The following is a 72,089-nucleotide window of genomic DNA, read 5'->3' as shown; positions in this document are numbered from 1 at the left end:
GCTTCTGCCCTTTGGTTCTCTCTCTGTATCTGTGCGATCCTGCTGCCTGGCTGTTTTCATCATCTCTTGCGTTTTCCATCTTCTGCGCGTTCTGCCAGAGGCCTTCCCAGGATACCGTCCACATCCCACCCTCCCCCAGCTGTACCTTCCTTGCCTGGCTACCACCCCCTCCAGAATCCTTGGCCAACCCCTTTCTGTTACCGGGATTTTTTTCCTGTTGGTTCCTGTGTCCAAGTTCTGCCTTCTTGCCTTCCCTCTGCACTTCACTATGCCCTCATTTTCTGCTCTGGCCCTGCAAACCATGGTTCACTTTGCCGGGGAGCCTTTCTCATCACCGTGGGGGCTGTTTGTATAGCCATTCACCACGTTTGCTGAGCTTCTTCAGTGCAGGGCATATCCCCCCTGTCTGATTCTTTGCACAGTGCAGAATCCCTGTACCATGACAGTCAGCACAGTCATTTCAGACTGTTCCGAAGCTCCTGGTCTTGTGTGGTCAGCCCCATACTTTTATTTAAGTTCTGCCTTCCTGATGCATTGCAAAGCTCCCTGCAGATGGGGGCTGCCTCTGATTCCTCTTGGAGGGCTCTGCTTCTGATTCCTCTTGGAGGTTTCTGCCCCTGATTCCTCTTGGAGGGCTCTGCTGTGTTTCAGGCAGCGTCCTGCACACATCTGCTGATGAACTCACTCACGGTCTTCTTTCCATTCCATGGGTGCTCCTGCTCCAGTTTCTGCCTCTCTGAAGCCATTGTTCCCAGTTCAGCTGGTCTATCGGCCTAAGGCTCTATTCTCACTGATGAGATGCTCCTGCTCGAAACCCTGTAGTAGGTCCTGGCTGTGGAAAGGATAAAGCACACAATTCTTTGTCTGACAGGGGAGGCCTTACATGATGGGGACTCGACTCACCCTTTGCCTTCGTTGGGTTTCTCTGGAAAAACGGAACTATGTATATATACATGCATACACAGAGAGATTTTTGAGGAGCTGGCTCACATCGTTATGGGATTATGAGGGCCAGCAAGTCCAAAATCTGTAGATCAGTGACAGGCTAGAAATTCCACCAGTCTTGTGTCCCCAAATCAGTTGTTGAGTCAGAGGGGAGAATAAGGAATTCCAGCAGAATGTCTATTTTTAGTCTGGAGGCGTAATCAGGAAACCGGGTGTTTTGCTCTTAGGGCCTTAGACTGAATGGATGAAGTCACCCACATTCTGGAGGGTAATCTTCTTCACTGAAGGACAATGTACTTTAATGCTAATCACACGTCAATACTTCACAGCAACTTCTAGACTAGCATTTGACCAAGCAACTGGGCACCACAGCTTAGCCAAGTTAACACATAAAATGAACCTTTGCACCTTTTCGACCTTAGTTCCTATTGTTAAGTATGTGCCATCTGCTCTCAACTCCTGACTTCTATCGCCTCCAACTGCAGTCCCTGTGTTCTGGGTGCCCTTTCTCCTCAGTTTATGTGTTTATGTCCTAATGAGCCAGCAAGGCCTAGGGCAAATGTTGTCTCCTTCAGGAAGAATGCCTGGATGACCCTAGAGAAAATAAGAGTAATAGTAATATAACAACGATAATAATAATAGATATTTACTTAACATTATGTACTGCGACCACTACCCTGTCGTTTACCGCATGGTGGTGGCCTGTGTGTTGCTGTGATGCTGGATGCTGTGACACCATTATTGCAAATACCAAAAGGGTCACCATGGTTTCAGGGGAGCCTCAGACTAAGACAAACTAGGAAGAAATGCCTGGCAATCTACTTCCAAAAATTAGCCAATGAAAACCTAATGAATCACGGCAGAACATTTTCTGACTCACTTGGTTTGGACATGGCATTACCAAAACCAAAAACCAAACCCACTGCCGTCGAGTGGATTCTGACCACTACGCCACCAGGACATGTCATTAGGAAGGAACAATTGCTGGAAGAGGACATCATGTTTGGTGAAATAGAGGGCCAGCAAGGGCAAAGAAGACCCTCCATGAGATGGATGGACACAATGACCACAACGATGGACTCAAACATGCCGGCAATCATGACAATGACACGGGATTGGACAAACGTTTCGTTCTTTTGTACATAAAGCCACCATGAGTCAAAGTCCAATCAAAGGTTGCTATTTATCTATGCACTGAGAACTTTGCTAAAATACTTTGTAGACGTTACCTCATCTAATCCTCACAACTACTCTATACAGTTGATGCTAATTTTGTCTTCTTTTACAGATGGAGAATCTGAAACTTAGGGATGTTAAGTTTTTCCAAGAGGAGGGACATTTTTCAAACCAGGTCCACCTGATTCATTGTGCTAAACTGCCTTGAAATATCATCACTCTTTAACAAATTCTCATAGAATTTTTTTTTCTCTTTCTCTTAATGTCCTTTTCAATTTCTACTTGGTATTGTTCAATTTCTTGCATTGCTCACTTTCTACCATACATTATTTATACACATCTTACCATTTTTGAATTTTTGGCTGTAAATTCCTTGAAGTGGGAAACTTATTTTTCCCATAACACCCAGCACAGTGTCTTACACCAAAAAAAAAAAACAAAAAACAAAACCAAACTCACTGACGTTGAGCAGATTCCGACTCACAGTGACCCTACAGAACAGAGCAGAACTGCCCCCATAGAGTCCCGAATGAGTGCCTGGTGGATTCAAACTGCTGATCTCTTGGTTAGTAGCTGTAGCACTCAACCTCTACGCCCACTACGCCACCAGGGTTTCTGTTGAAGAATTAATTAAGTGTGGAGTTCTTTTTTCCTTAATGGCCGGTAATTTTGAGCCGCCATGCATGACTGGGCATGTTGCATACTGCCTGACTCCAGGGATCATTACTCATATAGACAACAATGTGAGTAGCTCCCCCTGGGGTGTACAGCCTGCGATGGCGGGCAGCTGCCCTGGGGACCATCAAGGTCGACAGGAACAATGAGAAACCACTGGCACCAAGTTAATATTTTCTGGAAGGTGAGAAGTATTATCACGTGTATGTGGTTTCTTGTCTTTACATTGCTGGTTTCCCTCTGTACTTTTGATGAAAGACTGCCTTTTCCTCTGTTTGTGGTATAGGTAAAAACCGTAGTGTTTAACGGGAAGAAATTAAAGGCACACAGCACTTTGTTTTGCTGAGATTTTGCTTTTCCACTTCTGCAAAATCGATGACATCTGTGTGGTGCAGGAAGGAATTAATTCAGAGAGGCGGAGATGGTTGTGGAGTGGCAGCGTTCAAAACTGGGAGCGCTCCGTCCCCCTGCATTAAACTCTGCAGAGGGAATGTTCTGGAAAAACAGAGGTACCTTTTCCATTTGACGTGACACCCTGTGAGTGAGCTAATATTTGGTACTGCTTTCTATGTAACAACTTGGCTGTTCGCATTGATTTGGTTTTACCTTTTCTTTGAGAAAATGTTCAGAGTAATCTCGTTCTCTCCTCTGAGTTAAACTATAATTAAAAACACAAAATAAAACAAATTCCCTTAGGTGGTGTTTCTTTGGCCCCCAGGATGTGGATCGATTTGGCAGCGATCTTGCTTTGCTGTGGATTGCGGAATGCCTAGGAGTTCATCAAAAGGTCTTCAGTCAATACCCTCCGATAGGGTGCCGTACCCTGTGGTGCAATGCATAAACCATCAAGGAAAGCATGAGAGGAGAGGGTTTTCCACCAACCCGAAATCGTCCCTATAGGATTAAAGTTCTATTACACTTGAACCGTAGTTACCGTTGTCAAATAATAACGCCTTCCCTCAACTTTTATGTTTTGGTTTTTCAAGACCTTCAGTTTCAAGAAGGTCATAGAATTTCTTAATAAAGAAAGGCCTCAGGGCATATGTAATGGAACCCTCAGTTTACCAGCAATATTTTAAAAGCCTTAACTTTTAGGGAAAGAATAAAAATAATAAAACGTGCATATCACATTTCCTTCCTTCCTTTTTTTCCTCCCTCCCTCCCTCTCTCCTTCCTTTCTTAATTCTTTCAGGGGATATTTTGCATTCTATGTTGATCTGGTATTTTTATAAGTTATGTTTGTCTAATTCAAAAAAAGTTTCAAGGCATCTTACAATATTAAATCATATGTAAAATAATAACAATAATAATGAATAATGATTAACCATGTGTCTGTCAGCTTTGTAGTACTGTGGTGTCTTGTGTGTTGCTGTGATGCTGGAAGCTATACTACCAGTATTTCAAACACCAACAGGGTCACCCATGGTGGACAGGTTTCAGTGGGGCTTCCAGAGTAAGAGACTAAAAAGAAGGACCTGGCAGTCTATTTCTGGAAAAACTGGCCAGTGAAAATCTTATGCATAGCAGTGGAACATTGTCTGATATTGCCAGAAGGTGAGACCCTCAGGCTGAAAGGCATTCAAAACACTACTCGAAAAGAGCTGTGCCACCTCAAAGTAGAGTTGACCTTAATGACGTGGATGGAGTTGAGTTTTTGGAACCTTCATTTGCTGATGTGGCACTACTCAAAATGAGAACAGCTGCAAATATCATTAATAATTGGAATGCGAAATGTACACAGTATGAATCTAGGAAAATTGGAAATCGTCAAAAATGAAATGGAATGCATAAAGTTTGATATCATAGGTATTAGTGAGCTGAAATGGACTGGTATTGACCATTTTGAATCAGACAATCATGGTCTACTATGCTGGGAATGACAAATTGAAGAGGAATGACATTGGATTCATCGTCAAAAAGAACATTTCAAGATCTATCCTGAAGCATAACACTGCCAGTGATAGAATAATATCCATATGCCTACAAGGAAGACCAGTTAATATGACTATTATTCAGATTTACACACCAACTACTAATGCCAAAGATGAAGAAATTGAAGATTATTACCAACTTCTGAAATTGACCATGCATGCAATCAAGACGCATTGATAATTATTGGTGATTTGAATGTGAAAGTTGTATCAGTAGTTGGAAAACATGACCTTGCTGCTAGAAATGTCAGAAATTGCATGATAGGATTTTGCAATACCAATGGCTTATTCATTGCAAATACATTTTTTCAACAACATAAATGGCAACTATACATGTGGACTTTGCTGGATGGAATACACAGGTATCAAATCGACTACATCTGTGGAAAGACGATGGAGAAACTAAATATTACCAGTCAGAACAAGGATCAGCAGTCAGAACAAGGCAAGAGGCCACCTGTGGAATAGAACATCAATTGCTCATATGCAAGTACAAGATGAAGCTGAAGAAAATTAAAACAAGTCCACGAGAGCCCAAATACAATCTTGAGTATACTCCCACCCAAATTTAGAGATCATCTCAAGAATAGATGTGATGCATTGAACGCGAATGCCAGAAGAGCAGATGAGTTGTGGGATGACATCAAGGATACCATACATGAAGTAATCAAAAGGTTATTAACGACAGGAAAGAAAGAGAAGACCAAAGTGGATGTCAGAACAGACTCTGGAATTTGCTTTTGAACATAGAGCAACTAAAGCAAATGGAAGAATGGTGAAGTGAACGACCTGAACAGAAGGTTTCAAAGACATCTTGAGAAGACAAAGTAAAGTATTATGATGATAGGTGCAAAGACCTGGAGTTAGAAAACCCGAAGGGAAGAACATACTGGGCATTTCTCAAGCTGAAAGAAATTAAGAAAAAATTCAAGCCTTGAGTTGTAATATTGAAGAATTCTGTGGGCAAAATATTGAACGATGCAGGAAGCATCAAAAGAAGATGGAAAAAATAAACAGGGTCAGTGTACCAAAAATAATTGGTTGACATTCAACCATTTTAGGCAGTAGCATATGATTAAGAACTGGTGGTATTGAAGGAAGAAGTCCAAGCTATACCGATGGCATTGGCAAAAAACAAAGCTCCAGGAATTGACCGAACACCAGATGAGATGTTTCAACAAATGGATGCCGTGCTGGAGACACTCACTCATCTATGCCAAGAAATTTGGAAGACAGCAACCTGGCCAACTGACCAGAAGATACCCATATTTGTGCCTGTTCCGAGGAAAGGTAATCCAAAAGAATGTGGAAATTATCAAACTATATCGTTAGTATCACATGCAAGTAAGATTTTGCTGGAGGCAATTCAAAAGCGATTGCAGCAGTACATCTGCAGGGAACTGCCAGAAATTCAAGCTGGTTTCAGAAGAGGACGTGGAATGAGGGATAACATTGCTAATGCCAGATGGATCTTGGCTGAAAACAGAGAATACAAGAAAGATGTTTACCTGTGTTTTATTGACTATGCAAAGGCATTTGACTGTGTGGATTATAACAAATTATGGGTAACATTGCTTAGAACGGGAATCCCAGAACACTTAATTGTGCTCTTGGGGAACCTGTACACAGACCAAGAAGCAGTCTTTTGAACAGAACAAAGGAATAATGCATGGTTTAAGGTCAGGAAAGATATGCGTCAGGGTTGTATCCTTTCACCATACTTATTCAGTCTGTATGCTGAGCAAATAATTTGAGAAGATAGACTATATGGAGAAGAATGCGGCATCAGGATTAGAGGAAGACTAATTAACAATCTGCGATATGCAGATGACACAACCTTGCTTGCTGAAAGTGAGAGGGCTTGAAGTACTTACTGATGAAGATCAAAGACTACAGCCTTCAGTATGGATTGCACCCCAACATAAAGAAAACAAAAATCCTCACAACTGGCCCAATAAGCAACATCATGATAAACAGAAAAGATTGAAGTTGTTAAGGATTTCATCTTACCTGGATCCACAATCAGCTCCCATGTAAGCCCCAGTCTTGAAATCAAACGACATATTGCATTGGGTAAATCTGCTGCAAAAGACCTCTTTAAAGTGTTAAAAAGCAAAGACGTCACTTTGAAGACTAAGGTGCACCTGACCCAAGCCATGGTATTTTCAATCACCTCATATGCATGTGAAAGCTGTACAATATGAGAAAGTCTGAAGAATTGATGCCTTTGAATCACAGTGTTGGTGAAGAATACTGAATGGACTGCCAGAAGAACAAACAAATCTGCCTTAGAAAAAGTACAGCCAGATTGCTCCTTAGAAGCAAGGACGGCAAGACTTTGTCTCAAGTACTTTGGACATGTTATCAGGAGGTACTAGTCCCAGGAGAAGGACATCATGTTTGGTAAAGTAGATGGTCATTGAAACAGTGGAAAGCCCTCAATGAGATGAATTGACACAGTGGCTGCAACAATGGGTTCAAACATAGCAATGATTGTGGGGATGGCACACGATTGGACAGTGTTTCGTTCTGTTGTACAGAGGGTCACTATGAGTCGGAACCAATTTGATGGTACCCAGCAACAACAACGTATCAGTAATCACGGAAGGGGGGATAAAAATATCTTTTAGGTATTTGTGAAAGTTAGTTCCTAAAACTGAATGATAATTATCTTTAACCTTTTCAAGAACCAAATGTGTGGGGGAGGGACAGAAGGAGAGGGGAATTGACTAACTAGATAGTAGGCAAGAATCACCTTAGGTGAAGAGAAGGACAACACACAATACAGGGGAAGTTAGCACAACTGAACTAAACCAAAAGCTAAGAAGTTCTCTGAATACAACCAAACACTTTGAGGGACGGAGTAGCAGGGGCTGGGGTCTGGGACAATGTTTCGGGGGGACATTTAGGTCAATTGGCATAACAAAGTTTATCAAGAAAATGTTCTGTATTCCACTTTGGTGCATGGTGCCTGGGGTCTTAAAAGCTAGTGAGTGGCCATCTAAGGTGTATCAATTGGTCCCAACCAACTTGGTACAAAGGAGAATGAAAAACACCAAAGACACAAGGAAAATATTAGCCCAAGAAACAAAAGGGCCACATAAACCAGAGACGTCATCAGCCTGAAACCAGAAGAACTAGATGGTGCCCAGCTACCATCAATGACTGTCCTGACAGGGAACACAATAGAGAGCCCCTGACAAAGCAAGAAAAAAGTGTGGAGCAGAACTCAAATTCATGTAAAAAGACCATGCTTAATGGTCTGACTGAGACTGCAGGAACCCTGGAAGCCATGGCCCCTGAACACTCTTAACCCAGAACCAAAGCCATTTCTGAAGCCCACTCTTCAGACAAAGATTAGACTGGACTTTAAAACATAAAATAATACTTGTGAAGAGTGTGCTTCTTAGTTCAAGCAGACACACAAGACCAAATGGGTGGCTTCTGTCCATTGGCAGGATGAGAAGGCAGAAAGGGACAGGAGTTGGTTGGATGGACACAGGAAACCCTGGGTGGAAAGGGGGAGTTTGCTGTCACATTATAGAGATTGTAACTAGCACCACATAACAATATGTGTATAAATTTTTGTATGAGAAATTAAACTGAGCTGTAAACTTTCATCTAAAGCACAATTAAAACAAAACAAAACAAAAAAACTCTGGAGTGCAGTTCTGTTCTGACACACATGGTGTCGTGAGTCAGAATTGACTAGACAGCAACTGGTTTTGATTGGACAAAAGAAGGCAATGGTGGGTCGGTGGTGGAATTTTCACCTTCTGTGCGGGAGACACTGGTTTGATTCCTGGCCAATACAGTTCATGCGAAGTCATCACCTGTCTGTCAGTAGAGGCTTGTGTGTTGCTAAGATGCTTAATGGGTCTCAGTGGAGCTTCCTAACTAAGGCAGACTAGGAAGAAAGGCCTGGTGATATACGTCCAAAAATCAGCCAGTGAAAACCTTATGGATCACAACAGTCGGATCTGCAAACATGGCACAGGACCAGGCAGTGTTTTGTTCTGTTGAGTATGGGTCTCCATGAGTCCAGAACAAAGGAAAAAAAAAAAAAAGCTAAATGAGAAGGAAAGAAGGAGAGAAACGTGATGAAAGAGCGAAAGAGACTGCCATGAAGGCGCAGAGTTCTCATTGTCTAACTCGCAAGTTTACCTTCAGATAAAGGCTACTTTCGGATGTTCCATTTCCAGAGAAACCTGTGTGGCTCTTAAGTTATGGACAATGGTTAATGTGAGGATGAACGTTTTCAACTGTGATTGAAATCAGTGGAATTTGGCTGATTGGATATAGAGGGCAAGGAAGAAAAATAAATCACAGTTACTTTGTGAGCTTGCTTGGATAGTAGCAGGCTATCCTCAGATCCTCAGGGCGGGTTGTCATCTGTGGTCATTTGTTGCTATCAGGTGACTCTGGCCTGTCTGACCGGGTGATCTCTGACTGGTCTGCAGCCTGTACCTCAGCATATCTGGCATCAAGCATATCTGGCCCAGGGCTTCGCTCCCCTCCCCTCTACCTAAAAAACCCTCTAGTTTCCTTTTATTCTATCACCTCCCTTTTTCTGTTCTTGCCTCCTCTTCTTTTCCTTTCCTTAGTTACTTCTTCCTATATGTTCAGACGGTTTTATAGTATAGTGTAGTGTAGTATTACTATAGTATAATATTAGCACAGGATAGTATTAGTATTGTATAGTATTAGTATACCATAGTATACAGTATAGTACAGTATTAGTATAAAAAATTAGTATAGTATTGTATTAATATAGCATAGTCTTAGTATAGTATATAGTATAGCATAGTATTAGTATAGTATAGTATAGAATATAGTATAGTGCAGTATTAATATATTATAGTATAGTATAGTATTGTTGTCGTTGTTGTTAGACTCCATTGAGTCTGTTCCGACTCATAGCGACCCTACGCACAACAGAACGAAACACTGCCTGGTTCTGCGCCATCCTTACAATCGTTATTATGCTTGAGCTCATTATTTCAGCCACTGTGTCAATCTACCTCATTGAGGGTCTTCCTCTTTTCCACTGACCCTGTACTCTGCCAAGCATGATGTCCTTCTCCAGGGACTGATCCCTCCTGACAACATGTCCAAAGTATGTAAGACGCAGTCTCACCATGCTTGCCTCTAAGGAACATTCTGGCTGCACTTCTTCCAAGACAGAATTGTTCGTTCTTTTGGCAGTCCATGGTACATTCAATATTCTTCGCCAACGCCACAATTCAAAGGCGTCAACTCTTCTTCGGTCTTCCTTTTTCGTTGTCCAGGTTTCACATGCATATGATGTGATTGAAAATACCATGGCTTGGGTCAGGCGCACCTTAGTCTTCAGGGTCACATCTTTGCTCTTCAACACTTTAAAGAGGCCCTTTGCAGCAGATTTACCCAGTGCAATGCGTCTTTTGATTTCTTGACTGCTGCTTCCATCGCTGTTGGTTGTGGATCCAAGTGAAATGAAATAGTATTAGTATAGTATACTATTGGTATAGTATAGTATGTTGTATAGTACAGTATTAGTATAGTATCTTATTAGTATAGTATAGCATATATGGTACTAATATAGTATTCTATTAGTATAGTATAGTATTAGTTTAGTATAGTGTAGTATAATATAGAAGCCCTGGTAATGCTATGGTTCAGTGCTCTGCATATAACCAAAAGTTTAGTGGTTCGAACCCAGCCAGCAGCTCCACAGGGGAAAGACTTGGTGATCTGCTTCCGTAAAGATTACAGCCAAGTTAAACCCTGTGACTCAGGTCTACTCTGTCAGGTGGTGGGGTTGCTATGAGTGGGAACTGACTCAATAGTGCCCAACAACAGCAACAACATAGTATAAACAAAAACTAGCATTGTCTGAACACCTACTCTCTACCGGGCACAATATCATGGTCTTTTCACACATTATTTTATTAATTCTTGCAATTTTTGAGGGAGGTGCTAAAATTGCGCCCATTTTTAGGGAAGGGGAGACAAAATACAAAGAAATTCAGTAATTTGCCCCTGTTTGTTGTTAGCGGTCAAGTAGGCCCCAACTCATGGAGACCTCATGTACAGTGAAATGAAACACTGCCCATGACCTGTTGGGGATGGGACCATTGTGGTCCATAGGGTTTTCATTGGCTGGTTTTCGGAATTAGACGGCCAGGACTTCCTTCCCAGCCTGGAAGCTCTACTGAAACCTTTTCAGCATCATGGCAACATGCAAGCCTCCACCAACAGGTGTGTGGTGGCTGTACATGAAGTGCGGTGGCTGGAAATAGAACCCAGGTCTCTGGCATGGAAGGTGAGAATGCTACCACTAAACCACCACTGCCCTCGGTTTGCTCTTAGCCTTCCGTCAAATTAAGAGCTGATATTCATAGAGTGTTTACTGTAAGTCAGGTACTGTGTTAACAGTGTTACAAGTTGTCTTCTTTAACATTTAAAACAACCTCCTCAGGTACTATTATTACTCTAATTTAAAATATGAGGAAGCCGAAACTTACAGATTTTAAGAGGCTTGCCTAGGGTAACCCAGCAAGCAGGTAATAGAGATGAGAGTAGAAGCCAGGCTATCTGACCCTAGAGCCCATGTGCTCTGTTCTAAGTGTTTTATTATGTATTAACTTAGTTCTCATATCAGCCCTATGAGGTTGGTACTGCCGTTTTGCTGATGAACACATTCAGGAAGGTAGAAGGCAAGTATTGCAGATTTCAAGTTTGCACCCTTGATGAGTAGCAGATATTCAAACCAAAGCAGTCTGGTTCCATAGTCTAAACTACTTTCTATTAACTCTGTCTTTTCATGCTTATGATATGTCCTCCCTGGCCAATAGTCTGTAAGCACTTTTCTCTCTTGTCTTAGTCATTCATTCATTTATTTAAATAAACATTTATTGAGTACTTTCTAGATGATGACCTATAACCCAGGAGATGCAGCAAAGAGTAAGACGCCACCTGCACCCTCAAAAATATCACACAGGCTAGTGGAAGTTTGTACTGTGGGTGATGGGGAATCAGTAGAAAGCAGGGCATGACTAGGTTTGTTTTTGAAGATCACTCTAGAAACAGTATGAACTATGGTTTGGAAAGGGACGAGATGGCCACTGTGGTTTAAAATCCGTTTAAGAAGTTCTGGCAATGTGATGTAGTTGTTCAGAGTACAAATTCTGGAACCACATTCTCTGGGTTCTAATCTTGGATCTAGTACCTGCTAGGTATGTGAACCTCTCTGTGCCTCAGTCTATCCATCTGTAAAATTGAAATAATGGCTGTATCTGTATTGTAGGATTGTTGTCAGGACTAAATGAATTAGCTCATGTCAAGTACTTAGAACAGGCCTGGTACATACTAAGCACGATAGACGTAGGAGATATTTTTGTTATTGCTATTATTAATATAAACTTGGCAAATCCAGAAAACTGGAGAATTTTTCAAAAATATAAATGGTCTAGAAAATTTTTTTTAAATTAGAACTCCATTAATTTAGAAAAGGGGATATTCCCATTACCACTCTAGAGGGCATGTCTGCCCAAAAGACCAAAGAAGTTGGAATGGTTAGAATGTAGCAGCTGGGATGATCTGTGCTGCAAGTAATGGAAAACTGGAACCAAATTGGGTTGAACTGGATTAAAAGATAAAGATATGTATTGGGTCAACAGGAAACCCTGGTGGTGTAGTGGTTAAGAGCTACGGCTGCTAACCAAAAGGTTGGCAGTTTGAATCCACCAGACGCTCCTTGGAAATCCTATTGGGCAGGTCTACTCTGTCTAATAGGGTCACTATGAGTCGGAGTCAACTCGATGGCAGTGGGTTTTTTTGGTTGTTGGGTCATGTACCTGGAAGTCCAGAGATACCATGAGCTTCAGGGTTGGTTGATGCAGTGGTTCACTGAGGACCCTTTTCCTTTTTTTTCAAGCTCTGCACTCTGCTGCCACTAGGGTGGCAGTTCCCTCCAGGGTTGTAGGATGCAGCCAATGGCAGTTATGCCTCATTGTCTATATCCAGTAGTCTAGAGGCAGCAGTCTTACAACAATTCTGGGTTGCCCCTCATGTTATTGGTCTGAATTGAGTCATGTACCCATCCCTGAACTAACTACCTTAGCAAAAATTTTCCTTGAGAGAAGGAGAGAACATTTTATTTCATTCTTCAACCAATGTTTTATTATGATTGTACTAGGGAGAAAATCATAAAGTCCATCTTTATAAGTTAATATTAAAGGAGGTGAGTAAATATCTGGGATAAAGGTTAAAGGTTAATTGCAGGTATTTATTAGGACTTTTTTTTTTTATTAGGACTGTCAGGTGTTTTATATGTTTCCCCAATGGTTAGTGTGTGAAGACCTTTGGGTCAACTTAGAGCAAAATAAGGATCTATTTGGTTGGAAGAGTTTTAGGAGATTGTGCAGCTCAGATGGTGTAGTTCATTGGTTCTCAAAATTTAGGCTGCGTCAGATTACCTGGAGAGGTTGTTAAACCAGATTGCTAGCACTTGCTCCTAGAGATTCCGATTCAGTAGGTTAGGGGTGGCACTTGAGAATTTGCATTTCTGAGAGATTCCCAGGTGATGCTGATGGGGCTGGCCAGGGCTCACCTTTGAGAACTGCAGACATGGTGCGTTTCCGGGGAATCAGCTGATGTTCTGGACCAACCTAACTCAAAGAGAAATTTTCAGAAAGATTTCATAAATAAAAATGTTAGAATATTCTATCAATTCTTCTACCATTTCTGTCTTTTTCTATTATCTTGGGAACGATATCCAGAGACCATAAGCCTCAGGAGAAGAGGTTTTCTCTTTACTTTTTTTCTTTGATTTGTTTTGTTTGAAAATGTTTCCTATTCAGGGGCTTTGCCTTGATTTTTGATACTCAGCATTTATAAAATCCCCAATAAATTAACCATTGTACTTTGAAGATTCCTACTTATCTAAATATTGTACAGCACTGATGTTGATTCCTCTCACAGGTCTATAGGAAATAGCAAAAGTGTTCGAAAGCAATTGGTTGAGGGAGTAAAGGAGCCATAGGAAAGTTTCATGGAAGGACATGGCCATTCAAAATTACGCTGAATGTCAGGGTACAGGGAAAGGGAAAATGAAACCGTTTTCTGTCTCTGTGATATTACTGTCAACACTATTCCAGGCAGGTGTGGTAGGACCTCCTTTCTGGTCCTAGCTCTATCGTTACCAGCTATGTGACCTTAAGTTAACGGTTCTCAAATGAGTGTAATTTTGTCCCCCAGGGGACATTTGGCCATGTCTAGAAACATTTTCTATTGTGATCCATGTGTTTATATTGACTAACTTCTGGAAGTAGATCATCAGGCCTTTCTTCCTAGTCTGGGAGTTCCACTGAAACCTGTTCAACGTCATAGCCACACACAAGCCTCCGCTGACAGACGGATGATGGCTGCGTGTGAGGTACACTGGCCAGAATCGAATCCAGGCCTCTCGTACGGAAGGGGAGAATTCTACCATTAAAACGTCACTACTCCTTGGCACAGAGTAGATACTCTGTTTATTGAGTGGGTGAATGAAAAAATCTTCCGGAAGTCTCTTTGGGAGTTAAAAAAAATCCAGTTAGTTTTCTGATCCTGGAAATCTGAGTAATAACAATCATGATCTGTCTTGTACAGAAATTGAGTTCTGTTTCTTCGTTCTGATTTATACCTGTTGGTTCACTCACAGAAAACAGTCCCTAACCCTGTTGCCGTTGAGTTAATTGCTATCATAGAGACCCTATAGGACAAAGTAGAACTGCCCCATAGGGTTTCCGAAGAGCGCCTGGTGGATTTGAACTGCTGACCTTTTGGTTAGCAGCCGAGCTCTTAACCACCTTGCCACTAGGGCTCCAGAAAACAGTCCCCAGAAGTGGCAAATTCCTTCTGATAGCCTTCAGCCCAGAAATTCCAGGTGAGAGGGGAACCACTAATGTGTGAAGTTTTGTTTGGAAACACCGAACAGAGAGGATGATGGGTGCTCTGCTCAGCCTGTCTGTGGGTGTGTTACAGGGACAGTCCCTTAGCCCAGGGACTTCAGCCTGGTTTAGATTGAATCATAACCTGGTGCCAACTCTCTGTTCTTCATTATCAGCAGCCCCATCAGGGCCTGTCAACCCTCGCAGAGAGATGTGGCTAGGGAACAGCTCCTTTTCATTTAGAAAAAAATTCCTTGAAGGCTTTTCTTAAATTGTTTCTTTCCCAAGAGTAGCTGGGATGTGGTTATTCATTTAAATATTTACCATGGGGAAAATTTCCTACCAACTGTAAGATCTCATTTGCAGAGGGATCTCAGGCTGAGCAGAAACTTGAAGGCTACGGTAGTGATTCAGTAATTTTCTGTAGAATTTGGAATTCTTTTGAAAACCCTCTCAAAATAGGAAACTGTTGAGAGCTGACGTACCATTGGTCTTAGACAAATTGGGATTGAATGGTTTCTCTGTGCCAGGCACTGTGTTCCTGGCCGTCCTATATTATTTCATTAAATTCTAACAGCCCCAATGAGGTGAGAATCATCCTTCATCTGACAGATGTGCAAACTGAGGCTTAAAGAGATTAAATCAGTTGTCCAAGGTCCAACATATCGGGCCACTGGGGAGCCCAGGTCTGCCTGATCCCAAAATTTACCCTTTAACCTCTCTCTGCTATATTGCTATAATATACACCACACCAGGAAAATGCTTGACTTTTTATTATTATTGTTATTTTTTAATTATAAAAAACCAAACCTGTTGCCGTTGAGTCGATTCTGATTCATAGCGGCCCTATAGGACAGATTAGAGCTGCCCCACAGGGTTTCCAAGGAGCGGCTGGTGGATCTGAACCACCAGCCTTTTGGTTAGCAGCTGAACTCTTAACCACTGCTCCACCAGGGTTCCTTTTTTTTAGTATAGGTAGCACTAAACTTAGCGTCTTAGGCTGGGTACTCTAAGAGAAGCAAAACCAGTGAAGTGTGTATCTCTCTCTCTCTCTCTTTATAACCCCAAAACCCAATGCCGTCGAGTCGATTCTGACTCATAGCGACCCTATAGGCCAGAGTAGAACTGCCCCATAGAGTTTCCAAGGAGCGCCTGGCGGATTTGAACTGCCAACCCTTTGGTTAATAGCTGTAGCACTTAACCACTACGCCACCAGGGTTTCCTCTCTCTTTACATACATATGCATATATAAAGAGAGAGAGAGAGAGAGATTTATCTCAAGGAAATGGCTCATGTGGTTGTAGAGGCTGGCAGGTCCCAAGGCCGTGGGTCAGGCATCAACAAGCCCAAGATCAGCAGGTCAGATGGTAGGCCGCTGCCTCATGGGCTGTGGAGCCTGATGGATCCAAGATCTGCAGGTAAGGCAATAGGTGGCTGGCTTAAGTCCCAAGAACCAGAAGTCAAACAATGACAAGCCAGATGTAGGATTCAGAGCAAGCAAGTGAGTTTTCCAGAACACCTATCTATCTATCATCTATCTATCTCCCTATCTATCTATCTAGAGGATGCAAGCCACACACCCAAGAAAACTCCCTTTAGAACTGATTGGCTGACATGTCAGATCACATTGTGGAGGATAACTACATCATTACACGCTGCCAGATTGCATCATTACATAACTGTCAAACCACTGAGGATCATAGTCCAGCCAAGCTGATACACAACCTTAACCATCACACTTGGAAACACTGTTTTGGAAAGAAATGGGAAGAAAATGTCTGTACTTTTGAAAGTCAGGCTTTAAGGTATTTATTAAAAATTAGGGTTATTTAGGAGCCTATGAAAGCTTTCAAGTCACACACCACTGGCGCTGTAGTTAAATCAGCAAGGATTTGTCGTGTGTATTTTTCATCTGCAACTGAAGTTCAGAATGTCATCGGGACGGCATTCCGAAAGTGTGGTTGTCACAGATTGTATTGCAATGATGTCCGTTGGATAACGTTTACAGCTTAAAGGCCAAGCAAGAATAAACGGCTGTCTTCTGCTCACCCAATCTGAGATTGGGGAGCTCTGTCTTGGCCAAATGCACAGAAATGTTGTGTCTTACCATCCCATTCCATAAAAAGAGGGAGGAGTAGGGTGGGGGATAATTTATTTCTTTAGAGCTACGTATATTAGCAGAGCCCTGGTGGTGCAGTGGTTAAGAGGTCGGCTGCTAACTAAAAGGTGGGCAGTTTGAATCCACCAGTCACTCCTTGGAAACCCTACAGGGCAATTCTACTCTGTCCTGTAGGGTAGCTATGAGTGGGAATCGACTCAATGGCAATGGGTTTACATATGTTAGCTGGCCAGAATAATTGAATCATAATCAAATTTTATTAATCAGTAAGTACCTGATAAATAACTCCCCTCCTGTGTTACATATAATGGCTTACACAACTGCATAGCTTCTACAGAACACATAGAATTATTCTGAACATGCACTGGAATAGAACTTAGGGGAGCCGTTCAGTGATTTTTTCCCAAAGCCACGATGTAAGTCAGTGATAGCTGGGAATAGAATCCGCATCTCTTGACTCCTTATCTGGGTGCCATGCTTTCTCCATTCAGTTATGTGACATTCTAGGGCACTCTATGGTCAGTTCATGCTCTTGATTTATGAGGATAGTGCATGATTAGGGTGTTTTTCTAGTGAGATGGCCAACGTTTTCTTTAGGTACTCAGGGATTCTTCTGAAAATTTCAGAAATTTCTTATAAAAGAGCAGATAACCTGGGAAGTAGGTTAAAATCCCACATTAAGCCCTTGTTATTGTTAGGTGCCTTCAAGTCAGTTCCAACCCATAGCGGCCCTACGTACAACAGAATGAAACACTGCCTAGTCCTCTGCCTCACAATTGCTGTTTTGTTTGAGCCTATTGTTGCAGCCACTGTGTCAGTTCATGTCATTGAGGGTCTTCCTCTTTTTTGCTGACCCTTTACTTTACCAAGCCTGACGTCCTTCTCCAGGGAATGGTCCTTCCTGATAACATGTCCAAAGTACGTAAGATCTTGCCATCCTTGCTTCTAAGGTGCATTTTGGTGGTACTTCTTCCAAGACAGTTGTGTTCATTCTTCTGGCAGGTCATGGTGTATTCACTGTTCTTCACCAACACTGTAATTTAGAGGCATCGATTCTTCTTCAGTCTTCCTTATTCACTGTCCAGTTTTCACATGCGAATGAGACAATTGAAAATACCATGACTTGGGTCAGGGGTACCTTAGTCCTCAAAGGAACATCTTTGCTTTTTAACACTTTAAAGAGGTTTTTAGCTGCAGATTTGCCCAATGTGATGTGTCATTTGATTTCTTGACTCCTGCTTACATAGCCGTTGATTGTGGACCCAAGTAAAATGAAATCCTTAAGAACTTCAATATTTTGTCTGTTTATCATAATGTCATAATTGGAAACTCTATGGGGCAGTTCTACTCTGTCCCACAGGGTTGCTATGAGTCAAAATCGACTCGACGGCACTGAGTTGGTTTAGTTTTGTTGTATCATAATGTCACTTATTGGTCTAGTTATGAGGATTTTTCACTAGTGTTTTAGCAGGGATTAACTTGAATGGGACACAGAGTTTGAAGTGAGTTCTTGGGTTGCTTGGCTCATTGACTACTTGTGACTCATGGTGTAACCGAACGAAGGTTCTTGTCCTATTAGCCAATGGAAATAAGACAGACGCCACATCGCCAGTTGCAAGAGAAACAAAGTGTCAACTTATTGTCTGCGCAGACAAGGAGCAACACCGGGTCTAGGGACTGTTCAGCCCTGTGCTCACTGTCTGAGGGGGTTGGGGAGCTTTTTATTTCCAATGGCGTCTCAGGGTTGGGTTTGGTGCCCAGAACTCTCTGCCCTTAGCCCTCCCACGTCCACATTTGGAGGTCCCCATGCTGAATCATGTCAGTGATGTTCAGGCCCAAGGACAGAGTACGCAGCTCTTCAGGTCCTGCGCATGCGCCCAAATCTTGGTTTGCGCAAGCGCAGGATTCGGCGGGTAGGTTCAAGTGTGGCTATGGCCGCAGCGTGGTCAAGCCAAGCCGCAGTTAGAAGCCCTGGCTCAGGGGCTGCGAGGGAGGCGGGGACCGCGGCAGAGCCGGGGAAAGTCTCCGCCGAGGCTTGCATGGTAAGTCACTTCTCCGAGTCTCATCTTCCTCATCTGTAAAATGGGGACCATACTGCTTACTTCCTAGTAACGTAAGAATCAAACGGTGTCACATACAGAAAGCACTCGAACTGTGCTCCATACACTGTAGATGCTGAATAAAAGTCCCTTCTTGTCCCCTCATTCCCTGTTAGCTGATAGTCTCTACTGTCTGGCTTCCGGATTCAAGGACCGTCCTAATCTCTAGACATTGCCCTCCTGTCTTCATCTCTCCTCTCCTGCTCTCAGTGGCTGCCACTCCCAACCTCTCTCCTGGGGACAACTCTAACGACGCCTGACCAAGCCAGCCGTCTGATCCAGCCTGACCCTCTCCTGGAGAGCTGTGTGGCCCTTCTCGGGGGCTGTCATTGGAGACCCGTGATGAAACATTAACTTCTAGGATTCAAGACTCCCACTTTCATGTATTTAGAACCTTGTATAAATTCTGATGGATTCTGTTGACGAGTTGGCTGTTGAGGAGGTACCATTCCAGGATTTAGGGCTGGGAGTCTGGCAGAGAGATTGGCTTGGGTTTTGCAGTAGAATCTGTCATTTTGAAAGCACGTATGAGATAATGTCTGTGGGGCTGAACTCAGAGGTAGGTTCAAATCATTTTACATGCCCCGTAAATCAACTCTAATGGCACATTTCAGCATAAATGCCTGCAGTACAGGGCCTCATCTGTCTTTTTATTCCTGCCATTCTTCGGACTTCAGGTATGGACCTAACAGTGAGGATATTTCACTCTAAAGTGATTCTGGGATAATGTTTTCCTGAGCCTGCTGTTGGGAAGGTGACTTTGGATTTCACGTGCAGTGTGTGATCTTTATCTTCCGAAGATGCACTTAACATGGGAGAAAGAGGAGTGTATGTGGCCATGTCTTTCATAGCTGACTGCACAAATCATAGACTCTCTGGAGCTATAGCTTCTTTAGCGATCACACCCTCCAACCCTGTTCATCTGGAGATGAAGAAACTGAGGCACAGGGATTTTACATGACACCTGCAAAGATATTTTCCTAGCTAGTGGCAGAGCCAGGTACAAGCCTGGATCTTTTGCTTTGCAACCTAGTGCATTTCCCACACTATATGTTTTAAACTCTCTCCAAACGAAGGGGGAGACCGCCATTTGACAAGTGCCTGCTCTGCTAGGAATCTCACATATATATATCATCCCATCCAAGCCATATTTGCAGATGGGAAAACTGAAGAGCTGAGGACTGAAGATGCTTCATCAAAGTCACGTAACTGAACCTAAGACTGAGCTTAAAAGTGCTTCCCAGTCATAGTAGTAATATCAGTTACTACTTTATATGTAGTATCTTAGATTATTTTCAGGATAAAATAATATGTACAGGAAAAATATTATTATTCCCATTTCACTGAGGGGAAAACTGAGGCCCAGAAAGGTCAGGAAACTTGCCCAAGTTCACAGCAAGAATAAGATCTGGCACAAAGTCTACCGGAACCCAATAGAACCTAAGGCTATTCTCTCCTCCACTACATTACCCCTTACAAATATATTTCTGATGCATTTTTCCCTTGCCAAGGATTCAAGTTCATGAAGACAATTGATTGGAATGTATAATTAATATACAACAATGTTTCACATTATACTCTATAGGGCAGAATAGAACTGCCCCATAGAGTTTCCAAGGAGTGCCTAGTGGATTTGAACTGCTGACCTCTTGGTTAGCAGCCGTAGCTCTTAACCACTATGCCACCAGGGCTTCCTTACATTATATAATACTTTGTAATTTATAGACTGGCTCCATATTTGTTCATTTGAGTCTCCCAATGAGCCTGCCCATGTTTGGTAGATGAGGGAATTAGAGACGTTAACTTGCCCAGGGTCACAGCCCTGACCTCGATCCTGATCTCTGTTAGTAGCTGAGCTGGCTGAGGGCTTTCTTCTGACAAACACACACTCCCCATACATTTGTAGAGTGCTTACAATTTATAGAGCACCTTCTCATACATTAACCCTGTAATAACCTTGCAAATGAAGGCAGGACGGGTAGTATAATCCCCATGTTGGAAAAGGGGAAGAGGGGACCCATACAGATAACCCAAAGTTACTTAGTTTTGTGACTGACCTAGACTACATACCAAAGACCCTCAAAATGAGACTTGCATTTTTTGCTAAGGTAGTGATTTTTGTACAGCAGTATTTCTTGACATTTTTTGGCTAATGATTTATATTTGTAACAATTATGTTATGAATATTAAAAAGTGTCATTTTGTATGACCTGAGATAAATAAGTGATTTTAAGTAAAAATATTAGGTGAGTATATTCTTTTTTAAGAAATATTTTAAAGGAATCCCTGGGTGGCACAAGCAGGAAAAAGATGTGGCAGCCTGCTCCCGTGAAGGTGACAGCTTTGAAAACCCTGTGAGGCGGTTCTACTCTGACCTACATGGTAGCTGTGAGTTGGAACCAACTTGATGGCAATGGATTTAGGTTAATGCACTTGGCTACTAACTGAAAGTTTAGAAGTTCAGGTCCACCCAGAGGTGCCTTGTAAGAAAGGCCTGGCAATCTACTTCTGAAAAATCAGTCATTGAAAACTTTTTGGAGTACAATTTTATTCTGAAGCACATGGGGTTGCCGTGAGTCCAAATCCACTTGATGGCAACTGGTGTGGTGAATATTTTTAAATATTATCAAGTTCATTTAAATAGCTTTAATAATATCCATATTACATAAGGACGGAAACCCTGGTGGCATAGTGGTTAAGTGCTACGGCTGCTAACCAAAGGGTCGGCAGTTCAGATCCGCCAGGCGCTCCTTGGAAACTCTATGGGGCAGTTCTACTCTGTCCCATAGGGTCGCCGTGAGTCGGAATCGACTTGGCAGCCCTGGGTTTGGTTTTTTTTTTTTTGGTTTACATAAGGACACATTGCCTTAGCCCACTTTACACACCCTATTTAGTTGACTTTAATTTGTAAGAAAGCATGAGTAGTCAGCAAATAAATGCAGAGGTCACAGTTTTATATCATGTTTGATTAGATTAATAGTAATTACAGATTGAAATTCAGCCGTGATTTCTGAGAGAAAAGGTGGCTTCATTTACTAAGTGAAACTCTCATCGGTTGAATGAACTTCTGGCCTTAATAAAGAAGATCCTCAGGTAAGTTTGCAGAATCACCATCATTTTTGTGCTCCCTGTTGTTTATTACATTTTGACATCAGGATTCTCTATGCGTTCTTAATCGGATTATAAAAATGGCGTGGCAGAGGAATCTGACCTCCTCTAACTTCACACAGGGAAGGAGAGAGAATCATTACCAACATCAACAGCCCAAGGCTGATTCCTGTGAGGCAGAGGTCAGCTATCCCTCCTTTCTCCAACCTTTTTACCAATTCTGACACCAGCCTTCCTTCCCATAGCACCCTCCACGTCTCTGCTGTGTTTGATAATTCGTTGCAGTGACCACACAGAACTGAGACAACACTCACGATTATGGAGTTTATTAGGGAGCTAACAGGTTATAATTCAGGATCAGAAATGACTCAGGATACAGTTCTTTAGTCAGGACAGCTTCTTCTCAATCATGCCCATGGGCAGGCCTCCCTGGCCCTTGGCTCCTTGGTCTCTCGGTTTGGCCTCTGCTGTGCTTGGGCAAGTGTTATAAAGCTCTTTAGCTCTGTCAGTAAGTGCTCGGGGGGGCACCCCACTCTGCCAGCAAGCTTCCTGCCTGAAGGTGCTCAGCTTTCTTGCTCCGTAGACTGGGAAGACCACTGCACCATCTCCTGCTGCTCTCTTCTGCTACCACTGTTTCTTTGCTGCTGCTTCTTTCCATCTCTTACTGCCTCCAGTGTTACAGCTCTGTCTCCTGGGTGTAGGAGGTTCTCAGCACAGAGATCCTGGGTCCAAATGATGCACTTCACTTCTAGCTCTTCTTTCTTAGTGGTAGTGGTCCCCCAGCCCCACTTGATTATCTCTCCTTTTATCTCTTGTAAGATAAAAGATATGACTCAAGTAAGGGCAAGACTTGAATAAAGGTGATAAAGGTGGTGAATGGAGTAAGGGTGGTAGTGTGAATCATACCCTCCAATAAGATGGCGACTCAAGATACATCCCACTTTAATCCTGCTGCATTAATGTAACGGACAACTCACTCCCAAATGGGAGTATAACCACAGGCATAGAGGCTAGGATTTACAACACTTCACAAAATGGAGGCTAATTACATCAGATCACAAATGGAGGATGACTACATCATTACATAACTGCTAAACCACTGAAAGTCATGGCCAAGATAAGTCTACACATAACCTTAACCATCATAGGTTCCATATACCTTACATGCATTAGCAGCAAGCGGTCCAATCACCTTGGTGGGCCACAAGCACCTTATTTGCACAGCCCCACCCAATCATTGTGTGGGAGCCACAAAAACTATGGCTACAAAGGCCATGTTAAGTAATTCATTGCACCGCACCAATAGTTTAGAACATGCGTAAATTAAATAATCTATTGCTGAGTTTTAAAAAAGATCGACATCGTATTATGGTTAAAAGCACCACTGCTAGAAACAGTCAGCTGAGGGATAAACCAACTGACTGACTGAGTCATGAGTGTGCTTCCTGGGACTCCATGAAATGCATGGTATGATCACTTGCATGCGCTTGGATGTTTTACACTGCTCCATTTTAAAGGCAAATGTATCTCAACATTTGCATCATTATTTATTTAAAAAATTTCAAGTGTGCTCTTACCATCACAATTACAGAAACTTTTGCGTCAACTTTGTAAACCACCATCTGGGGAAATGCTGTGAATGGATAGGTACCTTCCACGGAAGAAGCATTGACGACAGCCTCTCTTTCTGCCACCTTACGTTTATAATTCCTGTTTGTGTTTTGGATTACATTCCCCAAATAGGCTGAACTGTGAACTTCTTAAGGGTGGGGACTGCGTCCTCCTCCTCTCTGTATTATCAGGGTCTGGCACATGTAGGTGCTCAGTCATTGTGGTTGAATGCACAAATAAGTGTAGGTTTTCCAATTCAACAGACAACCGAAGAGTAGTCGTTGCTGGGTGCCAAGTCGAATTTCCCCTCCTAGTGACCCTGTGTGATAGTATAGAACTGCCCCATTGGGTTTTCTTGGTTGTAATCTTTACAGAAACAGATTGCCAGGTCTTCCTTCTGCAGAGCTTCTGGGTGGCTTTAAACCACCAACCTTTTCGGTTAGCAGCTAAGTGCTTAACCATTGTACCATTAGGGCTCCTTAAAACCAAACGCACTGCTGTTGAGTTGATTCCAACTCATGACATACAAGGCCAAAACACTGCATTAAATTTATGAGATTATAAAAAAAAAAATGAATTTAGAGTTGGTTTATTTTTTCCAAACATGATTTATTTGGTTGTTTCTAGGTTATTATCTTTATCTTAAGGAATATAACAAAATTCTAAAATAGATTTCTCAAAGTAAATTTACTTTTTTATTAAACAAATGTTTTTAAGAACAATTATCTCTAAATAATTGACTTTCAAGTGTATCATTGATACTTTTCAGCCACTACTTTCCTGCTCATGGTTTTTAATATTTCTTCATCTCTTGGTGGTTTGAAGTATATCTTTGACGAATTTTTTCAGGCAGGTCACTTGGGTAGTATAATACACAAGTCCTCACAAAAATATTGTTCTTTTGCCCTCACCGTAAATAATAGCCTTTCTGGTCGTAATGTGGGGGCCATGATAGCTGTTTCCTATTAATGTTCTATAGATTCGGATCCATGTTCTGTTATATACTATCAAAAGTTAGATTCTCCAAAACCCTGAGACCCCTGGAAACACATTCAGCTCAGTAATGAGGTCACTCCTGAGGTTCACCCTTCAGCCAAAGATGGAATAGGCTCATTGAACAAAACAAGACTAAAGGGGTGCACCAGCCCTGGGACAGGGACTGGAAGGCAGGAGGGAACAGGAAAGCTGGTAATAGGGAACCCAGGGTTGAGAAGGGAGAGTGTTGACATGTCATGGGGTTGTTAACCAGTGTTACAGAACAATGTGTGTACTAACTGATGAGAAACTAGTTTGTTCTGTAAACCTTGAACTAAAGTACAATTAAAAAAAAAAAGTTGGATTCTCCAAAAGCAGGTACAGAAGCTGAGTTTGAGATGCAAGAGATCAACACTTGAGAAAAGAAGGAAGTGGAAGCAGGACTGGGTGAGGAAGAAGTTGAACTGCGATTCAGGTCCAAAGAATTCTTGGCCAACTCAGCCGGGAGCTCTGGAGCTAGTACTGCCCATCAGAGTGTTCTGCATTGGGCTAAAATGGCTGGGGCTTTCCACTCCATTTCACTAAGTCACTGGATGTGGGCTGACCCATTATGATTTCAAATGAGGCAGCTCTCTGCAGCTGAGGCACATGGGAAGGACTGAAGGCAGACCTTATAGGACCCTGAAAGACAAACTCAAGTCTTTATTACTGTACTCCCTGCCGCTGGGAAGCAAGACCTTCCTTGAAGGGGGATCTAAGCAGTATATCTCTGTGTCAGCCACATTCCCTATTGTGGAAGAATGAACTATGAGCAATCTTATTTTTGTTTAACCATTATAATTCAGTGATGTGCATCTAGAATTGATAGAATATGATGCAATAGTATTTCCTTGCTTCTGTGCAGTTGTATTTGGTAAAGTAGGAACAGTTTTCACACCTACAGTGAACCCAGGGTTCAGGACATCTCCTGTGGAGAGTGGTACTATTGGCAACAAGCGGTAGCTGATGGTGAAGCTACTCAGGCATTGAATGAGAGTATTCAACACATTTATGGGTGAGAAAACAGAGAATCATCAAATTTGAGTGACTCGTCCAATTCTAAAATTAATGTGTGAGAGAGCTAGGTTTAGAACCAAGGGTTTCTCAGCCCAGCTCTCCTTTCACTACACTATACCTGATAGGAAGGAGCCCTGATGGTGCAGTGGTTAAGCTCTTGACTGCTAAATGAAAGATTGCAGTTCAAATCCACCAGAGGCTCTTTGGAAGAAAAGACCTGGTGATCTGCTCCTGTAAAGATTACAGCCTAAGAAACGCTATGGGGAGTTTTATTGTGTCCTACAGGGTAGCTATAAGTTGGAGTAGACTTAACAGCAAACAACATACTTGATACAGTGGATAGCAAACAGCAACAACAACAACACACTTGATACAGTGGAGTTCAAGCACAGTAACTCTAATTACTTGACTTGAGAGAGCCCAAGGTCTCTCCAATTGCTAAACTCTGTATGTGTGTGTGCTAATTGTTTAACTTCTTATTTGTTGTGAAATATGCACAAAAATTGCATGTTTAACATACACTCTCAGCTTAATGAATAGAAGTAAAACAAGCATCCGTTGTATTTTTATGCAAACGATGCACACCTTCAGCATTTGTTTGCCAACTGTGTGTTCTCCCCACCGCAAGGCGTTTTCCTAAGTGCAGGCACTATGCCAATTTTTTTTTTTTTCTAATTAGTGTGGCACGTTTATGAAAATACCTCGCAGGGGGAGGGCACGGTTGACAAACAAACATAGAAGGCATGTTATTTGTGTAAAAATATGGTACCTAATCATACTTACCTTAAGAAACTGAAATGTGACTCTGTCACATTTCTCCCTTCCCCAAAACCGTTTGTTTGCTTTTAAAAAATTGTTTTTACCACAGACATATGTGCACGCACACACACACACATCATATGTATGTGTATCCATTTAAAAAAACCTGTTGCCATTGCGTTGATCTTGCCTCATGGTGACCCCACGTGTGTCAGAGTAGAGCTGCTCCGTAGGGCTTTCAATGACTGTAATCTTATGGAACAAATCGCCAGGCCTTTCTTCTGCGGCACCACACTGCCGACGTTTTGGTTGGTAGGTGAGTGTAAACCATTTGCATCACCATATATTATTTGGTTTTGCCTGTTTTTTTTTAACTTTATAAAATTGAAAACATGGTATACTTCTTCCACTATGACTTCCCCCCCTCACCATTTTGTTTTTGAGATTTATCTCTGTTGATGTGTGAGCTGTATTTCATTCCTTTTTATTACTGTGTGCTAATACGTTGAATGAATAAGTATAGCACCTTGTTTATACATTTTTCCTCTGATAGACATTAGGGATGTTTCCCTTTTTTTGCTATTATAAACAATGCTGCTATGCATTTTCCTGGACATGTCTCTTGGTCCAAAAGTGTCCTTGCTGTATACACACCCAAGAGTGAAATTTCTGAGTTGTAGGCTATGCACATTTTCAGATTTACTACCTAGTATCGAATTGTTTTCCTAACTGGTTGTGCCTGTCTTCACTCCCACCTGTTGCGTGGGTTCCCATCGTTCCACCTCCTTGCCAGCACTTGGTGTTTCCTGTCTTTATAATGTGCCCAATTTACTGAGCGTGAAATAGCATCTCATTGTGGTTTAATTTGCATTCCTTTCATCACTAGTGAGGATGATCACCTTTGTGTATATTTGTAGGTCCTTCACGTTCTCTTTTTGGACCATTTTTCTTCTACATTATCTTTTTTCTTATTGTTGCATAGTATTTCTTCATAAATTATACACTAATCTTTGATTGCTTATATGTATTGTAAATATAGTCTCCAAGTTTGTGGCTTGTCTTCTCACTTTCTAGAGTCTTTTGATGAATTGAAAAAAAAAACCAGTTGTTAATTTTAATGTAATTGTATTTATCGATCTTTTCCATTGTGGCTTCTTCTTTTGGTGTCTTGTTTTATAAATACTTCCTGAGCCTATAATGTCTTTCCATATTTTTCTTCTAAGGATTTTACATTTTTATCTTTGACATTTAAGCCCTTGGACTATCTGGAATTTTTTTTTTTTTTTTTGTATATATGATGTAAGGTAATGGTCCTTTTTTTTTTGGGCAACCACCATATAAATTGTCCCGGTACCATTCATTGAATCCTTTCCTCATTCACATTTGTTTAAAAAATACTGATTTTTAAGTTTTTACAATTAGCATTTTAATATTAAAAATATAGTTAAAACCCAGAGACAATGGAATTATGTATGCGTTGTAGAAGAAATGGTTTTTTATCTACTCTGGCAGATTGCATTTTCTAAAGATACCCGTCACATTTCCTCCTCTCCCTGTGTATACACATTGCCACTGTCACATCAAGTGGGGGAATCTAATTCCCTTGCCCTTACATCTGGGCAGGTTTATAACTTGTAATGGTGTGTAGCAGGAATGATGTCTGACTTCTGAGGCCAGGTGACCAAAGGCAATAAAGATGCTGTCTTGTTTCTTGGGAAGCACACTCTTGGAGCCCTGAGACACAATGTAAGAAATCCAAATAACCTGAGGCTTCCGTGCTGGGAGGAAAACAAGCCACATGGAAGGACCACGTGCAGGCAGTCTTCACGCTTTCCGAGCCCTATGCCAGACATGGGGGTGAACAAGCCTTCAGATAATTCAGGTCCTAGCCATCGAGTCAGAGTCCCTGGGTTGTGTGAATGGTTACCCAAAGAAATGCACGAGGGTCGACATCTGAAAAATCAGCCATTGACAACCTTACGGGGCACAATTCTACTCTGACACGCATGGGGTCACCATGAGCTGGAATCAACGCAATGACGTCTTTTTTTTTTTAAGTGTCAAGTCCCCCAAAGCCTTCAATATTCCCCAGCTGAAGATCCAGGCATCTTAAAGCAAAAAAAATTATCCCCACTGTGCCGTTTCTGACACCCTGATTCACAAAAACCTTAAGCATAATAAAATGGCAGTTTTTCTGCCACCAAGTTTGGCGTAGGTTGTTACACAATAGTAACTGGAACACCTGCTCAACACCTTCCTCTCTAAAGTCACTCCTCTGGTCGCACACACTTCTGGTAACGGGGCGGTCGTGCCATCCATCTGGACAAGTTAATGGTATCCCGTTTCCCTGGCCTTAGTGACTTGTTCAGGGATGGCCATGTGACCTGAGCTTGGCCAATCAGAATCTTTTCCTGGATTTTTTAGCTGTCATGGTGAAGCTATAAGGATAAAATCTCCAACTATTTGTAGCGATGAATTCAGTTGACTTGAGACAAAGGATACAGCTGAAAGTAACCTGGCTACTATCTGTGATGTGCAGCCCCACGTTTCTTCTCCAGGATTTGTGGGTAGAAAAGGCATGGAGAATCAAACATGTTGATTAGACGTCACGAGTCTTCAACGGGTGGCCATTTGGATGGAAGTTTCATGCATGGTCTTCAGGTCAGGGTTTGCCAACTTTTTACTGGCCAACAGGTGTCAACAACAAAGGAGGTGATTGCTGTGTTCATCTTCAGTACCATTTGCAAGTGTGGACGTTTCCTGACTGTAACAGCAGAAGAGGAAAAATTTGGTAAAACAGAAGTGTAGACAAACAAATGATTTTTATAGGGACTCATTTAGTACATTAAAGCAGAGTAAAGAAAAAGAGACACAATACACTTTTTAGAAAGTGCAATTTCTGACCTGACAATTCCTCTTTAAATACTTTATTACTTTTTAAAATTGCTTTCAGTGTCCTTAAGAAAAATTATCCTTACAATGACAAATGGCTTGTTTGTGTCGGGATGCAATTGTGCTTACAGTTAACTCATGTAAGAGTTTTGGTTATTGTAAAAAAAAAAAAAGTCTTGCAGAAAACGTGCTTTTCTCTAAACCAATTATTCTTTCCTTTCTCATATTACATTACATTATAGGGGTCACCATTACACTCCATGTCATATTCTTTTTTCGTGAGCCACTTCTATCCGTCTTTTCTAGGATATTAATATGACAGGCTTCTTTGCCTAAAGAGAGGAAGAAGGGTAGAACCCAGGAAATCAGTTTTGAGTAAAGATCATCTCTTTGAAGTAGTTCTTTAGGAAAAGATAAAGCCCAAGTAACAGACAATTTTCACTCCTCTTTAAATGCATTTAGCCCCAAATCTGATTTGTCCCTCTTCTCCCTACAAGGCTCTGGAAACAGACCATGTTATTTCACAAGCTGCGCAGTGCCTGCTCTCACTCATTACTCACACACCTCCTCCCATATGTCTCGCTTTCCTATTGCATTTTTAGGCCTTATTTTATTTCCTGAGAGGAAAAATGAAAAAAAAATTTTTTTTTCCCCACAGAAATGGTAAGAAGGAATGCAAAAGATCAAAGCCACGGGTCTGATTGATCTTCGCCAACTACCCATCCGTCTCTTTGATCCATCTAAATTTTTTAGCAAATGAATGTCAAGTCAATAAAGTTACTGGGTCATAGGTGTCTTGATATTCATTATTTTTTCCTCTTGGAAACACACACACACACACGCACGCACACACACGCACCCCCCCAAAGAAATAGCCTACTCTCTAAAAAGCAAGGAAGACAAATGGCAAATTGAAGTTGGTGTGGCTGGATGAGGGAGGGAACTGATTGATGATGTCTGCTTTGAGTCACCTGTACTCCATCCACACTTCCACTCTCCCCAGTGACAGGAAATGAGGTGATGGGGAGGACTTGCATATTGCCTGAATCTCACAGTCCTTTTCTCCACTACTGGGGTATGAGCTCCTTGAGGCTGAGAATTCTATCTCATATTACTTTTTGTGCCTCCAGTTCTGCTTAGTTATCTAGTGCTGCTATAACAGAAATACCACGAGTAGGTGGCTTTAACAAAGAGAAATTTATTTTCTCACAGTTTAGGAGGCTAAGAGTCTGAATTCAGGGTGCTGGCTTGAGGAGAAGGCTTTCTTTCTCTGCCAGCTCTGGAAGAAGTTCCTTATCTCTTTTGAGTTTTTGCTCCTGAGCAATCTTCATGTAGCTTGGCATCTTTCTTCCCCCATCTCTGGTAGCTCACTTGCGTTTTTTGTTGTTGTTCTTAGGTGCCATAGAGTTGGTTCCGACTCATAGCGACCCTGCATACAACAGAACAAAACATTGCCTGGTCCTGTGCCATCCTCACAATCGTTGCTAAGTTTGAACCCATTGTTGCAGTAACTGTGTCAATTCATCTCATTGAGGGTCTTCCTCTTTTTCACTGACCCTTTACCTTATCAAACATGATGTCCTTCTCCAGGGACTGGTCCCTCCTGATAACATGTCCAAAGTACGTGAGACCAAGTCTTACCATCCTTGCTTCCAAGTAGCGCTCTGGCTATACTTCTTCCAAGAGATTTGTTCATTCTTCTGGCAGTCCATGGTATATTAGATATTCTTTGCCGACACCATAATTCAAAGGCATCAGTTCTTCTTCAGTCTTTCTTATTCATTGTCCAGCTTTTGCATGTATATGAGGCAATTGAAAATACCATGGCTTGGGTCAGGCACACTTTAGTCCTCAAAGTGACATCTTTGCTTTTCAACACTTTAAAGAGGTCTTTTGCAGTAGATTTGCTCAATGCAATACATTGTTTGCTTTCTTAACTGCTACTTCCATGGGCATTGATTTTGGATCCAAGTAAAACGGAATCTTTGACAACTTCAACATTTTCTCCATTTATCATGATATTTCTTGTGGGTCCAGTTGTGAAGAATTTTATTTTATGTTTAGGTGTAATCCATACTGAAGGCTGTACTCTTTGATCTTCATCAACAAGTGCTTTCAAATCCTCTTCGCTTCCAGCAAGTAAGGTTGTGTCATCTGCATATTGCAGGTTGTTAATGAGTCTTCTTCCAATCCTGATGCTGCATTCTTCTTTATATAGTTCAATTCCTTGGATTATTTGCTCAGCATACGGATTGAATAAGTATGGTGAAAGAATACAACCCTGATGCACACTTTTCCTAATTTTTAACCATTGCTCAGGTAGGCATTTCTGTTACAAATGGGAGAAATTGGAGGGAAGGAAAGGATAACAGACACCAAGCAAGTCCAAAACCCAGCAGAACAACTTACATCAGCTCTCAAGTCTTGAAAACAATCCTCTGTTCTTTGGGATCATCTGATCAATGACCCTGCTCTCCAGAACTCTGAGTATTGGCCATGCCCTCTGGATCCTGGGTGGAGGACCCCCAGCCCTGGGCTTCAGCTCTGCCTTTCTTATCCACTGGGATGGCAACTCTGCTCCCTTGGTTTTGGGAAACCCCATTCTCCTAGTCCATCTAAGTGGCAACCCCACACCCTCAGTCCTGGCAAGCCCCATTCTTCTGCCCCTTGGATATGGCAGCCCTGCTACCTCAGCTTTGGGCAGTGGCCCCAACCTCTTGTCCATATGGATAGCATCTCCACACTCCGGAACCAAGTTGGTGAACATTGGACTCTTTGAAACCTAGAAGCATGTGACTCTACCCTTTGAGATCCCAAATGCCATGGCCTCACCTTTTGAGGCCGAGGCAGCTCTGCTTCCCTTGCCCTGTCCAACAGCTCTGCTGTTCTCTGTGGTGCTCCAGAAATAGTTCTTTTCTTTTCTTGGAGGACAAAAGATGTCACTCCTTTGGCATGTTTCCTACCTGTAGAATTCCAAGAGGCAGACAATGTTCTTTTCTTTCACTCTTTCTCTGTCCTCTTCAGTCTAAGCTATTGGGTTTTCTACTGTGGTTGTTGGTTAGATCCATCAGTCAGTCATAGTTTCTTAAACAAAAGATTGTGTAGCCACATCCTTGGTGAACAGTCTAGGACATGTGTTCCTACTTTGTAAAACAGAATTTTCCAGATCTTTAAGTTTTGTTTTCATTTTGCACAATTTGTTTTTAAGTCTGTGCCTTTCCTCTAGCATTTTACTATAAGTAACAAAGAGAAACCATGCAACCCCTGAGAAATCCCTTCAGCTAAATATCCAAGTTCATCACTTACAAGTTCTACCTTCCACCAAACATTTGAACATAATTCAGGCAAGTTCTCTGCCACTTCATAAAAAGCATCACTCTTCCTCCATTGTCCAAATCACGTGTTCATCATTTCCTTTTAAAGCCTCACCAAAAGAATATTATTTAACGCCACGTTTCTGGTAACACTCTGTTGCTGGCGCCCATGTGTATTCCCTAAGATGATAGAGAAGTTCTCTATAGCTCTCCTCACTTCTTTCTGAGACCTTACCAGGATTGCCTTTGACATTCATAATTCTACCAAGGATCCCTGGTGGCACATTGGTTAATAGCTTGGCTGCTAACTAAAAAGTTGGCGGTGCGAATCTACCAGCCACTCCTTGGAAACCCTATGGGGCAGCTCTACTCTCTTATAGGGTTGCTATGAGTTGGATCAACTCGATGGCAACAGGTGTGGTTTTTGTTTTTTTACTGCTTTTAAGTGTTCCATAGAAACTGTACTGTTAACAATGGAAGGTTGTCAAAACTGTTAAGTTTTTAAAAGTATGTGTCTTATTCATCAAGCCGTATGTTGAGATATGAAAACCATGCCTGTTATATTAAAAGTAAAGCAACTGTGTAATATACTCATAAAAGTTATTCTATTGTTTGTGATCATGGGTAATGTGATTTATATTTTCCATTTTAGATACTTCAAATCTATATATGATTATCACTAACCATAATTCACCATGTTCAAGATCAAAAAGCATGTCATTTCACATCTTGTGAGCCCTGCATCTTTAATTTGGGATTGCTGGGCAGACTGCTTTGCTGAGGTGGTATATTTTAACTTTTATTATCTTTTATGTTGGATGAAATGATGACAATTTCTGAATCCCTTGCTCATTAATTACTGCTTTTTCACTCCTGTTGAGAATAGAGAGGTGTGAATATACATTCTCATTTATTGATACATGCCACCATTGTAAGAATGGGAATTAGGCTAAATAGAATTTAGGAAAGTAAAGGCAAAGGGTAAAAAGTTAGGGTGGGAAGAACCGTATGATGAAATAATAACACTTAACTTTTATTGGCTACTTACTCTGTGTCTGACACTGTGTTAAGTTTGCTTCATGTAGTATCTCAGCCTTTGTTATAACCCTTCAGACAGGTAGAATCTTATCCTCATTTCACAGATGAGGAATATAAAGTACAAGGAAGTTTAAATAAATTGGCTAAAGTCTCACCACTACTGAGCGGTAGGGTTGGGATGCGAACCCAGCATCCTGACTGTACAGCGTATATTCTTAACCACTAAGTATATAGAGGTATATGGTATAGCTGTGCATTTTTTATTTGTTCAGTGCCTTATATAGTAAGGAAGGCAGCCCAGGCCTCAGACACTTACAAAGTAAATAATGTATGTTGTCTTCCTCTGTGGATATTCCTCCTTTGTATTCTTCCGTTGCTTCCTTTCCCTTCAGGGGTGCCTGGTCCCCTCAGTCTCTCTTTTCTTAGGGGAAGTTTTGAGTGATTGATGGCCCAAAGCAGGAATGGTGTGCAGGATTCATCCTTGGTGCCAGCTCTATGCATTTGTGGACCTGGTTGTAGTTTGTTCCAGCTTGAACTCTCAACGTATGTGGTTGACTTATTACAGTGATGGTCCCCTTTTGTCGAGCCTCCCTGCTGCCACGCCCTCTGGTAATATCCTCCTACATGAACACTTGGGAGCCCTGATAGTGCAGTGGTTGAGAGTTATGGCTGCTAACCTAAAGGTCAGCAGTTCGAATCCACCAGCTGCTCCTTGGAAATCCTATGGGGGCAATTCTACTCTGTCCGATAGGGTCACTAGGAGTTGGAATCGACTCAACTACAGTGGGTTTGGTTTGGGTTTTATGTGAACACATGGCCACATGACTTGTTTGGCCAGCGAGGCAGAAGCAAGCTTGACGCAAACAAAGGCTTGAAAAGGTGCTTGTGTATGTATACTGACTCTTCTGGACCCCTGCTACCACCATGAGGACATGCCCAGATTAGCCTGCTGGAAGCATGTGAAAGGAGAACTGGTCATCCCAACCGAGCCATTCTAGAACAGGCAGGTGATGTCAGATGCATGGACAAGTCCAGCTAAGATCAGCAGAACTGCCCAGCAGGCACATAGACTCATGAACAATAATAAATGGCTGTTGTTTTAAATGACTAAGTTTGAGGTAGTTTGTTCTGCAGCATGATTATAGCAATAGGTAAGTGTTACAACATATAACTGGAATCAAAGCTTTAGCCGTGAGTTGGAATCGATTCGACGGCAACTCACAACAACAACAATAATGGAAGGAACCTCATAAATAAATTTTATAAATTTATAAATAAGTATTTTGTACATTTATGAGTGAATGAATGAATGGGAGAAAAAAAAGGAACCTCATGTAACAGAAGGGGAACATAGATGAGTTGTTAGACCCTGGGTTTTTGTGGGAACTGAAAGGGCACCGCTTAGGAAGGGCCTTGTTCAGCCTCTGCGATAGCAAGGCTCTGGCCTGATGGCAAGCTGCTCCCTGTTGAAGACCATCTTTTTCTTTCTCCTCATTGTGCTGCCTCTTCAATCTGATGCCCTACTTTTATTTTCTGTCAAGACAATTGCTAAATTTTCGACAAGGAAATGAACACCAGATACATAGAGGTTTTGAAACAAATGGCTTGGTGAGTAATGTGATCCTTACCTGTGGAACTGCGCCGTCTCCAGCCTCCCTGAGCAGCAGCTGACATTAGCTGGAGTGAGCATTCCCCGGATGGGGCTGCATCTTCACGTCTAGTTGAATACTTAACGAGAGAGATATTGCCCAATAACCCTCCACTCAGGTGGCAAAAATGCAGGCAGAATTGCCTTGGGCTTTAGTTGTGTGCACAGACCTTGGAGCCTGTGTCGGTGTTGGGTTCAGTTTGCAGCCTTGACTCTGATTTGCTCTGGCACCTGAGACAAGGGACCCTTCCTGTCAGCCACAAACTCCTGACCACCCTAGGTTGCCATCACTCTTCATCTTTTCCCCTGTTGTATTTTCTTCACAGCATTTGACACCGTGTACCTGACAGTGCCTTGTGTCCTTGGTGATTGTCTGCCGGCAGCAGTGGAATGTCAGTGCTAGCAGAGCAGAGGCTTCTCCGTTTGATCCTTGCCATGCTGCCATGCCCGGGACAGTACTTGGAACATCAAAAGGCCCAATAAATATTGTTGGATGTGCAAAGGCAGAGGGTTACCCAGCCCCCACCTCGTATAAAAATGGTAGAAATTGTGATTCTTTATTTTTGAGAATTTCAGTTAGATTCTTACTCTACTTTTAGTGTGCTAAGTGACCTTGGCAATGTTACTGTAGTTCTCTGGGCCTCAGCTGAGATGAAGGAATGAAACTACGTCAGTGGTTCCTACTCTTTGCAACCTAAGAGGCATCTTTTGTTGTTTTTGACTCCATCCTTCCTCCCTTCCCACCCATTTCATATGTAGAAGAAATTTGTTATCTAAATTATAAGTATTAGAAAATAATTTATTCTCTTTTTCATCGATCAAAGGCATTTATACTACTACTCATAGCTCATGTTCAGCAGGAGATGATCAGTGTACACATCCCAAATTAATGGTCTTCCAACTCAAGGGAAAGAGTGGCTGGTTCAGTTAATTTAGCAGCAGTGTGTAAGGTATATGCCTGCTTCCTCTGTCTTCTGTAGGTTTCAGATATACTTCTGCCTTTGTTGGTGACTTGTCAGAATCAGAACCTAGGCTGAGACTCACAACTATTTACTCCAGGTGTGATATACTATCCTTTCATGAATAAAAGTGAATAGGTATCCCTCCCCATTCCCTAATATCTCATTTAGGACCAGCTGCATAACTTGGGGGGCCCAGTGCAGAATGAAAATGGGGGACTCTTCATTCAAACATTATTAAAAAGGCCAGGAGCTGACTGCAGAACAGACCATCAATTGCTCATATGCAAGTTCAAGGTGAAGCCGAAGAAAATTAGAACGAGTCCATGAGAGCCAAAGTACGACCTTGAGCATATCCCACCTGAAGAAAATTAGAACGAGCTGCATTGAACACTAATGACCGAAGACCAGACGAATTGTGGGATGACACTAGCACATCATACATGAAGAAATCGAAAGGTCATGGAAAAGACAGGAAAGAAAGAAAAGACCAAAATGGACGTCAGAAGAGACTCTGAAACTTGCTCTTGAATGTAGAGTAGCCAAAGAGAATGGAAGAAATGATGAAATAAAAGAGCTGACCACAAGATTTCGAAGGGTGGCTCAAGAAGACAAAGTATTATAATGAATATGCAAACACCTGGAGTTAGAAAACTGAAGGAGAAGAACATGCTCAGCATTTCTCAAGCTAAAAGAAATGAAGAAAAAATTCAAGCCTCGAGTTGTAATATTGAAGAATTCTATGGACAAAAAAATGAACAAATTGAGCAAATAGAGAAGCTGGACTTTGTGAAGAAGAACACAACATCAGATTGGAGGAAGACTCATTAACAACCTGCAATATGCAGATGACACAACCTTGCTCGCTGAAAGTGAGGAAGACTCGAAGCACTTACTGATAAAGATCAAAGACTACAGCCCTCAGTATGGGTTACACCTCAATATAAAGAAAACAAAGATCTTCACAGCTGGACTAATAAGCAACATCATGATAAATGGAGAAAATATTGGAAGTTGTCAAGGATTTCATTTTACTTGTATCCACAATCAACACCCATGGAGGCAGCAGTCAAGAAGTCAAACAACTTATTGCATTGGACAAACCTGATGCAAAAGACCCCTTTAAAGAGTTGAAAAGCAAAGATATTACTTTGAGGACTGAAGTGTGCCTGATCCAAGCTAAGGTATTTTCAATCACCTCATATGCATGTGAAAGCTGGACAATGAATAAGGAAAATCAAAGAATTGATGCCTTTGAATTATGGTGTTGGTGATGAGTATTTAATATACCATGGACTACCAGAAGAATGAACAAATCTGACTTGGAAGAAGTATAGCCAGATGCCCCTTAGAGGTGAGGATGGAAAGACTTTGCCTCAGGTACTTTTGACATGTTATCAGGAGGAACCATATCCTGGAGAAGGACCTTATACTTGGTAAAGTAGAGGGTCAATGAAAAAGAGGAAGGCCCTCAACAAGATGGATTGATGCAGTAGCTGCTACAATGGGCTCAAACATAGCAACAATTGTGAGGATGGTGCAGGACCAGGCACTGTTTTGTTCTGTTGTACACAGGGTCATTATGAATTGGGACCAACTTGTTGGCACCTAACAACAACAACAACCTTGATTTTGTCTATCTCCACTTTCTTGATTGTAAATTTCTAACAAATTAGACCTCTGTCAACTACAGAATCAATTATATCCAATGAATGAAGAGGAAAAGGAAGACAGATACCCTCTGAAATGATCTTTATGTGACTACTTAATGTTTAACTTGAAAAATAGGGGCTATTCTGAAGCAATTTCCTGTTAGCCTGTATCAAAAGCCTATCTAAGGATGTGTTCACTACCTATTTCCCTGAAAATGGTCACTCTGTTGATACTTGCTGGTGTATGGAGTCTATTAAAAGATTATGTTGGCACAAACAGCTAATTTTCCAGGCTTTTGGAGTCTGGAAGATGTCAATTTTCTGACAATCTCCTGTGTACAATTTATTTGCAGCACTGCCAAATTTGTCAAAACCCTTTTTCCAGTTAAAGTTGTCCATGTCACCTAAGCTTAAGAAAAAGAATGTTTAGGCTCCCATACCTGGGAAGTCTGAGGGGTGACATAGGCTTCAGGCACAGCCAGTGTCATGTGATGCCATCATGTCTCTCTCCCTCTCCATGTCAGCTCTATTCACCTCTGCTTGGCTTTATTCTTTTTTTTTTTTTTTTAATAATTTTTATTGTGCTTTAAGTGAAAGTTTACAAATCAAGTCAGTTTCTCACACAAAAACCCGTGTACACCTCGCTATACACTCCCAATTACTCTCCCCGTAATGAGACAGCCTGCTCTCTCCCTCCACTCTCTCTTTTCGTGTCCTTTTCGCCAGCTTCTAACCCCCTCCACCCTCTCATCTCCCCTCCAGGCAGGAGATGCCAACATAGTTTCAAGTGTCCACCTGATCCAAGAATCAGCTTTATTCTTAAACGGACTTTCTCCAAGTGGTAGTAAAATGGCTGCTGGATGCCAACGGTCACACATGCTTAGAGAGATATTAGGGAAAAGAGTTATTGTTTGACTTTAGTTCTGGCCAGAGTCTTAAGGAGGCTCTAATTGGCCTGATCTGGGTCACAAGTCTGTCACTGAAACACTATGGTCTGGGCTTGGTAGGTGTGGGAGTGGGGGATAAAGGTCAAGGGTTAGTCACACCTGAACAATATGGATGGAGCAGTATTATTCTAGTTGGGGAGGGGGCAGTCCCCAAAGAAAAGAATCATGAACAAACAAAATTAATGTTAACTACACTAGTTATTTCAAAGCTTTGAAGGAATTCAGAGATAGAGAAGAGTTCTGTTAAGTGGGCCACAAATTCTCAAATTTTTGTTATCTGTATGACACTGGGAGCCCTGGCGGTGCAGTAGTTAAGAGCTAAGGCTTCTAACCAAAAGGTTGGCAGTTCAAATCCACCAGCTAGCTGCTCCTTGGAAACCCTATGGGGTAGTTCTACTCTGTCCTATAGGGTCTCTGTGAGTCAGAATTGACTCGATGGCAATAGGTTTGATTTTGGTTTTATATGGCATTGAAGTATTTTGTTAGCAGAAGGAAAGGACTCCCACTGGATTTAGAATACTCAGCACAAGATTATGACATTTTTGAATTACGGCAAATTGGCAGATTGGTAAATAATGGTAAAAGGTTACATGAAGACATTCTGTCAGATTTTTGAAGTAACCAAATCAGGATCTCCTTTTGTAATCTTCCTGAAGGAAGGGAAGTGTTGGTGTAAAGGGCAGAAGAAATGTTAGTCTTGTGTTTTCTGGTAACAGAAGGTGTTGAGAGAAGCTTGAGGTTGGGAATCAGGAAACCTGGGTACTGGGTTTATTTCTGACACTGTGACCCTGGACAACGTTGTAACACTATCTGGGTCTCAAAAATCCTCATGTCAAAAATAAGGGGATTAGAATCGGCTCGAGGGCACTGGGTTGGGTTGGGATGGCGGTGCAGATAGTTAAGCACTTGACTACTAGCCAGAGGCTGGCGGTTGTAACACACCCAGAGGCCCCTGGGGGTCAGGACTAGTGATCTGCTTCTGAAAGGCCACAGCCTTGAAAACCCACATGGGGTGGCCATGAGTCGGAATCAACTCCACGGCGACTAACAACAACAACAAGCACCGAAAGACTTTATTATCAAAATGAAGAGACTACCTACAGATTGGGAGAGAATTTGGGAACCATGTGTTTGATAAGGGTTTACTATTCAGAATATGGAAAGAACTCCTACAGTCTAATAACAGAAAGACAAGGAACCCAACGGAAACAGGATCAGTGTTTGTCTTAGTTGTACAGCGCCACTGTAACAGAAACACTGTGAGTGGGCGGCTTTCACAAACACATTAATTTTCTCCCGGTTTAGTAGACTAGAAGTCTGAATTCGGGGCATCGACTCTAGGGGGAGGCTTCTTCTCTGTTGGCTCTGGTGGGTGGTCCTGGACTTTTTAGCTTCTGTTCCTTGTGATCTTCATGTGGCATTGCGTCCACCTTCCCTCATCTGTGCTTCCTTGCTTCTGTGCCTAATCTGCCCTTTTATTTCTCAGAAGTGATTGGATTTAAGTCACATCCTACACTGATAATGGCCTTATTAGCAAAACAAAGGACAGCCTATTCCCAGATGGGATTTTATCTACAGGTATAGGGGTTAGGATTTTCAATACATATTTTTTTTTGGATGCCACTCAATCTATAACAGACTTGAATAAGCATTTCACCAAAAAGGATATACAAATGGCCAAAAAGGAACACAAAAAGATGTTCCATGTCATTAGTCTTTAGGGAGATGCAAATCCAGGCCACAACTGAGATACCACCTCATCCCACTAGAATGGCTATGATCAAAAAAAAAAAAATGAAAATAACAGGTATTGGTGAGAATGTGGAGAAACTGGAATCCTCATCCATTGCTGGTAGGAATAAAATTTGGTTCAGCTGCTGTGGAAAACAGTTTGGTGGTTCCTGAAAACGTTAAACATAGAACTGCCATATAACCCAGCAATTGCAATCCTAGGTATATACGTGAAATAATTGAAAGCATGAAGGCAAACAGAAACTTGTACACCAATGTTCACTGCAGGACTTTTCATAATAGACAAAATGTGGAAACAACCTAAATGTCCATAAACAGATCAATAGATAAACAAAAAGTAGTATCTACCTACAATGGAATATTACTCAGCCTTAAAGAGAAATGAAATCCTGATATATGCCACAATGTAAGTGAATTTTGAAAACACTATGCTGAGTGAAATAAGTCAGTAACAAATGGACAAGCATTGTATGATCCCCCTTACATGAATTAGGCAAATGTACAGAGACCAAGGCTTACTAGTGGTTACCAGGAGCGGGAGGGAGAGGGAACATGGAGTCATTGCTCAGGGCCAGGGGGTCTGTTAATTTTGGTGGAATAACATGGAAAAGGATAGTGGCAAAGGTTGCATAACATGACGAATGTAATCAACGTCACTGAAATATACATACAGAAATTGTTAAATTGGCAAATCTTTTGTTATATATATTTTTACCATGATAAAAATAAACCAAACCTGTTGCCACTGAGTCAATTCCAACTCATAGTGACCCTATAGGACAGAGTAGAACTGCCCCATAGGGTTTCCAAGGAATGGCTGATGGATTTGAACTACCGACCTCTTGGTTAGCAGCCAAGCTCTTAAGCACTGAGCCACTAAAAAAAAAAAAAACTCCTTTACCTTGATACCCCCCCCAATAAATAAAGGGGATTGTATTAGATCCCTTCTTCTCCTAAAATTCCATTTTCATGATATGTGCCATTTCTAAGTAGTACAATTCTATGCCACTTAATATCTAAATATATGGATTATTTATTTTCTTCAATGATAAAATAGGGGTCACTGTTGGCAATTGGAGGATAATGCATTTCTAAAAGCATATGAAGTTCTTTTAGTAAAAAAAAGGATTGATAATAAATATTACTAGTATTCTTTTTCACACCATTAGTAACAAAAAAAAGGTGGTCACATGCTTGTAAATGCTACTGCGCATAATAATGAGTGGCTTCTCTCCTGGCGGTGACAGGGCGAAGGCTGACTCTGTGGTCTTAGCTCTACCATTGCTGTGTGGGGCGACCTGAGCAAACCATTTGCCCTCTCTGGGACTGAGTCTTCTCATCTACACAGTGAGGGGCTTGGGTGCCGTGATCTTTAAGGTGCTTACTTACTTTAGCTTCTTTTGTGTTTATTTCATTTGTTCTGTCCTCAAGTGCCAAACTTAGAAATTACACTCTCTTTATTATTGGATTTTACAATAGCTCTCCTTTATCTTAAATGAAATGCAAATGTATATGAATTTCTTTTTAAACAGAAAGTGAATCAAGATTAATTTTTTAATGTACATATATTGATTTGGAGGTATGTCTATATTTATTTTTAGGTAAAAAATCTTTGTTATCTCTGATACTAGTTTTTGTAAAAAAAATATTTGAACACATTTGCAGGGGGAAATGTCTAGAAGGATAGATACCAGAATTTTAACAGTGACAGGAGGATTTAGGATTGTTTAGCTTGCTTTACATTTTTGGCTGTTAATCTATATTATCAACTTTTTCCATAATGACCATGTCTGTCTTGGGAAAAAGCTGGCAATATTAAATTTTGTTTTGTTCATTTTGCAAATTCTTCCACTTGAGATTACAGGGACGGAAGAAGGAGTCACTAAGCTAGGGCTGGTAATCAGAAACAAGAGACCAGTTCCTGGCCACCTTAGGGCTTTGCATTTTCTTAGAAGGTGATACTCCTCGTAGAAGCTTCATGGAACATCTGAATAGTACACGGAGTGTAATCCCTTTGCGACATGAGAGATGACGTCTTTCCTAAAGTGTGTGTGTGTGTGTGTGTGTGTGTGTGCTTGCCTGACAAGCATGTTTCTGTTCCAATAATGAATGAACAAAACAGAAAATCAGGAATCCAGGCTCTAAACGTTTAATTGAAATAAAAAAATATTTTTATGGAAGGCAATCCTGGGAAGCTAGGGAAGCTTGGATGGAAAGATTAGCGACTTGCTGAAAGGAGGAGGAAAAAAAGAACTAAAACAAATTAATTTTGAGACAGCTCACATAATATAACTAGAATTTTTTTTTTCTTAGAAAAGAAAATAATTGCAATGTTTGGGAGAAGCAGAAATTGCAAAAAGCGAAAGGGAAAGTAGCCACAGCCTACGACTGTTGAAAGAATTGCCTCAGTGAAGGAAGCTTTGTAATTGAATGGCATCTCTTAAGGCAAGGAGTCTTCAGTCAGTTGTCTACACTTTAATTTGCCTGGTGTCATGGAAACAGGAAAAGCTTCAGGGGTGGATAGCCCTGGGTTCACATCCTTGCTCCACAACTTACTATCTGTGGTAAGTAAGTTGACATCTCTGCATCTTTGTTTCCTCATTTGTAAAATGTCAAAATACATTTGTAAAGCTGTTACTACATTTAAAAGAGACAGTATACATACATTCTCAATGAATTATAGCTCTTTGTCCTTAGTTCCCATTGTTAGTCTTTGACTGGACTTCAGTCACTCAAGCTTCCATTCTTTCCTCCTTGGTAAGGAAGGATGGACAAACTCACCTGCTACTCTCTTCAGCATCAGCAGGAGCCTCCCAGCCACAACCCATCATTGCACACTCACTCTGCATTCCAGTCTCTCACTCATGAATAAAGTAAAGAGAATATTCCTCATGGGGAAATCTAGGCCTCCCTGGTAAATTGTGAGCTCAACAGTCTAGAAGCATGGGGATGAAGGAAATTACTGAGTTTAGCTATTTCTGTGGGATTCTGTTAAATGATATACAAGAAACGTAGGCAGGGTTAGGAAGAAACATTGTCACAAAGAAGATGACAGTAGAGTCAGCATGCAGCCGAGGCCCAGATATAAAGAATGGCCTAGGTTCAATTTTGCATTCCCAGTCACGTGGTGTGACCATGAAGTGCGCACTTGAAGGTTTATATTTGACGAGATCGGGCGTGTTCAGGGTGGAATGGCTGTAGATGAATGTTTATATCAGAGGTGGCTGTGCTCAGCTACTTACTTTGGGAGCTTGATTTGATCCTGGTCCATTCCTGTGGGTTGAGACAGAGAGTGAAGTGTAAGCCCAGGACATTTGCTGGTGCTGTGGCTGACCTGGGGCTTTATTATACTCCACAGTGGGTCTGTGGTGGAAGTGAGCTGAGTCACGACTGTAACTGTTTTTAAAGCTAGTAACATCTCATGAGATGAATCGCCAATTAGGTGTTGTTAAAATTATGGAATTGGCCACACTAAACGTACAGACCCTGACCCCTTCGTTTTTGATTCTTCCTTTCCTTAAGAGGTACTAAAATGTATCTCAAGCCAGCAAAAAGCCTGGATTTTATGGTTCCTTATAGCATTTCGAAGATTGAGGGTTTTATCAGTTGAATTATCAGGAAAAGCATTTCGAAGATTGAGGGTTTTATCAGTTGAATTATCAGGAAAAAGGTTGTCATAAGAGGAAAGTCATGAACAAAAGTAGGTAAGTTTGCAAGAGCCAAGTGTGTTCTAAGAACTGTAACTGGTTGTATATGTGGATATATATATATGTAAACCAAGCCTGTGCTATTGAGTCAACTCCGACTCATAGCGACCCTACAGGACAGAGCAGAACTGCCCATAGGGTTTCCAAGGGGCAGCTGGTGGATTTGAACTGCGAACTTTTTGGTTAGCAGCTAAGCTGTTACACACAACAGTTTTATATGGAATATTTCTTTCTCTCTGTGTTTATATATACATACATATACACATATCTTTATTGTTAGGTGCTGTCGAGTTGGCTGTGCCACATAGTGACCTTATATACAATAGAACAAAACACTGCTCGGTCCTGCGTCATCCTCACAATCGTTGCTATGTTTGAGCCCATTGTTGCAGCCACTGTGTCAATCCATCTCGTTGAGATAGATATACATATATGTATAAATATTAAAAAACCAAAACCAAACCCACTGCTGTTGAGTCGATTCCAACTCATAGCGACCCTATATATATATATGTATATGAATATATGTATACACATATACATACATATATATCCATATCCATACATATAGAGCTATGGCTGCTAAAAGGTCAGCAGTTAGAATCCACCAGCTGCTCCTTGGAAACCCTATGGGGCAGTTCTCCTCTGTCCTACAGAGTCGCTATGAGTTGGAATCAACTGGATGACAACTTTTTTTTTATAGACAAATACATGTATACACACATATACACACACGTACATACTTGTACTCACACACACACATATATACACACACACATATATACGTGTGCAAACACACACAATTGCCTAATGGACCCATCCACCCCACTGATACAACATAAACTAAATGTAAGCAAAAACTAAATTTGTCAACATTCCATACATGTCTCTGTGTAGCTCATTCTTCTCCATTTACTCTCTCCATCCACCCATTTTGCCAGCCAGAAAACTGGCTGATCTGGAGTCCTTGGCTGGTGCAAACAGTTAACATGCACCTCTGCTAACCAAAAGGCAGATGTTTCAGTCTAGCCAGAGGCACCTCAGAAGAAAGGCCTGGCAACCTACTTCCAAAAATTACCCGTTGAAAACTCTACGGAGCACAGTTCTGCTGATATACATGGGATTGCCATGAGTTGGAATTGACTGGAGAGTGACTGGTTATTGTTTATATGTAGGTCTTGATTCAGGAGGGAAGCCTGGGTTAGCAGTATAAATCTGAATATCTTCTGCTTATAGACAGAAGAGCATGGGCGATCAACTGAGGAAGTAAGCAAAGTGAGCCAATGAAAGATCCATGGGGTGTCAACATCTGAGGAGATGACAAGTAAACAGTATACCACCCAGCTACCATACTAGTGACCTGGATGGTGAGGACTTCCTGGCACCCTGGAAACAACTTCTTTCAGTGCTGGATGTTCATGGCACTGCCTTAGGTTCTAAAGAGTGAGTTGGAGGAAGTATAAATTTTCAGAAGAGAAATGGATATTCCTAAAATGAGAAATTTTTTTTTTAAATAAAATAGATGTCAACCAGAAAGTTGTGGAGCTCAGGACAGTTTTATGGGAGGTGTTGACCTGGGGAGTCAAGCCCGGGCTTGAGTCCCAACTCTACTGTTTGCTGGGAAACTTCTTTCTAAGGATGGCCTTTTGAGACTGTAATAAATAAAACCCCTTGGATGAGACCCACTATGGCTTGCCCTGCTACAGGATGTAAGGAACTGTAGCAAGTACTGAATGTCTCTCCAGCATTTTATTAGCAGGAATTCCAAGTTCATTGTGGAGACTCAACCTGGTGAGGGAGACAGACGTGTGAACTGATGATCCTAAAATGATGCCATCAGTGCTGTGACAGAGGTGTGTTCAATGGTGGTTTGGACGTAGGGTCAGGAAAGGCTTCTGAGGACCTGGGGTTGAGTGGAGTGTGTGTGTCTGTGGGGGTGGTATTAGGCTCTGTCTGGTTGGTCTCACCTCCCTCCTTGCCTCCCTACACATCCCCCTGTGACATCCATCTGATTCCATTGCTTTCCACAAGATCTGCAGAACATGGCTCACCTCCTGCCTTTCTCCTTATGTTATCTTACTCCCCTTCCTCTGTCCTCCTACGCAGCAAATATCTTTCTTCATCACACCCAGCATCTCCTCTCAGATTGGCTTATTGCTTTTTCCTCCTAAGACTTTCTTCCCGATGGCTGCCTCAACAGAAGACCTCCCTCCCCTCTAATCTCTGAACAACACAATGAAATAAAGAACTCTATGCAACATTTCATCAAACATCGTATTTGATATAAAAGTGCATTCTTGCTTTACTATTCTTCACGAGGTATTCCCTGTTTCCCTCACTGGTTTGTGAGTGACTTGAAGTCGGGGATCGCTCCTTTTCTATTTGGATCCCTGCAGTACAAGCACGAAACCTGACACAGATTAGATGCTCAATAAATGCTGTAGTACACATGTTAAAATACTCTTGGGAAGAACCCTGAAGATGGTCATTTATTAGTTTCCTACTCTTTTAAATTATGTATTATGGAGAATTTCATAACCAAACAAAAACAAAAACAAGAACCCAAACCCGTTGTGGTCAATTCCAACTCACAGTGACCCTATAAGACAGAGTGTGACTGCCCCATAGGGTTTCCAAGGAGTAACTGGTGGATTTGAACTGTCAACCTTTTGGTTAGCATCTGAGCCCTTAACTACTGTGCCACTAGGGCTCCATGCTTAAAAGTAGACTTAAAAAAAAAAAAAGAGTATCATAATCCTATGTCTCCATCGCCTAGCTTTAATCATCATCAACATCTTGGCAATCTTATTCCATCTACCTACCTTTTTTAATTGCAAGAGTGGTTTAAAGATAATCAGAGATAAATCATTTTACTTGTGAGTACATCAACATGTACCTTTAATAGATAAAGTTGTTTTTTTTTTTTTAATAACTATGTCCTGGCAATATTGAAGGATTCTATGGGGAAAATATTAAATGACTCAGGAAGCATCAAAAGAGGATGGAAGGAATACACAGAGTCGCTATACCAAAAAGAATTGGTCAACGTTCAACCATTTCAGGAGGTACTGTGTGTTCAGGAACCAGCGGTACTGAAGGAAGAAGTCTAAGCTATACTGAAGGCATTGGCAAAAAACAGGGCTTTGAAGGAATACCAACTGAGATGTTTCAACAGTCGGATGCAGTGCTGGAAGCACTCACTTGTCTATGCCGAGAAATTTGGCCAACCAGCTGGAAGAGATCTATATTTATGCCTATTCCCAAGAAAGGTGATCCCATCAAATGTGGAAATTATAGAACAATATCATTAATATCACACCCAAATAAAATTTTGCTGAAGATCATTAAAAAATGGCTGCGGCAGTACATCGACAGGGAACTGCCAGAAATTCAAGCTGGATTCAGAAGAGGACTTGGAACCAGGGATATCATTGCAAATATCAGATTGATCCTGGCTGAAAGCAGAGAAAACCAGAAAGATGTTCCCCTGTGTTTTATTGACTATGCAAAGGCATTCAACTGTGTGGATCATAAGAAATTATGGATAACATTGCAGAGAATGAGAATTCCACAACACTTAATTGTGCTCATGAGGAACCTGTACATAGATCGAGGCAGTCCTTCAAACAGAGCAAGGGGATACTGATTAGTTTAAAGTCAGGAAAGCTGTGCGTCAGGGTTGTATCCTTTTACCACACCTATTTGATCTGGATGCTGAGCAAATAATCTGAGAAGATGGACTATAAGAAGAAGAGTGGGGCATCAAGATTGGAGGAAGGTTCGTTAACAACCTGCATTATGCAGATGACACGACCTTTCTTGCTGAAAATGAAGAGGACTTGAAGAACTTACTGATGAAGATCAAAGACTACAGCCTTCAGTATGGATTATACCTCATCATAAAGGAAACAAAAATTGTCACCACTGGACAAATAAGCAACATCATGATAAAAGGAGAAAAGATTGAAGTTGTCAAGGATTTCATTTTACCTGGATCCACAATCAACACCCATGGAAGCAGCAGTCAAAAAATCAAAAGAAGCATTGCATTGGGCAGTTGGCTGCAAGAGATCTCTTTAAAGTGTTGAAAAGCAAAGATGTCACCTTGAAGACTAAGGTGCACCTGACCCAAGCTGTGGTGTTTTCAATTGCATGATATGCATGTGAGAGCTGGACAATGAATAAGGTAGACCAAGGAAGAATTGATGTCTTCGAATTGTGATGTCAGCAAAGAATATTGAGTATACCATGGACTGCCACAAAAATGAACAAATCTATCTCACATACTTTGGTCATGTTGTCAGGAGGGATCAGTCCCTGGAGAAGGACATCATGCTTAGGAAAATAACAAGTCAGCAAAAAAAAGATCAAGACCCTCAATGAGATGGATTGACACAGTGCCTGCAACAATGGGCTTAAGCATGATGGGGCGGGACTGAGCAGGGTTTCATTCTGTTGTACACAGGGTCACTGTGCGTCAAAACTGACTCGATGGCATCTAACAACAACAGCATGTTATGGCACCTAACAAAATTAATTTTTAAAATTTCATCTATGTATAATTTAATTAACCTTGACTGTCATATAACTTAGAGGTGGTTTGATGTAATTAAATATTGGAGACACTTAAGTGTGACCAAGAGAAGGACAAGTTGAGAGGAGGAGCCAGTTGTGAGGAATGAGACTGGAGATCGGGAGATGTGTAACCTGGTCCTCGATCCCCTGCCTGGTAGCTGGGTGACTGGTTAAACCGCTGAATTTGTGCTTCAGGCCAGTGATTTATCGGTGTGAGAATAACAATGTTGTAGCTGCCTGAAGGCAGAGAGATGAACGAAAATTTTTAAACCACTTTTGGCAATAAGGTCAATGATTCTTGGAGTGCAAGAGTTATCCAACAGGAGCTAAGTATTGGAGGTGGGTTTTCAGAGGAATTTCAGTTTGTATGAAGTCCAAGTGTACTTATTTGACAACATGTGCAGACTTTGCTGAGCCTTCAGCTACCTGGAGACTTAGCGTAGAATTTGAATTAGAGGTCTAAGTCATCTCATAGGGAAAAAGGATCTAGCTCAGTTTTGAGGACCCCTTGAGAGGTAGGCTCCACAGTCTTTGTTTGTAATTTATTCCAGTATTTGCCAGCCCATACTAAAGCATTACTATGGCAACAGAGAATTAAAGAAATGAGCAAGTTCACAAATAAAATGTTTAAGGCACACCTAAATAGGATAAGAAAGGATATCTTTATTTTTTCTGTATTAGTTATGCATTTTCTATTTAAAATGGAGCCTCAAAAGAGGAGATTTAGTGGATTAGAAGGTAAAGAAAAAAGCTCCAGGGCCATTTGACCTATCTGGATGCCATAGAACCAGGTCTGGTGTAGGCTTAGATGGGAACCCATGGGTGGTATGCTGTTCTTCTCCATCTTTGAGGGAGAAACACTCCCAGTCTCCACCGCTCTTCCATTAAATGTCTGAATACCAGGACTCTTTTGCTCATGCTTAATTGATATGCTATGAGCAGAGTGTTAAGTCAGACCTAGTAAGTAATTCTCAGACAAGTTAGAACAACTACCTGCAACTTCTTATGTAATAGTGGACTGGCACATTCCATAGAGCCTCAATAAAAATTAATTCAGTGCTTCAACAAGCACTTAACAGCACACCTCTATGTGACGACCTTTCTCTTGGAGCTAGGTATTCAAGTGTCCTTGAACTTACCATGATGCATGGGATAAAGCGTGAGGAGGGATTTGGAGGGACATAAAAATTATACGCCAGCCAAAAATTATACGGCTTGAATATGTTGTGCTAAGTGCTACACTGTTACACACAGAGGGTTTAGGAACACAGAAGAAACATTTGTCTCAGACTAGAGGTTTGAGGAAAGTTTTCCAGTGGAGATGACTCGTGAGCTGAGCTCAAGGATTAGTAGGGACTAAGAACTCTGGCGGCTCAACACTTAAGTGTTTGGCTGCTAACCAAAAAGTTGGTGGTTCGAACCCAACAGCCGCTCCACAGCAGAAAGGCCTGGGGATCGCTCCCGTAAAGTTTTCAGCCTACGAAGCCCTATGGGGCAGTTCTACGCTATCCTGTAGGGTCGCTGTGGGTCAGAATTGGTTTGATGGTACACAGCAACAACAACAAAAACAATGAATGGGATGGAGGTATGGTTGGGTGTGGGCAAGAGCGTGTTCCCAGCAGAAAGGGTTTTCAAACACATGAGGACATGGTATAATATGCGTGAGTGGCTTTAGGTGATGGTAGTAGTAGTAATAGCAATTATAATAATATAGCTAATAATTATTATACTCTTATTCTGTGCCAGACATTGTTCTGTATTTTGTATGTATTATCACATTTAATCACCACAGCCTACCCTAATGAGTACCCTAAATAGAATAATTATCCCTATTTTAGAAACAATGAAATGGAACAGACTTCGAGGTTATGTGTGGTAGAAGGTACTTTCTTTGCCTCTACACCACCCCCCGCCCCAACATACACACATGCACACATACCACAAACACACAGAGGGTTAGTCCGAATTTTGGCACAAAAAATATGAACTATAAAAAATACCTTAAAAATCAGTGATTTTTAAAAATTATTTTGGGGAGTCAGTATAAAACTTTAAGTACACTAACCATGTGACATTCAGTAGAGGTCTTTTGGGGTCTAATTTTAATACATTGTTGAGAAGGACTTGTAGTTATAGCACAGCAATTATTTATATAGAAATAGGTATAAAAATGCTGAAGGTGATGTAAAGCTTTTGCTTTATGTATGGATTAGCTTCTCCTTTTAATTCCTATATTTATTGAGCACCCACTGTTCTGAGCACCGGCGACACAGCAGTGGAAAAATCTTCAAAAATCCCTATCCTTGCAGAACTTATATTCAGTTTATAATCCAGTTTATTCATCCTGCTTGGCAAAGCATCCCTTTGTAGAGATTTCTGGTTTTCTATAAAGAACTGGCTAATTTGTATGGAAAAGGAACGTGTGCCAGGTAGCCTGAGGTGCTCAGGTTATTACCCTTCAGTTTCTGAACCAGTGTATCTGGGCTGGAGCCAGACGATCTGAAATTTTAATACCCTCCTTTACGGATTGAACTGTGTTCTCCCAAAATACATGCTGATGTTCTAGCCCCTGGCACTTGTGAACGTGAGCATCTTTGGAAATAGGCTCTTTGAAGAGACACTCAGGAGAAAACACCAACTGAGGATGCATCAATAAGCCAAGAAACGCCAAGGATTGCAGGATCCACCAAAAGCTAGAGAGAGGCCTGGAACAGTTCTCTCAGAGTCCTCAGAGGAATCAATACAACCAATACCTTGATTTGAACTTCTAGCCTCCAAAGCTGTGAGACGATATATATTTTTTATATTTATATTTAAAATATTTATATATTTTAAACACACCCACTTTGTGGTATTTTGTTATGGCAGTGCTAGGAGACTAAGACTCCCTCCCTGCTGACTATATTGGCCAGCCCAGTTTGAGAACTATTGCTTTCCCATATGTTATCCTGGTAGATCCTTATAACCTTATGGTGCATAGCTAATTATTCCTACTCTACACACAGGCATTTGGGCCTCCGAGAAGTCTAAAGGTGACTTACTCAAGGTCACAAAACTATTAAATGGATCTGAACTCAAGCTAACTCCAAATTCAGTGCTCTTCCATGAATATTTCCCATACACTCTGACTGCTTCAAGTTTTGTTGATCATTTGTGTCTCTATCTCCCATTCGAAAAATAAACAGCAGTAATAAAAGGCTCCCCACTGGCTTCTCTTTGAATCCCAGCAACTAGGGAGGCTTAACATCAACTAAACACATTTCTTAGCAGGTTAACACATGCCCAATTATGACTACAGACACTTTGTTAGAAGAAGCCGACTTGCAGCTTGGACACACACACACACACACACGAATGCTCTCTTCATCTATGATAAAATAATTTTTATAATGAGCATTTGAAGGTGAAGGGCTAGAGAGAGAGAGAAAAAAAAAGAAATGGTGGCTGATCCTGTCTTTCTCATCTTAGGGGAAAAAATAATGTGTAGACCACCTGTCCTGTTCAGGAAGGATTTGAGGGAGATGAGAACCTGCTACTGAAGGGCCAGCTTGGCTGTCATTTGTCGTGCAAGGGTGGCAGAGTCTTAGCTAGCTTGCTGCTTGCCTTTCCCGGGGAGACCACCTCAGAGCAGATGTGATGATAGAACAATACCAGAACGTGAAAGAATGATGCTAGCAGATTGCACAGCCTCTAGCCCAGACTGCTACCATTGCTCTGGGGAGCAGAATTTGGCCCCTTTGTCTCTTGGAACCTTTTAATTTTGGCTCCTTAGCTGGCTTTTACACTCAGGGGAAATGGCCAGATTTGTTCCATCAGTGCACCTGCTTTCTTTGTCAAGAGATGAACATCGCGGAAATGTTGTTTGTGAGAAAAGAATATATATGCACTAGAGGGTTGCATTGTAACCTTACCGTGATTTACTAGGCTCTTTCTATGTACCAGACACAGTGGTAGGCAGGGTGAAGAAACCACCTCATTTAACCTTTATGACAGTGCTGCCAACATCTACATCTTACAGATGAGGAAACAACAGCTCAGAGAGAGTGAGGTTCTAGCGACTGAACAGAAAACTGGAACTAAACTCTGGTCAATCAGACTCCAAATCTCAGCTTATCTGAGAGCAGCAATTTAGAAAACCTCTCTGTCTCTCTTTCTTCCTTTTCCTCATCCCTCATCTGAATTCTCCAGGCATTTTGTCCATGTCTTCCCTACAGCATGCATTGCTACAGGTTGAGCATATCTTTATTTCTAGACTGTAAGATCCTTGAGGTCAGGAATCTAGTATCTTAGAGCCTATGTAAGGACCTGGAACATAACAGGTGTTCAGTCAATATCTGGTAAATGAGTGTATTGAGGAGGCTCAAATGATACCTTTAATAGAGTACTTCTGTATTTTTTTTCTGTATTTATTTTAGATCAAAAAATTTCAAAGGCACTGCCCGTGTGATAAACATCTGTGGGATATGCTTGATGTCAATACAATCCTGGGAACAGGATTGTTAGGGAAGCTTCTAAAGTGAGATTCCCAAAAAGATTCACAGGATAGCTTCTTCAGTTTTCACTTTTCTTTATTATCTATAAAACGGGTAGTTATTTCTGCCACCAAGTCATAAATGGTGTCTAGGTGTCTTTGGGCTAGTTTCAAGTTTGTGTGGGCATAAAAGCATTCAAATTATGTTAGTGAATCTGCTTTGGGAGGTTTGTCTCATACAAGAGTACTAGCACTGTGAAAATATAACATAACATAGGGAACTATGGGCATAAAAGAACTGATTCTGACCTGTCTCTAACAATACTCCTAGGTAGGTAGAACTGATTCCTGGGATGAAGGTGGGTAAACTTGAATCAAGACCCAGGAGCTTCCTTGAAGAAAGGAACCATGACTTGAGTAGAGCATTGCCGTTGCTATGTTCTCTCTACAGGATGATAATGTGGCTGAGGTGCACTGGCTGGAAAGGGGGCCAAGGCTCAAAGGAAACCCTACTATAAGGAAAGGGAGAGTCCAGATAGGCAACCAGGGCTAAGGATTCCTAAGGAATCTGGATATTCTTCTGGACTAGGTGCTCGCCTGGGATTTTTCAGTTAAAATAACCAAAATCAGGCAGCCCAAGTGAGGTGAGACTGTGGCTTACGCAGGAAATTGGATCAGAAAGGGCACTGAAGTGGACCCAATGAACAATAGCAGAAGTAACAGTAGCTGCAAGCCAAGGACAACCAGATCTCTCTCTGCCTAATGTTTAGAAGCAGGCTACCATGTTCTCCTGTAAGGCCTTAGAGTCGTTCAAGAGAGCATCTCAGACTTCCTGCTAATAGTTGATGCTTGAAGTATTGAATAATTGATAGAAAAAAAAATGAGACCAGAGTTTTCCCTAGGGTTGGGGATATGGGGATGAGTAAATGAGTAAACTGTCCTGCTAGAATCCATCTCTAAACCAAATATTCATTTGCAACAAACAAATGCTCTCCAGAGGCAAAATGCACCCTCCAGTGCTCTTATCTTGCCCTCCAGCAGCTTCACCAATCAGGGAAGCTCTGCTTGAGTTTCTGTGCTGAGGTTCTATTAAATAAATTAAAAAACATACTTTCACCTTCAGAGCTGTGCTCCTCTGATCCCTCATTTTAAATGAAAAATAAAGCACCGCTTCAAAAATATTCCCAGCACATTCTTCAAGTCTGCTTCATGATCTGACAGTGAGTATACATAAAAAATAAAATTAAATTGAAAACAAACCAACAAAGAAGAGATTCTGTCTTTTCTCCTAAATAGTTAATATTTAAAGAGCTAAGCCTTTGAACGAGAACTCCAAGCAAAACTGTCTTTCTTATTACACACATATGATGATACTGGCAGTTTTAGCCTAATGATCAAGACAGAATTGACTGGAGTGTCTAGACCTATTACCTAGAAACAGCAAAAGCAAAAATCTGTTGTTTTTCTACTGATAAAAGTTGATGAATCCCAAACTATTACTCTTATAGATGCTCTTTTAGTTATCTAGCATTGCTATGACAGAAATACCACAAGTGGATAGTTTGAACAAACAGGAATTTATTCTCTAACAGTTTTGGAGGCTAGAAGTCTGAATTCAGGGGGCCAGCTCCAAAGGGAGGCTTTCTCCCTCTGTCAGCTCTGGGGGAAGGTCTTGTCATCAATATTCCCTTGGGTCTAGGAATTTCTCAGTGCAGGGACCCTGGGTCCAAAAGATATACTCCATTCCCCACTCTTCTTTCTTGGTGGTAGGAGGTCCCTCTCTCTCTACTCACTTTTTTCTGCTTTTATCTCTTGTCCTGAGGTGAAAGGGATGACTCAAGATACAGCCCATACTAATACTATCTCATTAACATAACAAACATAACCTAATCCTCATTAACATGACCTAATCCTGCCTCATTAACATAACAGACAGCTCTTTCCCAAATGGAACCATAATCACAGGCATAGAAGCTAGGATTTACAACACATCACAAAATGGTAGATGATCAGATCACAAAATGGAGGACAACCACACAGTACTGGAAATCATGGCTTAGCCACGTTGACACATATTTTTGGAGGACACAATTCATCCATGACAGATGGCATAATAGACCAGCCTTCTCAATTGTTATTTGTTGTTAGGTGCCCTCCAGTCGGTTCCAACTCATAACGACCCTATGTATAGCAGAATGAAACATTGCCCTGTCCTGTGCCATTCTCATAATTGTTATATTTGAGCCCATTGTTGCAACCACTGTGTCAATCCATTTCAAGAGTCCTCCTCTTTTTCACTGACCCTCTACTTTACCAAGCATAATGTCCTTCTTGAGGGAATGGTCTCTCCTGATAATATGTTCAGATTACATGAGATGAAATCTCACCATCCTGGCTTCCAGGGAGCACTCTGGCTGTACTTCCTCCAAGATAGATTTGTTCATTCTTCTGGAAGTTCATGGTATAGTCAATATTCTTCCCCAACACCATAATTCAAAGGCATCAATTCTTGTTTGGTCTGTCTTAGTCATCGTCCAGCTTTTACATGCACATGAGGTGACTGAAAATATCATGGCTTGGGTCAGGCACACTTTAGTCTTCAAGGTGACATCTTTGCTTTTCAACACTTTAAAGAGGTCTTTTTGCAGCAGATTTGCCCAAGCCATATGTTGTTTGATTTCTTGACTGCTGCTTCCCTTGGTGCCTTGTTAGTAGGATGAGAGAATTAAGCCCTACTGCCCTAAGACACCAACTACGTCTTAAAATATCTTCTCCCCGGTGTAAATGGTACTAACTCTATTCAATCCTTGGGAGAACTGAGAAAATAGTTACTCAAATTGTTTTGTGGTGGCTTATTTCTCTTGTGGAACCCTGACTGAGAAAGGATGTAATAGATACTTGAAAATTGGATTGAGGGTGGCTTCATTTTGGTGGCTTCTTTCTATTGGTATAGTCACTATTGATTGATAAGCCAAGATCACAAGGGGAAATATTTTTGTTATGGCCACTGGGTGTCAGTCTCAAAAAAAAAAAAAAAAAAAGTCTTGGTGAAGTAAGAAGAAAGCTAAGGCCTTAGATTTTCTTTTTTTTAATCCTCACATTGTTATGACTTAAATGTAATTTCTCTTTCACAAATCTTAGTCAAATAAAGACTTGTCCCTTTTTTGTAGAACCAAACGTTCCTTTGCTCACAACTTGGAAACGCTTAACCTCTTTGCTGAATGCTCTGGGAACCTGATAGAAAATCATATTGGCTCATCTTCTTTCAAAAGGATGAGAGCACAAATAGTTGCTAAGAAAAAATTCCAATAGGAGGCTGTCAAAACATCAAAAAAAAAAAAAAAAAAACTTAAGTATGAACATAGGAAATTGCTAATCCTTTTTAGATTCACATTCGTTTTTCATAATGTACCCCATTTTCCCTGAATTCAGCAGTGCCTTGGCCTCTGCTGTGAGGGATAAGTTCTCATCCTGACAATTTAGGGTTGGCTCTTTGGAGTGTTTGTCCTTGGGGAAGATTAAATTGTTGGAGAAGGTATTTGAATGACCTTGTGCTTTTGATCTAGTCAAGAGCCATCTCTGTAATCTTTCTGAATGTAAGCCCTTCTTCTAGGGCTGGTGAGACTCGTCAGCTTTTCAGCAGTGTAGGATAAGGGACAGAGGGTTATGAAGTCAGAAATCCAGGTTTGAATCGATCTTTCTTCCACTTACTAACTGTGCAGCCTTCGGTGAGTTACTTAACTTTTTTGAGCCTCAGTTTCCCTGTCTGTGAATGTGACTCATTATTTCTACACCATAGAGTAGTTGTGTAGGTTGAATAAAATAAGATATATAAAATGACTGGGCAAGTGTTGGGTGCCTGATAACACTGCACTCCATGCCTCCACCAGCAGGGCTAGCCTTGACACCCCATTGGCAGGAGTTTACATGGGACCCCAGAGCTCTACTTGCTCCTGGGAAGACCTTCACTCTATCCTCCCTCCTCACTCTAATCTACTTTGGAGACCATTAAAATTAATCCCATTATTTTCTACGACTTGTTCCCTTCAGTCAGCACAGAACAGCCGAAACATCCAGATTGCCTCTCATCACTTGTCTCATCCCCATATGTCTTTTCACCATTTCTACCTCTATTATATCTCACCCAGGCTAGTGCAAAATCCTTCTACCGTATCTCCGTGTGTCTACTGTTGTCACATTATGGCCTGCTCTCAATAGCCAGGGGTCCTTACTAAAATGAAAATTGGATCATGCCACTCCTCTGCTCAAAACTCTCCAATGCCTCCCACTTCTCAGAATTCTTACAGTGGCTAGTGAGACCCGAGACTATCTGATGCCTCCATTCCCTCTGTGACCTTATCTTCTACGCTATTCCTCTCACCCTATTCCAAACACACTGGACTTCTGACTTTGAATGTGGCAGGCACATTATACCTCAGAGACATGCACTGTTCCTTCCTCTGGCTAGAGATGCTCTTCCTGGATGTATCCGCATGTTTACTCCTCCTTCAAGTCTTGGCTCAGATGTCTCTATCTTCATCCGGACCATCCTGTACACCCTTTTTAAAATTTTAATCTTTGTACCTTCCGCACTCTTAATCCTCCCTGTCCTCGTCAATACCACCCAATACATAGTACTTCTCCCTTCTTAACTTCACTATATAATTTATTTCTTTGTCCCCTAGAAGGTGAGTTCATGAAGGCAGGGACTTTGTTTTGCTCATTGCTATATTCCCTGTACCTAGAACAGGGCAAGACGCATAGTGGGCACTGAATAAATATTTGATCTGTGATTGAGCAATGGGTAATATTATTAGTATTAATTATCATTATTGCTGTTTTGTTATGTTTGCTAATAGGTAGCATATGTGTTGTTGTTGTGTGCCACCTGGTAGAACGGCCCCAAAAGGTATTCAAAGAGTGGCTGGTGGATTCGAACTGCCAACCTTTTGGTTAGCAGCCTGAGCTCTTAGCCACATCGCCACCAGGGCTCCAGCTAGCATATAACTGGTACTACACTAGTCTTAATGAGGTTAACTGAAGGTAGTGAAGAGCTTCTTTTTGTTTCATTTCATGCTTTATAATATATTCTGCCATATTTAGACATAATTTCCTTCCTTTAATAAATAAATAACCCTCTATAGTCAATTTTTTGATTATTGATTCTGATAATTTATACATTTTAATTTAATTCTACAGTTTTTTGTTGAGTAATTTGTGCCAGCAACTGCTGAAGACAGGTGGTTTACAGGACTAGTTCATGGATCATGACCTTAAGAAGTATCCATATTGTGGAAAAAGAGTAGCGTATAAATACCAAATTATATTACGGCAAGTTTAGTGATAGAAATGCACATAAAGAATAGAGTTAATGTAGAAGATGGAAGACTTAAAATGCTTTCAGTGTTTGGAGAGTGTTTGATAAAGAGTGAGTGTGATGTGACAAATACAGCTTGTGCCAAATCTCACATCATTTTGGCTTCACTTCTGGTTTCAGTTGTGTTTGGGGTGGATAGTCCCATGTGGGCTTCAACTTACTTGCCACAGATAATCTCTCACCTCAGGACCACCGGGAGTCTTCACTGTCCTAACCCAAGGGTATGCTAACATGCCTTATCTCTGTCACGATGTAGTCCACAAGGAAATTGATCCACTGGACATCCTGTTGAATATCTCACTGGTCCACTAAGTTGATAACTTCAAGCCTATTGATCTGATGGACAAGCAGTGGCAAATTCTCTGGAGGCCCTAGGAAGATACATGCATGCCAGAGAATTGTACATAAACCCTATAAAAATACTACTTTTGCCAAATGGTCAACCTGTCAACAGCAGAAATGTACACTATGCACTTGATATGGTACCATCACTCAAGGAGACGAGCTTGGGAACAAGTGATTGCATTGGACCCCTTCCTTCTTAAAGTGATCAATGATTTGTTTTCACTTGAATTAACACCTACTCTGAATATGAGGTTGCCTTTTTTGTCTCTGCCAGCTCTAGCATCTGAAGGGTTACAGAACACCTAAATAATCAAAAAGTTATCTAATATGGATCAGACCAAGATACTGATCTTACGGTGAATGTGGTACAACAAATGGCATATGAACATTGAACCACTGGCCTTCCTATCTGGAAGCAGAGAGCTTAATTGAACGATAGATGGCCTTTCAAAGACTTAGCTAAGGTGCCAACTCAGGGGTGGCACACAGCAGGGATGAGCACCCACCTTCCAGGATGTGGTATAGCAATGAAACAGGGTTAAGGAATAGTAAATCTGGACCTCAGGGAATTCACTAGATCTTTCAATGCCCATTGATAATGGTGAATCAGCAACTGTAGCAACTGTGGCCTACAAGAGCAAGACAAGCAAGGGCTCAGACTTCTCAGGCATAAAAGTCCTAGGTCATCCCATGAAGCAAGAAAATTGAACCAGTACTGACCGAGTATGAGAGAATTCTACGATGGGTGGTGCAGGGAGGAGATGATGAATACCAATTATATTGGGGACCTGTTGCAGCAGCCAAAACAGTTCCATTAAGCCCCCTTGAAGATTTGGTTACAGAGTGGACTTGAGGGCATGAAAGGATCTGGGTGAAGCAAGGAATGGACTCCAGCAATCACAGATAATGCCTCAACTCATATTCTCTTGGTTTCACTTCTGATTTCAGTTGTAGCTAGAGGAGACAGCTCTGTAAAGATTTTGAGTCACTTCATGTGGTCAACATCCTTCTCTCATGTCAGAAGGAGGTCAGGACACACATGAGCAGCTCAGAAGTACAGGGGAGTTAACACCTTGTGGAAAACCCTGCACCACTAGGGTGTAGCAGCTGTTAGATAAGTGCTTTGCCTCTTGCTCTTCCCTTAGACAATTCTACGCACCTCTTAGGAGCCCCCGCCTCCATCTCCCATTGTCTAGGATTACCTCCCAAACAATCTACCTGCACACAAGTTCTGATCTCAGACTCTGCTTGGTAAGCCCAAGCTAAGTTCATGTAATTCAGCGTCAGGTAAGCTGGAGAGGAGAGCATGACTTTGGGAGGTACCGAGGCAGTAGAATTGACAAAGGTACTGGAATGCAGCCAGTAAGAACCATGAAGGCACGGCCATATACTGTAATAGCTAACATTAGGGAGTGCCTTCTATGTGTAGGGTTGGTTTCAATTAGTGCTCGTGACGTAAGTGGCACTGACTAATTTCCTAATTGGGGGCTGTGGTCATTGGGGGCACTTAAAGCTTCATGGACTATTTCCTGGCACATAAAGAACTGGCTTGTCCTCTATATCATGTTTAATGTATATATTAGTAAGTTTGATAAATGCATAAGATTTGTTTGGGGAAAACTATCAAATAAGGCTGAGCCTAATTTTAGAGGGCCTGGAATGTCATTTAGAAGTTTAGATTGCATTTTGCTGGTTTTTCATCAGACCAGGAACTTGAGTTAGAAGATTTCTCTTCAGCAGCCTGGGTAGGAGGTTACTATGATTGTTCTAACAGGCAAGGATGAATATTATATCTCATTACTTCGGTTTGTGAATACAGATTAAGAAACCATGTGGCTGGGCTAAGTATATATGTATAGATCTGGAAGGTGGTTTGGAAATAGATCCCTAATAACAACTCATTTTATTTTTATTTTTTTTTTGGTCATGTACATTCTTTTTGTAAATGAGGATCCTGGAAAGAGTGAAAAAAATGCAAATTTCATTCAGGAACCTAGTTATTTGTCATAATGTGGTGGCTTGTGTGTTGCTGCGATGTTGGAAACTATGCCACCACAAGGTTCCCCGTGGTGGACAAATTTCAACGGAGCTTCCAGACTAAGACAGACTAGGAAGAAGGATCTGGCAATTGACTTCTAAAAAAATTGGCCCCTTCTAAAAAACCTTATGAATAGCAGGGGAACATTGTCTGATATAGGGCTGGAAGATGAGCCCCTCAGGTTGGAAGGCACTCAAAAGATGACTGGGAAAAAGCTGCCTCCTCAGAGTAGCCAATAACCAAAACCAAACCTGTTACCATCGAGTCGATTCCAACTTATAGTGACCCAATAGGACAGAGTAGAACTGTCCATAGGATTTCTAAGGAGGGATTGGTGGATTTGAACTGCCAATCTTTTGGTTAGCAGCTGAGCTCTTAACCCCTATGCCACCAGGGCTGCACTACACCGCCAGGGCTCCAAAGTCGACCTTAATAACATGGATGGAGTCAAGCTTTTGGGACCTTGGTTTGCTGATGTAGCATGACTCAAATGAGAAGAAACAGCTGCAAACATCCATTAATAATTGGAATGTGGAATGTAAGAAGTATGAATCAAAAATGAAATGGAACACTTTAAGATCAATATCCTAGGCATTAGTGAGCTAAAATGGATTGGTATTGGCCATTTTAAATCAGACAATCATATGATCTACTATGCTGGGAATGAAAAACTAAAGAGGAATGGCATCACATTCATTGTCAAAAAGAACATTTCAAGATCTATCCTGAAATAGAACACTGTCAGTGACAGGATAATATCCATATACCTACAAGGAAGACATGTTAATATGACTATTATTCAAATTTATGCACCAACCACTAATGCAAAACATGAAGAAATTGAAGATTTTTACCAACTTCTGCAGTCTGAAATTAATCAATCATGCAATCAAAATGCATTGATAATTACTGATGATTGGAATGTGAAAGTTGGGGAACAAAGAAGAAGGATTGGTCTTTGAAAAATACAGCCTTGGTGGTAGAAACGACATTGGAGCTCGCATGATAGGATTTTGCAAGACAAACGACTTATTTATTGGAAATACCAATTTTCAATGACATAAACGGTGACTATATGTGTGGACCTCACCAGATAAAATACACAGGAATCAAATTAACTACATCTGTGGAAAGAGACGATGGAGAAGCTCAATATCATCAGGCAGAACAAGGCCAGGGGCTGACTATGGAACAGACCATCAACTGCTCATATATAAGTTCAAGTTGAAGCTCAACTTAAAACAAATCCATGAGAACCAAAGTATGACCTTCAGTACATCCCACCTGAATTTAGAGGCCATTCTGAATAATAGATTTGATGCATTGAAGACTAATTACTGAAGACCGTGTTAGTTGTGGGATGACATCAAGAACATCATACATGAAGAAAGCAAAAGGTCATTAAAAAGACAGGAAAGAAAGAACAAATTGGTGTCAGAGGAGACTCTGAAGCTTGCTCTTGAATGTAGAGTAGCTAAAGCAAATGGAAGAAATGCTGAAGTAAAAGAGATGAACAGAAAATTTCAACTGGTGGCTAGAGAAGATAAAGTATTATAATGACATGTGCAAAGAACTGGAATTAGAAAACCAAAAGGGAAGAATGCATTCGGCGTTTCTCAGGCTGAAAGAAGTGAAGAAGAAATTCAAGCCTCAAGTTGCAACACTGAGGGATTCTACAGGGAAAATATTGAATGACGCAGGAAGCATCAAAAGAAGATGGAAGAAATACACAGAGTCACTGTACCAAAAAGAACTGCTCTCCGTTCAGTCATTTCAGGGGGTAGCATATAATCCAGACCTGATAATACTGAAGGCAGAAGTCCAAGCTGCGGTGAAGGCAGTGGTGGAGAACAAGGATCTAGGCATTGCCCGATACCAGCTGAGATGTTTTAACAAGTGGACGTCATGCTGGAAGTGCTCACTCATCTATGCCAAGAAATTTGGAAGATAGCTACCTGGCTAACCAACTGGAAGAGATCCATATTTGCGCCCATTCCAAAGAAAGGTGATCCAACAGAATGTGCAAATTATCGAATAATATCATTAATATCACATGCAAGTAAAGTTTTGCTGAAGATCATTCAAAAGTGGTTGCAGCGGTACATCGACAGGGAACTGCTAGAAATTCAGGCCAGATTCAGAAGAGGACATAGAATGAGGGATATTATTATTGAGGTCAGATGGATCTTGGCTGAAAGCAGAGAATACCAGAAAGATATTCACCTGTGTTTATTGACTATGCAAAGGCATTCAGCTCTGTGGATCATAACAAACTGGATAACGTTGGGAAGAATGGGAATTCCAAAACACTTAATTGTGCTCATGAGGAACCTGTATATAGACTAAGAGGCAGTAGTTTGAACAGAGCGAGGGGATACTGCATGGTTTCAAACAAGGAAAGCTGTGTATCAGGGTTGGATCTTTTCACCAAACTTATTCAATCTGCATGCAGAGCAAATAGTCAGAGAAGCTTGACTATATGAAGGAGAACACGGCATCAGGATTGGAGGAAACTCATTAACACCCATGATATGCAAATGACACAACCTTGCTTGCTGAAAGTGAAGAACACTTGAAGTACTTACTGATGAAGATCCAAGATCACAACCTTCAGTATGGATTATACCCCACCATAAAGAAAAACAAAAATCCTCACAACTGGACCAATAAGCAACGTTGTGAAAAAAGATTGAAGTCATCAAGGATTTCATTTTACTTGAATTCACAATCAGCACCTATGGAAGCAGCAGTCAAGAAATCAAATGATGCATTGCATTGGGCAAATATACTGCAAAAGACCACTTTGAAGTGTTAAACAGTGAAGATGTCAATTTAAAGACTAAGGGGTGCCTGACCCAAGCCATGGTATTTTCAATCACCTTATATGCATGTGAAAGCTGGACAATGAATAAGGAAAACTGAGGAAGAGTTGATGCCTTTGAGTTGTGGTGTTGGCAAAGAATATTGAATAAACGGTGGACTGCCAAAAGAATGAACAAATCTTTCTTGGAGGAAGTACAGCCAGAATGCTCCTTGGAAGCAAGGATGACAACGCTTTGTCTCACACACTTTGGACATGTTATCAGGAGGGACCATTCCCTGGAGGACATCATGCTTGGTAAAGTAGAAGGTCAGTGAAAAAAAGAAAGACCTTCAACAAAATGGAATGACACAGTGGTTGCAACAGTGGGCTCAAGTATAACAACAATTATAAGGATGGCTCAGGATTCGGGTAGTGTTTTGTTCTGTTGTAAATGGGGTTGCTACGAACTGAATCTGACTGGAGGGCCCATAACAACAACAATAACATTTGAAATATAATAGCATATTAGAAAATATCATTGATTGATAAGTGCTGTATCTCTACTTGACCAAACTTCTTATTCAGTACATGAATTTTTTTTTTCTTTTTTTGCACTTTAGACGAAGGTTTACAGGACAAACTAGTTTCTTACCAGTTAGTGCACATACTGTTTTATGACCTTGGTTAACAACCCTACGACGTGTCAACCTTGGGCTTTCTATTACCAGTTTTTCTGTGTCTTCCTGCCTTCTGTCCTTGCCCCTGGGCTGGTGTGTCCCTTTAGCCTCGCTTTGTTTTATGTGCTTGTCTAATTTTTGGCTGAAGTGTGAACCTCAGGAGTGACTTAATTACTGAGCTAAAAGGGTGTCTGGGGGCCATACTCTTGGCGTTTCTCAAGTCTCTGTCAGGTTAGTAAGTCTTGCCTTTTTTTGTGAGTTAGAATTTTGTTCTACGTTTTTCTCCAGCTCTGTCTGGGGCCCTGTATTGTGATCTCTGTCAGAGCAGTCAGTGGTGGTAGCTGGGCACCATCTAGTTGCACTGGACTCAGTCTGGTGGAGGCTGTGGTAGATGTGGTCCCTTAGTCCTTTTGACTAATCTTTTCCCTGTGTCTTTAGTTTTTTTCATTCTCTCTTGCTCCAGATGGGGTGAGACCGGTTGAGTACCTTAGATGGCTACTCACAGGCTTTTAAGACCCCAGATGCTACTCACCAAAGTAGAATGTAGAACATTTTCTTTATAAAATATGTACGTGAAGTTTTATGAAAGCAAATATAGCTAGAATTTCTAAAACAAAGTAAAAACTTTACAAGTATTTTGGAATTCATTGGTTAATTTGCAATACCATCAAATAAATCACTCCACAATGTATACTAGATCATTTGAGTTTTAAAGAAAAAAAAAAAACAATTAAAATACACGTATTTATTTTTATGGTGACATAGTTATTTGATATGACTATTTTAAAGTTTATGAGACATTAACTATCTTACTATTTGAGAAAATATTATCTAGTTTTGTGTGTGTGTGTGTGTGTAGGACGGTTTTCTTGGGTCTTAATTCTCTGGTTCTTAGAATGAATTTAGATTGTTTAGCATTTTTTTTTGTTTTGTTTTCGGTATTACCACATGCTTCCAGCTTTCCTCGTATCTTAATTTTCTCTTCCTTGTGGGTTCTTGTTGTGCCTAGTCTCCAAATGTTGGAGTATTCCAAAGCGTAATTTCTGCTCTTCCCTTCCCTTCTTTTCTTTTCCCTCCCCTGCTTTCTCCGTAGGTGGTATCATTTGGTCATGGATAGATATATACATACGGTCATGCATCGCTTAATGCCCACGCTGTCTTCTGTGAGACAGGACGTTACGTGACTTGGATGTGTGCAAACATGCCTAAATAGTGAACAATAGCATTCACTGATTTTCCACCTTCATGTTGCTTAATAACCTTTTGTTTCACTTCCGAGTTGACACTTCTTCCTTGACCTTGCTGCTCCTATCGCTAGCACTGGTTTCGCTGTGTTTGGGAACCATGATGCACTTCACGGTAGTATTTTCAAAAGAAAATTAAACAGTTGACACTACAACATTCAAGAGACGTGTGATATGTGAGATTGGATACTGCTGCTTAGGAGCCGAAGCATACGGTGTCACACGGCGAACTTTTTATCTGTAAATAGGGAAAGTTCATGTTAAAATAATGACAGTACAGTACAGTAGATACATAAGCCAGTTACATAGGCATTTATTATGATTATCAAAATACATGTGTTATACCTTCTACACGTACTGTACCATTATTCGCCTGGCAGCACAATCAGTTTGTATACGACAGACATGAGATACATGTGTTGCCTGTGGGAAGCTGTTGTATTCGCTACATGTATGCACACACACACACACACACACAGGCACACACACTGATAATCCCCAGATGTGTATCTCCTACCCTGACCTCTCCCCTGAGCTAAAGTCTCGTATATTGAGCAGCGTATGTAATAATTTACCACCTAGATGTCTCATAAAAAGGCATCTCAAAATATTGTGCTTAAACCTACTCCTCATCAGTCTTTCTCACTTTGTTTATTGACGTCATTATCTGCCATGTTGCTTAGGTCAGAAACTTAGAAATCATCCTTGGTTTCCCTTTTCTGTCATCTTCATAATGAAATTAATCCCGTTGGCTGTCCTTCCAAATCCATCCCAAATCTAACCACATCTCTCAGTGTTTGGTGCTCCACCCTTGCCTTTACCACCATTAGCTCTAGCTTGGACCACTGTGATAACTTTCTAACGGGTCTCCCTTTCTATTTATAGTCCATTCTCCATGTGGGAAGGAGCCTTGGTGGTTCAATGGTTAAGCGCTTGGCTGCTAGTTGAAAGGTGGGCTGTTCCAACCCACCATCCACTCCATAGGAGAAAAGACCTGGCGATCTACTTCCGTAAGTATTACAGCCTAGAAAACCCCATATGGTAGTTCTACTCTGTACTATGGGGTTGCTATGAGCTAGAATCAACTAGACAGTGCACAACATCATTAAAGAAGTGTCCCTCTTCCCTAGTATTAGAGATAGGTGGATAAATAAATTATAATTCAGTATTCTGTTCTAGTGCTATTGATACAGTGATATGTTCCGTATCCCATGAATGGGATTATTATTTTCTGTTTTATATTATTCCTGGTTGTTTACATAACTAACCATGAGACTGTAGCTTAGGAATGGAAAGGTAAGAGAATCAATTTTTAAAACATTTTATTGAACACGTGGATGGATGATTATTAAATTTTTACTGAATTAAACTTCTTAGTTTGAGATAATTGTATACTTGCAATACCCGCGGCCATCAAGTCAATTCAGACTCATAGCGACCCTATAGGACAGAGTAGAGCTGTACCATAGGGTTTCCAAGGAGTGCCTGGTGGATTTGAATTGCTGACCGTTTGATTAGTAGCCGTAGCTCTTAACCGCTACGCCACCACGGTTTCCATACTTGCAATAAGTTGTAGGAAATAGTACAGAGAGATTCCATGTACCCCTTATCCTGCTTCTCCCATTGGTAACATCTTACAAAACTAGTACACAGGAGGACTGTGTACCGTAAAAGTGTGTACACAGTAGAAACTATAGTATCACAACCAGGATAACGACATTGATGCAATTAAGTGTAGAACATTTCCATCGCTGCAAGGATCCCTCATATTACCCCTTTATAACTATACCAACTTCCTTCACAACCCTGAACCCTTGGCAATCACTCATCTCTTCTCCATTTCCATAATTTTGTCATTTCAAAAATGTTATATAAATAGAATCATACAATATGTAACCTTTTGGGATTGGCTTATAATACTCTGGAGATTCAGCCATATTGTGTATATTAATAGTTTGTTCTTTTTTATTGCTGTGTAGTATTCCATGGTACGGATGTACCACAGTTTATCTAACCATTTATCCGTTAAAGGACATCTGGGTTTTTCCAGTTCTGGGCAATTATGAATAAAGCTGCTATGAAATTTGTGTACAGAATTTCATTGTTGTCATTGTTGTTAGTTGCCGTTAAGTTGATTCTGACCTGTGGTGACCCCATGTGTGCAGAGCCTAACTTCACTCTACAGGGTTTTCAAGACTGTGACCTTGCAGATCATCAGGCCTGTCTCCTGAGACACCTCTGGGTGGGTTCAAACTTGTCTGGTAGTCGAGTGCTTAACTGTTTGCATTACCCAGGAACTCCCTTATCACAGATAATAATAACAATGGGGATTTTGCCTGAATATAATTTTCCATTTCTTGGGATAAATGACCAAGTGTTCAGTTAGTGGTTCAAAGGGCACACATCCAGGTTAGTCTGGCTTCAAAGTCTGTACTCTTTTCACTATATAATGAATGAAAGGTCTTTGCTTGTAATTTTTATTCCTCATGATCTTTAGTACTTTGGCAAGCACATGGTCAATGTTGATTGAATGAGCATCACATAGGATTTAGGTTAATGCTTGTGGGAGATTTGAGGAGCGTGTCTTCTCCAGTGGGTTTATTTGGACTTCATTTCCCAAGGCTGAACAGCTTTTGTTTTACTAGTTTCTCTATTTATTCAAGGGGCTTGTCCAGTTGACCATCACCATCTTCCACTTAGTCATCAGTTTGGTATAACTGTAGCGTTCCAGACAGAAAATGTAGGCCCAGAAGATTTCTGTTGCCCTGGAGGTAAAGCTAGGATCACAATGGCTGTCACAGTCAGCAGCATTTGTGCTTCTCTGCCATATCCATTTTTGAGGCTATAACATTGCTTTCAAATAGTTCTGGAGCATTCCAGGGAAATGTGCCATACTTACCTGGCAATGCATCCCTCTTAGTGAGCATCTTGGGTCTGCACATTCATGAACAGCATGGACTCTAAACGCAGGCTGCCTGGGTTCAAATCCCACCTCTGCTATTTATTAGAAGGGGGACATGGAATAGGTTCCTAAACTTCAATGTGCCTCAGGTTCCTTTTCTGCAGAGTGGGGATAATTATTGTACTTAATTTATAAACTTATGTTGTTGTTGTTACTTGCTGTCATCTGACTCATGGTGACCTCATGCACAATGGGAGAAAACACCACCATCCGAATGGTCAGTTGTGGATTGGACTGTTGTGATTCACAGGGTTTTAACTGGCTAGTTTTTGGAAGTGGACCACCAGGCCTTTCTTTCTGGTCTGTCTGGGTCTGGAAGCTCCATTGAAACCCATGCATCATCACAGCCGTGTGCAAGCTTCTACTGACAAATGAGTGGTAGCCGTGCTTCGAGTGCATTTGCCTGGAATCAAATCCAGATCTTTACCATGGAAGGCAAGAGCTACACTGCTGAACGAACAATGCCCCCTTAAAAAGTTGTAGCAAAGGTTAAATAAATTAATCATATGAAAAGTTCTTAGCGCATACAATATATTATGTGAGCGTCAACTATTATCATTGCTATTGTTACCGACATTATTAGGTAACCTGTGACGTCCACCCTCTGACTCCTCATCTGCATGGCTCACTGTGGTGACCTTACTCTTATGGCCAGTGCCAAAAGCTGTCAATGCCTGCAGTGGGAGCTGGATCCATGTCAAGTTCTCGGTGCCTTGGCTCGTGTGCTGATGTACAAGGCACTGGTAATGATTCTCTTTACTGCCGAAGGCTTTGGTTATCAGGGCTGCTGAACCCCTTGCCTTTCATCTTTCTGTGAATGTCATTTTGCTGGCTTTTTGACTTTGTGACTGGGCTAAGGTCAGGCAACTGACAGAGAGATCTCACTCTAAGCTCCTGAGGGCACCCCTCCTGCCCTACAGCATGTAGCCTCCTTGCCCTGAATCAAACTGGGGCACGTCTGCCATCTCTTTGTGGTCAGTAACCTCAGTCAAACATACAAATACAGTTTCTGAATTATGAACATCCAAACGTCTGACTTATGTACAACCTGTAGTTGTACATACAGCCGTAAAGTCTATTATATCAAAAATTTCAGGTACGTACTATGGTTCATAACAACAAGTCTGTACTAGTTTGTGACATGCATCAAAACATTGTTATTATTCTTACTGTATTATTGTGTTAAAGATGTTTCAGTGTATCTGGAAGGGTTTCTTTTATGTTTTTTATGCATAGAAAGGTACACTATACACTATACACTAAGACAAACATTTGAGTAACTGATGTTAGACACGAACCTTACCTAACTGTTCCTACTTACATACAAATTTCACTTAAAGACAGATATAAGAGCGGAATTCATTCATAATCCAGGGACTGCCTTTCGTTCTATTTGTGTATTCTTCCCAGCAACTTGCCAAGATCCTTAAGCCCCAACTCAGTTTGTATTTTCAGAAGAAGACTTAAGTTTCTAGTTTTCATGTAAGAGCGAGGCCTCTAAGAGTTGGTTGCTTCATCTTCTTCCCTCTTTGCCTTTCCCACGTCCTTCGCCTGTTTCTGAGGAAGACAGCTCTCTCCCACAGGACTCTGGAAATGTCCAGACACACGTGAATTCAGGAGTAACAGCAACGTCTCAAGCTAGGACCTCTACTGAGTTAGAAATGTCACAGTAGCAGCACTATGCAGAGAAGCCTGGGGGACAAAAGGGTGACAGGTGGCAGGGATGAGTCAGGACACCATTAAAATTGTTCCAGAAAGAGAATGATTTCTGAACCAAGGGATGGAATTTGGGATAGCTCATTTTGTCTCTACTTAAATATTTTTGTCCAACCTTCAAAGCTTTTTTTTTTTAAGTTTACCCCACTCCTCACTGTTTGGTGCCAGGTGTTTCTGCTGTGAACACGTGTATTTTCCTGTGGCTCTTCACTGTTCTATTGCAGGCCAGTGCTTATCGGACTGCCCGTGATGGGGACTGAACAGCTGTGGCATCAGCTCGGGTGAGATCGAGTTTGTTTATGTAAATGTTGTTTTATTTTAGTCTTTCCAACGACTGCCTTGGGGCTTTAATTCTCAGCCAAAAGCTTTTATTGCTTAGATGTAGGCATTTGGGATAATATGTGAAGCAAACATCACCATGTAGCTACTGAGCCTTTCCTGGGCATCTTACCTTACCCTACGCTCCCTGAGAGGAAAAGAAGCCCATGTTCACCTTAGGGGAGGTGGCAGTCTAATTCTGAGTCAAACACGATTTTTCCTTTTCAATTTCCACAGCTTTATTTAGCTTTAAAAAAATGACTTGCAAATGTGCTATGTTATTCTAGTATGTTTCCTTCCTTTGTAATTATTCTGAGCGTAGGCTACAACAGCAGCAGCAAAAACCACTCAACTGCAATAATGAATCCATACACAATGGATATAGTCTTACATTCTAAGCACAAATAGGGAGTCCTGGGTGGTGCAAATGGTTAAAATGCTAGGCTGCTAACCAAAAGGTTGGAGGTTTGAGCACACCCAGCGGTGCCTTGGAAGGAAGGCCTGGCAATCTACTTCTGAAAAATCAGCTGTTGAAAACCTTACGGAGCACAGTTCTACTGTGACACCTGTGGGTCACTATGAGTTGGAGTAGACTTGGCGGCAACTGGTTTAAATACAAGTAAGTGGCTGCGTGTGGTGTTCTTTCTCAATCAGCTATGTTAAGTAGATGGCCAGGTAAAGGGCATGAGGGTTAATAAAATAAATGTGTTTTCTTAAACTTCTAAATGTGTTAAAGTTGAAAAGAGCACTGAAAGTGATTGAGTAAGCTCCGACGAAGGTATTAATTCTTTCAACCAATATTTTTTGACACTGATTATATGTCAGGGAATAGCCGGGCTGTGGAGATAAAGAGAGAACAACACACAATCTGGCCCTGCAGGAATTCGCTTGTTTAAAGATTTCGTGATGTATTTACATGTGCCCGCTGACGGTCAATACCCAGCCCCGTTGATTAATTGACCTCAAGCTCACTTGCATGTTTTCTCTTTTACACGGTTCCACAGCAACTTTCCAAAATCCTCAAGCCCTAACTCAGGCTCTACTTTCAGAAGAAGATTTAGACTTCTACTTTTTTTATGTAGAGTGAGAACGCTTAGAAGTGGTTGCTTCAAAACTCCCTCCTGTTTACTTTTCCCATATCCTTTACTCTTGTCTCTGAGGAAGACATGTGTTCTTATGTTCCCTTGACCCCACTTCCTCCATCAGTTATCCAACCAGTACCAGTCGTCGCTGAGTCGACTTCTGCTCATGGCAACCCCACGTGTGTCAGAGTAGAACTGTGCTCC

The sequence above is a fragment of the Loxodonta africana genome, chromosome 12 (assembly GCF_030014295.1).
Source record: "Loxodonta africana isolate mLoxAfr1 chromosome 12, mLoxAfr1.hap2, whole genome shotgun sequence".
Taxonomy (NCBI): Eukaryota; Metazoa; Chordata; class Mammalia; order Proboscidea; family Elephantidae; genus Loxodonta; species Loxodonta africana.
Note: the sequence above shows the minus strand (reverse complement) of the source record.